The 64,778-nt window shown below is 40.5% G+C and overlaps 2 protein-coding genes and 1 pseudogene across 2 annotated transcripts; 1 reads left to right on the plus strand and 2 right to left on the minus strand.

The window, feature by feature from the left end:
- The first annotated feature begins 13,778 nt into the window (after positions 1-13,778).
- Positions 13,779-23,205, plus strand: LOC139446101 (L-threonine ammonia-lyase-like). Its single transcript, XM_071227379.1, has 7 exons — positions 13,779-13,974; positions 15,473-15,654; positions 16,858-17,051; positions 18,158-18,288; positions 19,335-19,483; positions 21,868-21,957; positions 22,958-23,205. The coding sequence occupies exons 2-7, from the start codon at positions 15,474-15,476 to the stop codon at positions 23,203-23,205; spliced, it is 993 nt and encodes a 330-aa protein (XP_071083480.1). The 5' UTR covers positions 13,779-13,974; position 15,473.
- An 8,889-nt stretch (positions 23,206-32,094) lies between these two features.
- Positions 32,095-38,086, minus strand: LOC139445238 (gustatory receptor for sugar taste 64a-like). Its single transcript, XM_071226378.1, has 4 exons — positions 37,643-38,086; positions 36,829-36,897; positions 32,643-32,732; positions 32,095-32,238 (listed from the first exon to the last, which is right to left on the minus strand). The coding sequence occupies exons 1-4, from the start codon at positions 38,084-38,086 to the stop codon at positions 32,095-32,097; spliced, it is 747 nt and encodes a 248-aa protein (XP_071082479.1).
- A 6,609-nt stretch (positions 38,087-44,695) lies between these two features.
- Positions 44,696-60,565, minus strand: LOC139445473 (uncharacterized; annotated as a pseudogene).
- Between the last annotated feature and the right edge of the window lie 4,213 nt (positions 60,566-64,778).

The raw sequence follows: 64,778 nt of genomic DNA on the forward strand, positions 1-64,778 counted from the left end.
TTAAATTTATTTGACAGACTTATTGCTTGCAGATACAGTGTACGTTCAATAAGTTTGCTCATTATAGGTCTTGTATTGCACATGCTGTCGTTGACATCCAGTACTGTCGATTGATTTTGTCTGCAATAATACCATATCATTACATGTTGTAAACACATAGAAGGTCCTCCCCAACAGAACTGTCAAATCTTGTATGTTTATTATTGCCGTAGCACCACCACCTAAGTGGAATGCTCGATACAAGTAAAATAATTGCATGTGCTTCCCTGCACAACTGACAAATCTCATATATTTACGACTACATGATTAAACTGTTCCTTACTCGTGCAGTATGGTGCCTAACATTGTTCTACAGGCTGAAACAAATACTCAGATCAGACATTACATGCAATATAATTGCTGGTCAAGTGCAACTTGTGCATACATTCAGCAAATAAACATGTGTAAAATAGATGTGACAAATTCTATTATTATACCTTGAGTGTATTTATTGTTAAATTAGAAAATTACATGTCATCCATGTAACTAGAAAACCTATAGTCCACAACTACATCTTCCAATTAATTCTAAAGTAGTTTGAGTAATTTGCCTATATAAATGACATTGAAGAATGCTTGATTCTGATTGGTTAAAAAGAGGGTCCTTTTCGCAAACGGAAACTCCTTTTAAATATAGTAAACCTTTTCATACAAAAAACTTGCGCATGATTATACTCGTTTAGCATTTTTAAAACTATTTCTACAACCTGTCACCTCTACAATGGAAACGGCATATTCGATTTCCAAGAAATCACTTCTCTCACTGATTTACAAGAAATGACTGGGTGAGTTCAAGCAGTGCACAACAGGTTGCGATGAAAGTAAAACATCTATCTTTGGACTAAGTTTGGAGGGTTATTTGTCAACTTCTTTTTGAAAAAAATATGTGTTTTGAACACTTATTTAGAACTACTCAAGACTATGGGTATTTTTATGTTAAACCTTAGTAATATTGTTACATATTTGTAACTACCTGTGACCTCTTTTTGGAATGTTCTAAGATTTCAGACCTTGTGTTGTTATGCATTGCAAGAGAGCACCGTTTTCAATGTGTTAGAACGTGTCATGGTAGAATGGAGATATATCTACTGTGTTTTGAAAATTGATGTAGTCCCACTGTAGAGTAGATACCTCTTATTTATTCATTAAAGTGCCCGGTACCAAATTAAAATAAGAGCTATTTACTCTACGGTATGTTTATCTCCTAAATATACCATAATAATTCCTCGCTGCTTTTCTTTGATGGAATCTCTCAGACGATGAAGCAAATCAGCAGGCATCGGTAATCCTCTTTTGACTTTCTAAGTAATCAACAAGGATCACACCCTTTGCATCCCAGAGTATAGTAGCCATAATTTTCTTTGCTGATTTTGAAGACTTGGATTTCTTGGGTGCGGGAGAAGTGGAAGATAGCTGCCCAACATTGAACAGTGAAATTGTTGGGGAAATTGTCCTCATACACTTGTGATCACTGGATTGTCTTGTCCAGACTTGATTATTTACAAACCACCGTCATATAACTGGAATATTGCTGTCTCTGACGTTAAACAATAAACAAACGAACAAACAAACATGCGGTCATGAACTACTTGGGTAGTACTTTTCTCAAAAGTCAAAAACTTTATGACTGCTCGGTACTTGTTCCTTTCCATTTCTGTGTCGATTTGAACCCCTATCACGTTCAACTGGCTGTCACTAATATACAAACGGCCTCAACAGACCAAATACACTTGCAATGAACTACTCAGGCCATGTACTACATTGACTAGTTCACTTTGTTATGTCCCATAGTTGAAAATTAGTCAGGCTTAGAACGTTTGGACCAACCCTCGTATAAAAGCAAGAAATGTTTGGTCAAGTAATAACATCATGTATTAAAACAACAAATCCTACTATCTGACATAACTCAGCTCGCCTCAATCAAAGAGGTAATCTCAGAGAGCATTGAAAGGAGGAAAGTGGAAATGAATTAATAAGTTTCATTAGTTTCACTAGTTAACGTTACTGTCACTTTTGGCACTCATGAAGAGCAACCTCCACATGGTGAGTGCTGGGTAATGCTAATCGCTCTTCCCTTGTGTGCACCCGGGGTAGAATGTGTCCTCAGCAACCAATTGCTGGTCGTATGAGGCGACCAAATTGGCCAGCCCGTTTGCGTCCCTTTGTCAGCGAAGGACGATAGTCTGGTGATTGAGGGCACTGGATCCAGGAGTACTGTTCCTTTGATCAATACACCACTTCGACCCTGACTTCACCTGGACGGGTGGTAGGATGGGCCTGGTCTTATCAATCGGCTGGTCATGTCGAGCCCTGTGCATTATTTGTATTTGCACAAAATTTGAATTCGAATTTCCTTTATACTTTAGGTAATGACCACTTGTTTATGTAATAAAACTTGATTTTTTGTTTCACAAATCATTCAAATGCCTCGTATGCCAAGAAGGTGGTGTCTCATGGGCCAATCTGGTAGGTTAATATATTTTACTTAATTCGTCTGCTTGAGTATAGTATCCTTGGTGCTGCCAGTTGGAGATCCACTGGCTTATAGCATTGTCTCTGTGATGCTCCATGGTGGGTGGGGAGCTGGGATGGGGAACCATATACAAACTAAAAATGTCACAACCAAAAAAACCCCAAACGTTCTTTTGAAGATTCCTCGGATGAAGAGACTACCTTCCTGAAGTGTTCTTCTGGTAGTTGGTCTAGATTTTGAGTGGTTTCCGCCACTGATGGTACACCTTTAAAATGGAATCTTTTTGCGATTTTCTAAGGCACTTTATTGTATTGCTGGAGATGTCCAGGATGTCAAAAAAATTCGATCGGGATTGCAGAATGTAAGACTGCAAAACAATCAACCACCTTACTGGCTGCCAAACAATTAGTTTCCACTCCAGCTTTGATTTATCCGCACAAAACTCTAAATTCCACCAAGGGTTTTATCAGAGATACGTCAGAAAGTGAAATAACTGATGAACTTAAAGATCAGGGAGTTACACACGTCAAATGCTTCATGTACAAGCGAGATATTAAAACCTTCAACTCAAATACTTACCTGATGACATTTTCCAAGCCAACACGTCCAAAAAATATTAAAGCAGGATATTTTAACATCTAAGTGGATCAATACATTCCAAATCCTGTTCGGTGTTACAAATGCCAGCAGTTCAGGCATGGTGCTCAATCCTGCAAGATATGTCATCAGTGTCATGAAGATGACCACAATATGGAAACTAGATTTACGAAAAAAACTAATTGTGCAAACTGCTCTGGTGACCATGTGGCAGCCTCAAAGTCCTGCCTTAAATTTAAAATTCAACTTCAAATTGTAAAGCTGAAACATGACAAAACATTACCTTTCCAGAAGCTAAGCGTTTGGTCATGGCTTCTGTCTCTCCCACCACAGCTGTGACTTACTCAGCAGCTGTGACACGCACAACTTCTAAATCAGTCATGTCTGTTGAATGCCAGACTGATATTACTTGGGCACTCCTGAAGAGCAACCTCAATGTGGTGAGTGTTGGGTAAAGCTAAAAGCTGTTCCCCAGTGTGGAACCGGGGCAGAATGTGTCCAATGCACCCAATTGCTGGTCGTAAAATGCGACCGAATTGGGCAACCTGTTTGTCGTGGGTTGCGCCCCTGTGTCGGTGGAGGACTGGATTCTGGTGGTTGAGGGCTCTGGAGCCAGGAACAGTGTTCCTTTGCCCAACACACCACTTCGACCCTTACTTTACCGAAAGGGGTGGTAGAATTGGCCTGTTTCTATCAATCGGCTGGTCACGCCATGCCCTGTGCATGGAATACTTGAATGAAATAATTTCGAAATATATCAAACTATACTGAACCAAATTAAAAACTTCACAATCCTAAAATTTTAATATTTTGACCAGTTATCATTGTGGGCCCTTTTGTGTATTTAAAAAGTAATGGCCACGTTTCTGAGCAGGTGAATCGATCAAAATCATGTGCACAGCACTATAGTGGCAAAAGTGTTTTTTCACGTGCAACTGGTCACGTGGTCATAATACCGCACGTGTTTTCAGCCATACGTGTTAGCAGTCAATAACAAAAAAAGAAAAACACAAGAAAACAAAAGTCTTTACGGCCATTTGTTATGCCACGCCTTTCAAATGTGCAACGTGAACGTGCCATCGGCATGTTGCAGACGGGAACGTCCGTAGCTGAAGTTGCAAGGACGATGGGTTGTAGTCGACGGACAGTTTATGATTTACAGACGCGTCTACAGCAAACGGGTACCACTGCTGATCGCCCTCGGCCAGGTCGACCACGTCGACCACGTCGACCACGTGTGACGTCCCATGCAGGGGATCGTCAGATTACCTTACTTCACCTCCGTAACCGAGTTTTGACAGCTACATCAACCAGAAATGAACTGTTGAGGCGTAGACTGAGTGTGCAAACTGTTCGAAACCGTCTGAGGACAGCTCACCTTCAAGCACGACGGCCATACTGCTGGCCGTATTTGACTCAATTACACAGACGTCAACGTCAATTGTGGGCACAGCGACACTTACGGTAGAGGAATTGGAATCAAGTCGTCTTCAGTGATGAATCCCGATTTAATCTTCGATTTGCTGATGGTAGGGCGAGGGTGTGGAGGCGCCGTCATGAACGTTACGCCCAGTGTTGTGTACAGGAAGTTGACAGATTTCGAGGCGGAAGTGTCATGGTGTGGGGTGCTTTCTGTGGCAATGCACGTTCCAGGCTTCTTGTCATCCGTGACAACCTCAACGTTGCTGCTTACCGCGACCAGGTACTGGCACCAGAACTTCTGCCTTTTATGGCAGCACATGGACCCGGTTTGATCTTCCAACACGACAATGCCAGACCCCACACAGCAATTTTGACAAGGAATTTCCTTCAGAATCCCATCAATCCCATCGAACACGTCTGGGATGCTCTTGGCAGAAGTGTGCGCACTCTCCAGAACCAACCATAGAATTTGCAAGATCTTGGCACCATTTTGCAGGAACAATGGCGTAGTCTTCCCAATCATGTGTTCACAAGCATCAGAAGGTCCATGCGGAGGCGTTGTGTGGCAGTTGTCAACGTACATGTTGGCCATACACGCTACTGAACTTGTGTGCCATCAGATTCTCGTGCTTGGGACTGATTTAAACTGTTGATGTTATTACCGAATACCGTAGGTGCTTGGAACAAATTATGGTTACCACCGTTAATTAATATCCTTCTTTGGACATTAATGATTAAAAATTACCTTCTCTGATACATTTGTCCGTTGTATATCATATTTGGGATTACTTTTAAAAATGTGAAGTCTTTAATTTGACTCAGTATATTTAATTAAATGAATGCAAAACAAACTCAACGGTTAAAAGGTTTCATTGAATTTTTTTTAGACTTTGTACTGTGTATGAATATTTTTTTTGACGAGTATTATGCATTTTCTGTCAACAAATATATCAATCGTAGAGTTCGGGTTACTTTAATTTGTATTGCAACAAGACTTGGGACTAAGCCTGCACACCTTGTCCTCAAGTAGCAATGCGTCTAACATCTATACACTAGGTGTTAATCGTTTGTGACGTCATGAAATTAGGGGGCACGGGTGGCCCAGTTGTCTAAGGCGCCGCGATTCGCTGTGCAGAGTTGCGTCCCTTGGGCACGCCAGAAACCTATGACTGTTGGTTCGAATCCCGGTTCGCCCCGATTATGTTTCTATTTTTGTCAGCACCATATCCGTGCTCGTGGGTTTCACCGAAGTGGTAAACGTCTGAGACCTGCATCACTTCGGGCTTTCCTCCCACATTAAGCTGACAAGCGGCGATATAACTGGAATACTGTTAAAAGCGGCGTTAAACCCAACACACTCACTCACTCAGTAATTAGTAGGTAAGACCAGGCAGGTAAAGCGGGATATCTGCGAAACCAGTTGCTCCTTTTATGTGACCGATTACTTTTAGGACCACGGGCCTCGGCACAAGTTATACATGTACATCCCATATGCTGACTGTTTTTCACTATTTGTATTCTAAATTCATTCATAATACCACAACATTTTAGTACTCCTTGAAACTTTACAATGACTTCAAAATGTACAATAGACTGAACGAGAACAAATGATATATTGCAGATTATTCAATCATTGTCTCTATTATCAGCCGCTACGTTTGCATTGTACAAAGAAATATTTTGTCTGTCCTATTGCAGATTTAGCCTCAGAATGTGCTCATTCGAATTAGGAACGAAAATAATTGCTTATCATGAATATATATACAGTTAAAAGTTACTTGTACACTGTAGATGTATTCACTTTAGAGTCGTATACGACTTCGCGAGCGAGTTGAATGATCCAGGTTAATTGGAACGAAGTCTAGAACGGGTTATAAAGTTTTGTATTTGGTAATGTGTAGGTTTGTTAAATATGATTTTTTAAAATTCCTTTTATTCAAAATGTAAACACATTAATTATGCGCTGAAAAATAGAGCTGACTTGATGCGTTGGCCACCTGAGATTGTCTGGTGGACACGGTTTAACCTTACTGTGCCCTCACCCTGGTTGTTGTTGTTGTTGTTGTTGTAAGGGATTAAAAGCTACAGCTCATTGCATGTTTTGGTTACAGTCTGTCTGACTAAAGTGGACATGTGCAGGTGAACTCTGTTCAATTAGTGTCTGAAATGCCCAAAAATGTGAACTCCAAACAATAATAACCTAAAAGTAAATCCACGTGCGTCTGCCTTTCCCCTCGTTCACCTTCGAAATCCTTGCTCATGCCAGAGTTCTGAAATTCAGTGACAATGCTGCTGAACAGTAGAATCATATGGACGTATTCGACACTATGGGTTCCAGGACCACTAACACTGGGAAGAGTGGCACTCTAAGCTGAAAAGGTTTGGTCCTAACCGCCCCAACATCTCCAAGTTTGTAGACATCATTAAGAAGAAATTAACAGTCACATGTTGAGACCTTTCTCAACAAGCAGATACATTAGCGACAGTGACTAGATAACAGGTACCTAATCCGTATCAATCAAAGGTGTAAAAAAACTGAAAATCATATCTGTCGGAGACCTACCAAATTACCAAGTTTTATTATTACTATATTTATTACAATGTAAATAATTTAGTGATACATTTTTCAGAGGAGAGGGCACACACACAAGTATATTGCTTCCGTGTGTGAATGCAGGTTTTACTTGGCATCTCAGTTCTCAGTTTCATACCGGTTGTATATCTGAATTTGCATATGGTACCATGCGTACAGCATGACAATTACTTGTTAGTCGTCAGTCTACAACACATATAACACGGTGAAACAATTTTAGGCACCGCTTTTGCAAGTTGTTTAGTACAATAATGATTTTATTAAAATCTCTTTCAATTTGCTTTCAGCATTTTCCCTTTTCCGTTCCATGCATGTTTATGCTGCTACATCTTATTGCTCATGTTCCCAATTATTATAAAACACTTTAATGTTTCTCCTTCCTAATCTAACGTTGTATCATTTCAGGTCATTACCATCATCTAATACACAAAAGATGATACCAAGACATATTTTATTCGGTTTTATGGTCTATGCGGTCTTACAATTGATTTTATTAGTCTTTAAATCGCATGTCTAGTGCATATTTTCACAAACAGGGCCGTTAGCTGATATAAGAAATGTAATATCCAGTTGAATTCCCAGTTGACGTTCTTACTTTTTTTTTTATCAAATAAGAGGACTGAATACGACATTCGTTAGTCTGTTAACGAACTTTCTACAATTAATATTTTGAATAAGCTGTTAATACGCCAGTTGTGACAGGGATGATGGTATGGTAGCTGTAGCAGACAGATTGACAGTAGTTGATACGTGCGTCACAAGGTTATTAGTACGGCATTCACCTAGTTGATTGTTACTATACTTTGAGGATTTCTGTGGCCAGTGGCGGACGTAATTCAAACTCCTTCAACACTGACACTGCATCAAATATATTTGTGTACCGATTACATAACTCTTACTGACAGGGTGGGGTGGTAGTTCACCGGACGACACTGTGTATATTGGGCGGCTCCTTTGATATCGCCTCCAAACATACTTTCGTTGAATTAAGTTAAAATGAGTTAAATCTTGCGTCATGATACTTGAAAGAAATACATTTATGTATTTGCGAAACAAAAACATGAGTTTGGAGCAAAGGAAAATAGTCTCGCCCATGGGCGACATAGTGTAAATATTGAGTTTTTGAACAATTTTATTTTCATTTTTTCTTCCTTGGTATGTTCCCATGAAACAGCATGTTTAATTTTGTAAATACCTTTGACCGAGACTAGGTAAAGACCGTAGAGTTTCTGGACTATTGGGTTTCCAGAATTAAAATGGGACGTGTTATACCGTATTCGACGTAATACGCGCCCCACTATAATAAGCGCCCACGGCGATATTTACTAATATATTGGGTAGTGAATTAGCACCCCTTCCGATTGATCAATGTACACAAGACTTATTTATTCGTGTATAATACATGTCTTATATGCATCTTATTATGGGAAATTAAATTCTGGAAAAATATATCTGTCGTTTATAAACATTTCAGGCTGTCAGCATAAACCACGAAATTTACGATCTTTCAACTCTGTTGTTTTTCACCAAAATAATATTCTAATAAGAGACCCCTATTTATAATTTTGAGAGCGCTCTGGGCGCTTATTATGTCGAATACGGTAATTTTGTTTTTGGCATTGAATGATACAAAGGGGTTTGGACTCATGGTAGCCGACACTAAACACAACAAATGCTCCATCTTTTCAGTGGAGATGAGGGGTCGAAGTTATCCATCCTTTCCAGGTATTGTCCATTGTATTTCTTTGATGGACAAAACAAAGAGATTTGATTAAAGATTTTCAAACTATGTCTTATGTTTATACCACCATTTCTAAACTAGCGGGCAATAGAAACGCCACGAAATAAATAATGGTCGTCAGTTTTCAACAAATTTGCCAAACAGCACGAAAACAGTTGGGAAAACATAGCTGAAATGCATATTAGCTATTCCTTGTGAACATGTACACGTGTTTCACGTGATTTGCGAGAAAAGTGAATTTAATCACTAAGAAATGCAAAATGCGCACAAAGTTACACGTGTGAAATTCTGGTATAAAACATGACCTGGATTGTACTCTCTCATCACATGAAACCGTTTACAACAACGAACATGCCTCGACCAACCGCAGAGCGGAGGGAGAGCGCCATCGGTATGTTCCAAATGGGAGCGACGCAGGAGCACGTTGCCAGGATTATGATCTGCTTCAAGTGCACCATCGCAAGACGTGTCACACGTCACAAGCAATCTGGCAGAACTGCAGACAGGCCGATGAGTGGAAGACCCAAGGTCACGACCCGACAAAAAGACGGGTATCTACGGGTGCTTCACCTAATGTCCCGATTCCTAACTGTGACGTCATCATCCGCAAACAGCCTTGGACATCCAGTCAGCAGAAGGACCGTTGCTAGACGACTCCTCATGTATGGTGCCTATCGACCTTTCAAGGGCATGACGTTAACATTTTTACACCGACGTCGCAGACTGAGATGGGCCAGGACTGTACAGCATTGGCAGCAGAGCAATTGGCGAAGAGTGCTCTTCAGCGACGAGAGTAGGTGCCAGCTCTTCAAGTCTAATGGCCGTGTTCGAATCCACCGACGACGTGGTGAACGGACGGCACGTTGATGCGTCCAAGAAGTGGAACCTTATGGAGGTGGTAGTGTCATGGCCTGCGGTGGCATCTGCGGGGACCAGAAGGAAGACTGGTCATCATCGACGGAAATCGCTCTGCACGTCGTTACATTGATGATGTTTTGCGGCCTGTGTACTGCCTTTCCTGCAACGACACCCACGGACGCTGTTTCAGCAGGTCAACGCGACCCCTCACACCTCTCGAGTCACTAGCAACTTTCTGAACGCCAACAACATGACCGTATTACAGTATAACAGTGGCCAGCCAGATCACCGGACCTGTCGCACCTCTGTGTCCAACTTGGACGCAGGATTCGGAAACGTCAACAGCCGCCATCGACGAGGGATGCCTTGGCAATTGCCCTGCAGGACGAAAGGCGTATGATCCCAAATCAGGATGTCAGGAGACTCGTTGACTCAGTTCGACGTCGTGTTAGGGCCTCCATCGTTGCTGGATGGGGGTCACATCCCATACTGAGCCATGTGTGTAACACGGAACTTTAAAAGAGATCGACGTGGATTCTGCGGGTGTGATCGAATACTGGACAGTGCACCCAGCATGATAAACGTAAATGTGTTTTGATCTTTTCATTACAAATACCGCTTTTGAATAAAAAAAATTCTATAATAAAACTGTTCCTACTTTGCGTTTGTTGTATTTTAGACCAGAAAAGTATTTGGAGGCATTTCTTTTGCCCGTTAGTTAAGGTTGTTTTGCACGTCATAGATTATCATGATAATGTCACACATCAGCTCCGTGATACAGTATGTATGATATTTCAGCGCAGGCTGTGTCCCATCCCATCACCTGCGGGACTCGCGCCACCACGCAGTGGCAGTCCTGCTGAGAAGGTACCACGAGTTACTTCCCTTTTCATTCGCTGTCGCTTGAGTCGATATTGTCGTGTGGTGCGTTGGTTTCCTATTTCATTAATCTTGTGTATATGGTATCAAGTATGGTTGACTCTCTGACACATTCATAAAACACATTCCACCATGAATACTCGATAGGAACAGAGTTTTAAATAATATGAGCTTGCAGAGACAGATATCAAGGATTATAATAGGCCATTTGTGTTGCGTATTTTTCCACACCACACAGGGGCATGCTCAAAGCGCTGTTGTTACCCCGGTAACTGGATCAGCTTCTTGTCATTTTCAGCTCCCTGGGGAGTATACAGCCCAAGCTGTCTGGTAGGCGGTTAAAGGTTAATAGCCACATTGCCATCTCTTCCTACCGGGTACCCATCCACTGTTTGGTTAACAGAAGCACATTTCGAACAAAGTCAGTTTCCCAAGGAGACACCACATGTGTTACATGTGCTTCAGTGTGGGGCAGGACCGAAGCCCTAGAAGCTCTCAGGAGCCAAGGACTCTCCGCCACCGTCATTGCATAATTTCACCTAATTGTGACCTGTACCCTGGACATAGGACCACGTGCCACCACGTTTGTGTAAATTGTGTTGGGTTGGGTGTGAAATGTTACATTCTTAACTCCACTGTGGGGAGGTCGGGTAGCCCAGTGGTTAAAGCGACAGAACCAACGTAACAAATAAAATTAAGTTATCGTTACCTTTCTAGGAGAGTTTTTAGAACGAGTGTTACTTGAGGAAGATGCTGAGACAGACAGTTTTTTTCAGTAATTTCAGTAATTTCAGGCCCATAGTACAATGCAGATTGGATATTAACATTTGTCTCGTGATTTACATGATTAGATTTTAAATCAAGTTACACATTCCTCATTATAAAGACATGTTTTAAGAATACAGAAACAGCATGGATCCTACCAGGATTTTCAGAGTTTAACAGATTTATCATTAACTGACGGTCTTTAAAAATACCTTGCAACATGGGGAGAAATTTATACCTAAAATGGGAATACGTTTCACATATAAGTAAGACATGGTATTCATCTTCTACTCCTCCGGATGAACAGTTTGTACAAATAGAGCTCACAGTATCACCGTCTTTGGACTTATTTACACATATATTTACACACATATTTACATTAAAACTGTGCAATTCTAAGTTTACAATAAGCTCTGATTAAACTTTTATCATTTATACGAGTTAAATATCTTTCAGTTTGTAACAATGATTTTACTTTGCTGTAATTGCTAAGATAAAGTGATTCAGATATACTTTGGTGCCACTGTTGACAAAATATATCCTTCAGTCTTTGCTTAAATGAATATAATATAACTGTGGATCTCCCACATCTGGAGAAATCCATACATTTGAAAAGCCACTAACAAATAATAGATTTCTCACATCTGAAACCCAATTATTTTTTCCATCATCAACAAGTACCTTTAACATTTTGTAACACTGATATGGGTATCTATCAGGCATCATTCCAAGTAATTTAATCCAGTACTTAATTACCCTTAATTGGCGAAATATGAAGTGGGAACATTTTCAATTTCAGCGTAATATTTAGCACCCCATATTTCAGAACCATACAAAAGTATAGGCATCATTTTGCCCTAAAAAAGTACATGCTGTGAAAAAAGACACACGACTATTTTTCCTGAATAAATTATAAAGAGGCATAATGGCTTTCGACGCCTGAACAGCGAATTGCTTACATGCCATAGACCATGGCAATCTAGAGGAGAACATAAGACCTAAATATTTATAGTAAGTGACTACACTCAAGGCAGACGTACCAAGAAACAAAATAATACTAAGAATAAACTGTCTGTCTCTCTGATGCTGAGATAATTCAGCGTATGGAGCTTCTGTACAGACGTGGGCTCGTGCCAGAACCGACTTCAGCAATGGCGGTGATCCTCAACGGCCACGTCCCTGACGCAGACGAAAAGAAAGTTGTCGCCGTCATCGTAACGCCCGAAGAACTCAACGCAATGATGACAAATCTTTCTGTAATAAAATACATCTTTATCGCTTCATGGCTGTTCTTCTATCAAAACCCCTCACACGTTCTAAGTCATGGTTTATAGCATGGGACTGAATGCTGTTTTACGCCGCTGTCAGAGATATTGCAGGGATATGAGGGGATTACATGTGTAGTCAATACATTGACATGACCGTAATCTCATCATCATGCGGGGCGGTCGGGTAGCCTAGTGGTTAAAGTGTTCGCTCGTCACACCAAAGACCCGGGTTCGGTTCCCGGCACGGGTACAATGCTTGGAGCCCATTTCTGTCCGTGATATTGCGGGAATATTGCTAAAAGCGGCGTAAAACAATACTCACTCACTTGGAAAAGAATAGATGGAAAATTACTGACAAGGGACACACTCTTCAATTTCGACACTTCTATATACCTCTCTTGCCAAAAAGTTCCTGACAAAACAGGTGTAGGGCCATACAAAACTGCTGAATACCGCTCAGGAGAGCGATTGAGTGAGTGAGGGAGGAATGCAGCGTGCCGACGTGGGACCGCGGGATCGGGCTTAAGACGTAGCACTCATTTGGGGAATCGAACGTGCCACCGCTGTAACCACTGGTCTGAAGCTACCCTAGTGACCGCCACCACGTGTACACACACACGTCGCTATATAAGTGCAATATTGCAATATTCTTGAAGCGACCTCAAACCCCATTTTGACCTCACCCCATTTCACGTCAACGCACATCATATGACCTAACTTAAATTAAACACTGTTGAACGTGTCATGCATTAACTAGTCTGGCCCAGTATCAATAAGTCCAACTTGATTTTGTAACCGTGACCACCCACTCTATTGCGTTCTCACTATGTTAGCTAATGGCTTGTCTGGCCAAGAATCGATACATTTAGTTAAGTTAGGGATATTATTTATATTATCGAAACAATGGACTTGAATTACAGCAAAATAAATACGACGAAAATTGACGTAGGCTGTAGAACAAGAAACGATGCATGCAGATACGGTTTACTGCGTTGACCGTCTTACGAATCCTATTTCGTTTCTTCCCGATATTTCTTTTAGATAACACAACGTAGGATTGAGCTCGCATGCTGTCGAGTTGATAGCCTGTATTGATTTACTTTCACAGATACAATGGTAATGTAGACTATGTTCCGTGATAGTATCTAACGTGTAGTAAGTCAAAAGGTATTGACAAGAAAAGCTATTCAAAATTGTGAAAATTGTTAGCTTGTTAACAATTCACCGTTCACGTCAACTGGTATTTATAGTTGGGGTGCATGTAAAATAAGAACGAACCACCTACTGCGGACTGCGTGGATCGAGAGAAGTGTTGTAAAATCTGATCTTGCGACGTTGAGGTACGTGCATTTGAAGCATTAAGTTTTTGTAAATTATGATTTATTACACAATCAATTTTTTGCAGTGATAAATGTGACCACATTGGACCGAAACACAGTACAAAATTTATTTTCAAGACATGCAATGAACAGTTATTTTCTAAAGGACTAGGAGGTGGGTAATTGTTGGTAACTACCACAGTTCGCCATAATTCAGGTATGTGGAGAAGGCACAAGCTAACCTGTGACAGAAAATACGGGACCGACCCACGCCATGCGGATACGAAGACACGGGATTATTCAAGTCGATCAGCCCGACCACCTGATCAATTTTAGTTCATACTGGGGACTTATTCGTCCGAGGAATTATGTAACTGGGTGCAAACAGACAAGGTCTACTGACCATTTGTTCAATTGCTTTATGGCCAATTTGAACAGCATTTCAGATATTTTACGACGTGTCAAATAGCGTGTCATAGCGTCTCATGTCATGGACATTTACCACTTTAGTCAATTACGTCAAGCAACCCACGCTTGCCGTAAAAGGCGACTATGCTTGTGAAAAGCGACTAACGGGATCGGGTGGTCAGGCTGGCTGACTTGGTTGATGCATGTCATCGGTCCAAATTGCGTGGATCGATGGTCATGATGTCGATCACTGGATTGTCTGATCCAGGCTCGATTATTTACAGACCGCCGTCGTATAGCTGGAATATTGCTGAGTGCGGCGTTAAATTAAACAACAAACAAACTAGTCAATTATGGGATATCGTGACAAATCGTGATCATATTGTCTATATGTAGGTCTTCCATGAAATAGTCGATCAACCCAATACGTCTTTGATTAACCCAATGAGTGAGTGAGTTGACGCCGCTTTTAGTAGTATTCCACCAATATCCCGGCAGCTCCACTATATGATATAGCGACTACGTACATGACATTTGAGCCGTGAGCCAGACCCCTTCCTCATCAAATGTATGTATCCCTGCAACAGATATCCTGTTGGCAGGTACACCGAATCTGTGTCTCTGAAATATGTGTGCCGAAGCAGATTGTGTGCCGACTGGGGAACATTAATGAGGCGAGACGCGTCATCACCTAGACTTACGCTTCGTCTCTGAATAATTTTAATGGAAATAAACAACTATATTTTATCTGAACATGAGCCCCAGTGTGATGAGAGGTTCAGTTGAACCAGTGGACAAATCTAGACTTGCTTCATTTAGGATTACATCATTACAGTTAGGTTTGGGCGGAACAGGAGCCCCAGTGTGATGGGAGATTCAGTTGAACCAGGGGACAAATCTAGACTTGCTTCATTTAGGATTATAGCATTACAGTTAGGGCTGGGCGGAAGGGAAAATACTATGGTTTAGGGACTGTGACACAGGCTAGTCATCACCTATAGCTGCAGCCACAGTTACCAATGACTTGGCGAGATAACCAAACACGTTTGTCCTACATTCCTTTATGTGGTACTGTACCGTCGTCACTGGTTCTCTGACCGCATCTCCACAGTATGGCTGACGCCGGGGGGGATCTCGTGACGGTGGGGGACATGCAAGAGGCGAGGAGCGTTATCACCAGGCACCCACTGTGTGTCCGGACCCCGCTCCTGAAACTCGTCCAAGACATGTTCCCGCAGCTGGCCGGACACAAGCTGCAGCTGTACCTCAAGCTGGAGAACATGCAGACCACAGGTAAGGGAAGGGATCTACCAACATTATTCCATGTTTAGGAGCTCATTTATAATTTTCATACAATACGAGGCTTATGTAAAAATAAATTAGCAAACCGGCAGATTTTTATTAACATTCTTTTCCAGAGAAAATCCACCCCATCCTGAAAATCATGTAGTTGGTCTCCTTACTCTGGCTCGCGGAGATCGACAACAGATTCAAATCCACATATTTTTTTATATACAGTGTCAATCCGTTAGCGCGGATCTCGTTAACCCGACAGTCCCGCTTTTTGCATGAATGCAGCTGTTGCGTTGATTTATAATTCAATTTGGGTATTACTACACAGATATGATTCGTTAATCCAGACTCTGTTAATCAGGACGATTCCTCATGGAACCGTACCGTCTGGATTAACAGGGTTTCACTGTATTACATTAGCGGTGCACTTTTACGGACATTGCGTTAAAATGGGTGCAGACATCCTTATACACATGCATCCTGAACGACGCACGTTTGTTGTATTTACCTGCATTTATAAACTAAAATTGTTGAAGATGTGGTCGATAAGCAGTCTAGTCCGGATGGGACTTAGTCGGGTGTTACGAACAGTTAAACATGACGAATTCCAATTCGATATATAGTATACGTAACGCACTGGTCAGAAATCGGGTGACCTTTAGCAACGCCGGTGGCAGGTTGTAGATGGATGGGTGTCCGCGTTCGACAGCTTGATTCCTGAGAGTTTCTAGGGCTTCGGTCCTGCGATACAAAGAAGCACATGTGATGTCTCCTCGGGCAAGTGGCTTTGTTCGATATATGCTTCTGTTCACCCAGCACTAAAAATGGGAACCCGGTAGGATGAGAGGTTAATGTTCTGATAACCTTATGTGTTTGAAAAGTATACTCCTCAGGCAGCTGAGAATGAAAATTGCGTGCCCACTGATCCATTGACAGGGGTAATAATGTTAGCATGTGCGTGGGCATGGAGGCTAGTGCAATGCTAGTACAGACATTATTTAGTATTATTATTCGTGGTTTTGGCTTTGTGAATGTCGTATGTAAAGAACATGATTTGAGCGTCCTTTGGATTTCGCCATGGCCATCGTAGAATCTATTCATTGGTTATGTGTTGAATAAACTAAATGTCATACTGTTTGATTATTTTGAATTTTCACACGATCAAATACCAGCCATTTACAAACATCAGCCATGCCCACCTAGGTTCGTTCAAGATCCGTGGTGTGGTCAACCAGATGCGACATCTTGAAGCACAGCTGGCCTCCGACAAGATCCCCATCACTATGTCAGCTGGTAACTATGGGAAGGCGTTTGCGACATATTTACACCAGAGAGGCATTCCTGGGAAATGCATGATTCCCGATACGGCACCACAGAGCAGAGTTCATCTTATACAGGTAATTTATATAAGCTCTGTTGTGATGAACCTGATGCAGTTAACATAAAACAGGAATGTCCCTGTGAAGATCCGGTCTGCAGCAACCTATGCTTGTCATTGGGGCGACTAACGGGATCAGGTGGTCAGGCGCGCTGACTTGGTTGATGCATGTTATCGTATATCCATTTGCATAGATCAATGGTCATGGTGTCAATCATTGATCTATCATGACTTTATTTCTGGAGTTTCGAACAAACGCTCGAAACTTGATGACGTAAATTCAACGACGTTAGTTTTGAGAGGGGAGTGTCTAGTAAGTTGTTCCCCGTTGATGTAGCTGGGCTACGTAGTGGCTTAACGTTGGCATCCAAAAGTGGGTGGGATGTGTCAGTCGGTATTTGGAGAAAAGGTACAGATAATCGGGGTGAGGATTGTGAGAATATGCAGGAAATACCAAACCTACTTCCCTGTTCGTAAAATGGACATGTCCGACATTTCCGAGGTTGGATTCTATTCAGGGAGTCATTATAATTAAAATTTTGTTAAATATTTTTAAAGCTTGTACTTTTAATCAACATCATTAAAGAGGCTATATATAATGTTGACATCTCGTATTAGAAATAGTGAGTGAGTGAGTTAGCGAGTGAGTTTGGTTTTACGCCGCTGTTAGCATTATTCCAGCTATATCACGGCGGGGGACACCAGAAATTGGCTTAACACATTGTACCCATGTCGGGAAACAAACCCGGGTCTTCGGCGTGACGAGCGAACGCTTTAACCACGAGGCTACCCGACGGCCCTCGTAAAAAAAATAAACGACTTGTACAATAAAACACTGCAGCGAGAATAAACCATGAGGGGTGTTTATTGTACCGTAAACGCCTCCCACCCGCCCTTTTTAAATATAATTATACACTGTTTGTTTAATATGATCCAAACCGAGAGGGAAGCTTCTGAGACCGACCCTACCAATAGTATGTCTGAGGTTTGCAAATTCATGTATGCTGACACCTGTTTCGTTATAGCAGTATGACACACACGTAGTCGATGTCTCTGTATTCAGTAGACAATAGGCACACACAAACCACCCAACTGACTCTATGTAACCCGAGATCTTCTGCTCAGAGTATGGGGGTGTCGGTGGAGCAGATGCCGACAGCGGAACTGCAGGCCGCCGTGGACAATTACACCAGTGATGGCAGCCATGTTTTCTGTCACCCGTTTGACGACATCCACCTCATCGCTGGATACGCCAGGTAGGCGAGGACGATAAATCTATATTCCCTTGCACACGGCCCCACTCAACCGAAGTGGACCTAGCACTGGACCTAGCTGGAACCCATTGTGTTACGAGTTTTTTGCACGTGACAGTCACATGACTGAACACCACCTGGCGATGGTTCTCAACCTAGAATGACTATTCAAACTGTTTCCTTTTATTTTGGTCTTGAAATCAAAGTGACTACCTGATATTCAGCACACATATAGCTATGTGCTGTTCAGCACATGAAAAACCTGTGTTTTAAATGGGCGTTATGTTATGCGAACTAACTGCGGAGGAATGTGGCGTTACACGGTTTACAGCGAATTCGTGCAATATCGCAACGCAACTGCTCGAGGTAATGCCGAGAAGACCCGAGTACTTCCTGGGATAGCAGGAAAGAGCTCTTATTGGCACGTGCAATAATCCTAACCCCTTCTATCACTGTAACATTTTGTGTCTGAATAGCACGTGCTGCATGCATGCGCATTTGGGGAGGTAACCGCATTAACTTTTTCATGCTAAGGCCAAGTGATCGCATGGCCGCTAAAGAGCCAGTTTAGAATAGGTCTTCAGCAACCCATGCTTGTCGTAAGAGGCGACAAACGGGATCAGGTGGTCAGGCTCAGTGACTTGGTTGATGCACGTCATCGTATCCCAGTTGCGTTGATCGATGCTCATGATGTCAATCACTGGGTTGTCTGGTCCAGACTCGATTATTTAACGACCGCCGTCTTATGGTTGGAATATTGCTAAGTGCGGCGTTAAGCAACAAACAAACAAACAAGGCATAGCAATGTTCCATTGGACAAGAGCCTTCAGCTGTGCTCACAACTAACTGTAACAAAAATGTACCGCTACAGAGAAGCCCCCGGAACTTCTAGAAGGTAGAGAGGATAAAATATTTTGCTCATGATTACATTTTTAATAATTCATTATGAACGATAAATTAATGTCATTATATTATGTTGAAATAAACACAACTTGGGATATTGCAACGAATACAAGAGTGTTTGTTATTATAAAAAAAAATCATTACAGTGTTGCTATGGAGATACTGGATGAGGTGTCTGACCCTGACATTGTCCTGGTGTGCTGCGGGGGTGGAGGGCTGGTGTCGGGAGTGTCTGCAGCCATCAAGACACCCGGGCCGTCAGCCTGCAGAGTGTATGCCGTAGAGCCGGAAGGAGGTCAGAGTTTGAAATATTACATATTGTTGCCAATGCTTGTGAGTGAGTGAGTGAGTGAGTAGTTTTACCACGCTTCTAGCAATATTCCCGCAATATTAAGGGCAAATATTTGTAGTGTGGTATAGCTGTGTAATTTTACAGTCGGCCAGGGAAATAACAAACTACGAACACCTCACAGAAACACTAACAATCTAGGGGATTAGATCTGGTTGCATTATAAAGCACACCTACCTGCAGGGCAAAAGAAAGTATACCCCATGTTTGGTGGTGGCTTAAAACAAACCAAACAATGTAGGGTTATTCGATGGTGAAGAACTTTGATCATTAAGTTTGTAGTGTTTCGGCAGCTGTTTTTAGCCTAGTGACGTTTTGATAACGTTCATAATTTTGGGTCAGTCCCAGGTTTCAAGTGAACACTGTCTTTTGACAGGCAATTTATTCTCTAAATTCTCTAATATTTCTATCCAGAGTTGAGTATTTCTGCTGCATCAGATGACGTCACGTTTCACCGCACTAACCGAGTTGAAATAGAGCCACAGCACCAACGTTGTAAAAATGTGTTCAGATGCGATACACAAACCTTCACATGTTCCTTGTCATAGGACTTTGACTCGTTTGGGGTTGTGTTTAACGGCTAAAAGTGTTGAAGGTCTAAATGTGGGAAGGGCCATTATGTATTTTTAGTGTTTAATGCGAATACATTTTTATGTTAATATTATACCCAGTTCGTTGTACGTATTGGTGGTGAATACGTTGTGCTAGTGCCTGTGAATCTGATTGGAACATCTCATTTCTATATATTTTATACATCTTATCTATATTTTACTAAATGTCCAATATAGCGGTACCCCGCTAGGGATCCAATCGCACGTGCAACTCGCAGTAAGCAGAAAATTCAAAGTTCGAGGATTTATTCAGATGCATGTCAAATACGGGAACCATCACACGTCACACAACAAATATAGTTACTCAAGTACACATCGTAGACTCCGTGAACACCAAGGTTCCGCTTCGAAATCTCGAAGCCTGCCAATTCTCCACCGCGTACTTTCATCACAACAAATCGTTTTTTCTTACTTAGGGAGATAATTCTATAAACACATCTTATGTGCATACCGCTAGGAATATCTCGTTACATCGCTTTCTCCTACATCCAATGACATGCATTTTACTAAACATGTTTTTGACTTGTAGGATAATAAACAATATGCATTTTGTCGTAAATATGTTTAAATATAGGGATGTATGTTGTGTTATTGTGGTGTTTAGGCTGTGTAACTAAAGCTTATTTCATGTCTTTCGACCCTAAACTTTTGTAGACATTAAACACCAAATGTGTATTCCGTTTAGGATCTAAACGCACTCCTAAGCATACATTGTTTACGGTGAAGAGCTTGTTGTAAGAGGCGAAATTTGATCAGGCTCTGACGTCAGGTGTGATGTTATTATCGCGCGAAGACATACAAGTCAATTCTTTGGAATTATGAGCAAAACACTTAGTTTACATTTAACTATTCTTCGAGGTAAAACCGATTTATTTTTTCTCAACAATTAATATCACCAAAGAAGTCCCAGTCCACCAACAAATCAAATCGCTCGATCCCTATGTGATTACAATAAATAGTGACAAAACACATTTCCATATTCACAAGAAATCTCGACTTAAAGCGAGAGTCCATTGTACAATTCGGGGGCATGGGTGGTTCAGTCGTCTAAGGCGCCGCGATTCACTGTGCAGAGTTGCATCCCTTGGGCACACCAGAACTCTATGATTGTGGGTTCGAATCCCGGTTCGCCCCGATTATGTTTCTGGGTTTGTCAGCACCATATCCGTGCTCTTGGGTTTCATCGAATTGGTAAACGTCTGAGACCAACATTAAGCTGACACTCCGTGATATAACTGGAATACTGTTAAAAGCAGCATTAAGCCCAATTCACTCACTCACTCACGCATTGTACAATTCCGACTAAATTATCCGGAGCATGTGTTTGGTGACAGTGAATAGTGATAATACCGGGTTACATGAAAAGGTGAGCGTATCCGGGCCTGCATGTGGCACCTGTAACAAACACATGCAAAGGCAACTCAATTGTTCCCATGAACAAACACAGTATCACATTGTACAAGTGAAAATAGGTAATTGCGTCAGACATAATTTTTGACACTGGCGCGTCAAATTTGGAAATGTTCTTCACATTTATTCCAATAATACTTTTGAAAGCTTTACTGAGGCCTTGAATGCTGTCTCCTTGATCAGATGACCTTTGAACAAGAGTTGTACAACGCTAAAATCAATTTCAGTTTACTTTGCTTGGATCATATCTCAACTCTATTTTGCTCACGTAGCAACTAGTGTGTAATAATGTTTTATTTCATATTGCAGCTCCGAGTATGTTTGAAAGTTTCAAGGTAGGCAAAGCTGTGAGCCGTTCTGTGAATACAGTAGCCGCGGGCCTCGCGCCACCGTATGCAGGTAGGTGTTCTTGATTTATTTAATTGGGTTTTCGAGTTACTTTTTTGCTTCCATGTTTCGTTTTAGTATTTTGGGTAGTTGCTATTCGCTGGAATTCGATTCGAACTTTAACCTCCTCCGAATACCGAAACGTCAATGCAGTGTGACATTAGTCCAGTGATCCCGATTACCTGCGTATTTGCATAAAATAGGCCAAATAAATCGGCATAAAAAAGGTTGAAATACGCAATAGTATACCATATAATTTTAAAAACAGAGATTAATCAGTATCGATTATCTACGAAAGAAATTGGGCGTTAACGGCAAAACAGAGGTGAAAATATGAAGGGATCACTGAAAAGGAGTGATAACAACAGGTGTTCGCGAAAAGGGTAAGCTTGTCCGTCTCATGCCCTCCCAGTAGCACCCGCCACACACACAATGTGCATAAAAAGTAAGTCTTTGCTGTTGCCTGACAGCACTGCAGGAGGATGGTGTCATACGACGGTGGCCTGTAAACAACCGAGGCTTGAATAGGCGGCCTATTCACGAAACTGTCTTAGCTAAGACAAATCCTATCGACTTACGATAAAAATAACGACTGTCATCGGAGCTATTCTTGAAACTGTCTGTAACCTTTCGCAACGTTATCTTACTTACGACATAAATCGGCTCGTCACGCCGAAGACCCGGGTTCGATTCCCGACATGGGTACAATGTGTGAAGCCCATTTCTGGTGTCCCCCGCCGTGATATTGCTGGAATATTGCTAAAAGCGGCGTAAATCCATACTCACTCACTCACTACGACACAAATCTTAGCTAAGACAGGGAGCGGAAGTAAATTAAGCTGGGTGTTTCCCAATGACGCCAGATTATTCAGGGAATTCCTAAGATTGACTTTTTATTATTATTTCATTATTTACAGACCGCCGTCATATAGCTTGAATATTTCCGTGTGCGGTGTGAAACAAACAAACAAACAAACAACAATCTAACAACTTTTTACGATTACCTTTTCAGGTAAGTTGACGTATCGGCACTGCGCAGAGTTTGTAGAGCGTGTGTTACTTGTGTCAGATGCTGAGATAGTTCAGTGTATGGAGCTTCTGTACAGCCGTGGACTCGTGGTAGAACCGTCGGGTGCTGCAGCAATGGCGGCACTCCTCAACGGCCACGTCCCTGACGTTGACGGGAAGAAAGTCGTCGTCGTAATCACAGGCGGGAATGTTACACCGGGAGAAGCTAACTCCCTGATAAATAAATCATGATTTCATAACTATTGTTGCGTTTTGTGGTTACACACTCGGTGCCTAATGGGGTGGGGACGCAATTTTCTTTTATTACACTGCGTGTCATGTTGGTCTCCACTGATACTTGCATAGCGCACTGAACAAGGACATGTCTTGTTGAAAGTCGGTTACTTCACATGTTTGTTTGTTTATCGCCGTACTCAGCAATATTCTGGCTGTATGACGGCGGTCTGTACATAATGAAGTCTGGACAAGACAATCCAGTAATGAAAATCATGAGCATTGACCTGCGCAATTGGGATACGTTGACAGGCATCAGCCTGACCACCTGACCCCGTTAGTCGTCTCTTGCAACAAGGATAGTCGCCTTTTAGGCAAACATGGGTTGCTGAAGACCTATTCTAATACCATAGTTAACATCTGTACTATTGCTGACAGAAAGGCGAGATGACATCGCTGAATTATAGCGGACTACAGCTCGCCTTGGTATTGCTATGCTATTGCTGTCTACAGACCCCTATGATATTGCTGTCTACTGACTGCTATGATATTGCAGTCTACAGACCCCTATGATATTGCTGTCTACAGACAGATATGATGTTCCTGTCTACAGTCCAATGTGATGTTACTGAAGCGAGGCTGACTACAACTCGCCTTGATATATATATGATATTCCTGTCAACAGACCGCTGTGATGTGACTGACCTATGGTTTATACCGAGTTTCAGTCACCACATTTAAGGCCTTTAAAGCCGTTTCATGGCTCTTTGACAAAGACTTAAGGTCCTAATAATAATAATTTTAACAGGTTTGATGACGTAAAACGGAATAGAGCTGGTACCAATGAGTCAACAAACAAACACACATGTAACAGTTTATTAATCCTCATTAGTGTTTCTGGAGTCACATGAACTGGTTAAGAAACAGATTAACACTGACTGTACTGCACTGCATGGCCCTAATTAACATATTCAAAACATCTTCAAACTGTCAAGATTTGCATCAAGCGCATGTTCTGCCTTTTCCTTTGGTAACAAATGTTAATTTTCATGATGTTTCTGTCTTTCCAGCTGATTTTGTTGAACTTGCAATTTCACAGTTCATTCTTTCCTTGTCTTTCGTTCTTCCGGTTCCTCAAGGACACGTTTTTTTTGGTGTGTTCCTGCTCAGGTTTTATTTCATGTCTCTCCTTTTCATGATACTGGTCATACTTGTGTCCGCCATAGCCGCTGTCACCAGCAATGGCTTGGTGACTGGTGTATCCATGGCTCTTCCTGACGCCTGGACTGCGTGACATATCAGTCTCTGTGATCTCAGTAACTTTTCTCTTAAAGGGGAAGTGTACACGCAAAAATCACTTTCTTTCTTTTTCTAAACAAAACGCAATTTAGAATTAGTTAGTATTTGTGTTTGAAAATATACACTCACTTTTTCCACAGTGAAAGTAGGAAGCTCACAATACTGTGAAAATGATATGCCGTTATGAGGCCTTCGTTTTTCGAGCTAAACAGGCCTGAGTTATCCCCCTTAGATTTTGACGTAATTGGTGCCAATTCAACTGGGTCCCTGTCTATTCTCAGCGCTAAAGATATCAAGTACCAGTTTGCGGTAAAACAACATGACCTACGACACACTCCGGCGCAGTGGTGACTCAGCATAACACTATGCTGGCTGGCATCTGAGACGCTAGAATCACACATCTATACCTACACCACGTGAAGCGGCTCTAACAAAGCACGATGACGTCATAATGTTTATCAATTGGCACCAATGACGTCATATTGCAAGGGGCATAAGCCATGGTGTTTTTGTTATGGAAATAGAACACTTGGTAAATGTGAAATATAAATCGTTTTGATGCAAAAAATATATTAATTAATTGTGATATTTTTATATTTTTGTCTATAACACTACTAGGTTAACACTTTTAATGTGGAACAAGTACAAGAAAAATAGGTTCATTTTCGTGTGAACTTGCCCTTTAAGTTCTCCACTTCTACTTCTTTATTAACTGAGAACCCTCTTTCAACCTGGACCTGTCCATGTGTCAACACCAACAGCAAATCGAATACATTCTTCAAAATGGGCATGCTTATATCATCTGGACATGATAAGATCATCCACTCTTTCACTTTCTGCCCTCTGATTGAAACTTGCAAATGTTTCGGATCCACAGGAATGAGTTAAACTTTAACGTCGCATCGGCATTATTTCACAGCCACATAGCGACGAGCCACGTACAGGAACAGGATCATACTGCTGAAGAACAAAATCACATATATCTTCCTTTTACCATACCACGGCTGGCAATAAGAGACACAAATCTTCTGTATCTTCCGTGAATTTTCTTCTGCATAAATCCACATTTGAGACATCTTCTCATAGACTCAAACATGACGGATTTCTCACTGAGGTGAGATTAGGTGAGGCGAGGTGAAATGGGCTTTAACGTCGCGTCCAAGATTTTGCACTTACATAGCGCGCGTGCGTGCGTGCGTGCGTGTGTGTGTGTGTGTGTGTGTGAGAGAGAGAGAGAGAGAGAGAGTGTGAACGACATAATTACCGACTTTCATATCAGTTTCGGATTTTAACAGAAACAAAATATAGTACATTGGTGTTCCAGCATCGGCTGTAGAAATTTCACCCCCTCGGCTTGAGATAACCTGGGATTTATGATTTCAGTGCCGACTGCCTCATTTTCCCGAGAAATAGCTTTTTCCCACACAGAATGCAGTGAGCCACAAATTAAATATGTCACCCTTCACCCCCTTTACCCGTACTTCTTCTCCTACTGTGGATTATACACAGTTTTGTCCATCATCGGACACCAGAACACCACAAAATATTCTATACCAATCCACTGAATGTCGGAAGTTTACACACCACACCATGGCCAGTATCTAAATAAAATAACTTCCTGGCAACTTCTTAGATTAAATAATACCACATTCCTGACGACTTATCACTGCCCCAAAACAATGCAAAGAGCGTCTACCGAATGTCAACTGAAACATTGTAACACAGTCACAATCATTAAACAATAAAATACACTGTCATATAATGTAAACACTCGCATTCTTTGCACTCAAGCCAGTAACGATGTTGTCCCTCAGAACAATGAGCACAACAATTATGTTAAATGGCAAAAAAATATAATAAACTTGGCTTTGATTCTTCATTACTAATCTTTTATGAGGTTTTCCGGGAGGACGTATTTCATGGAAGATTTATAAACAGAGTTCTATTCTGGTAGCTGTGGGGCGTGAAGTCTCTGCAATGTGTTTGTCTTCACAGTTGCATGCTATTTCATACACACGTCCACTGGGTTTTGGGGTGGATTGGGTGGGACCTTTACCGTTGGCTTGTACGATCTTTTTGTGTCCTGTCTGAGGTGAAAGTCACGTCTGTGTTGGCTGTTTTGGTGAGATGTCCGCTGATCTGATCTGACTGGTGGAGCCTTGGTATAGAATGTGTAAGTACATGTAGATGGGTGATGGGTCTGGTTTGTTTAGGCCATCTATGATAGGGGAAATGTAATTGTGAAGCCTCGGTCGCAAGTGTTGATGTATTTATATTCTAGGTGGGATCTTTTGAGACAAAGAACAAATTTGTTAATAGAACAAGTTCCATTGAGTGGTGTAGTTTGATTGTAGCAGAGGCTAGAAGTCAGAGCTCCAGATAAGCTGCGTATCTGCGTGAAATACGCATAAGAAATGCAGAAATACACAGTAAAATATAATCCAAGCGTATCAAATACGCATTGTAACATAAATGTAGGTATGTTCCCTGATCTGATTGGTTAAAAAGTGTTGTCGAATGAGCATAACATAGCTGAATTTTTGGGGTCTCATCACCGTGTATGTATACATTAATTAATGGAACTATTTTTGAAATCATCAACATGGAGGAACAGATGGAAATTTACCCTGACTTCCACATCGGAGATTTCGATAAAATATTGAGTGAATGGGGCGACGAGACATTTTCTGAGATAATACAAGAATTTGAAGGTAAATGAAATTTACGTTTTTCCATTAATTACAAAATCATAATCATAAATAATGTAATTTTCTTGGGCTTGGCCAAAGGAAAAAACAAAACAAAATCAATTTTTAACAGAGTAAAAAACATTTATTGCAACTCTATAATGACTTTCATACACCCACCTAATTTTGTTCTTATTATAACCCACAAAAAGCTGTTGAAGCTGAAAACCGTTCTGAGATGGCCCCCGAACTAGGAAATACAGCCAGCGTTTCCGTAGAGCCCAAAGTTCAAGCGTCCAGTCACCGCTTCGCGTCCCTTGATACAAAAGCAGTACAGGACATCGTGGATAGGAACCTCTCCAAATCTACTGGGAGTTAAAATATTTCGACGTAAGCCATTGAAACATAAAAGAATACATAAACACATAAAAAAAATTTCCTACGCAGATTCGATCAACATCAGCGAGAGTTACCTCCCTTACACCATTGCCATAATAGCAATGTAAAGCGTGACCAATGTGTCATCGCAAAAATTGGCAATAATATAACGAGATTGACCAAAATCTTAACATAAATTACATATTTCGTTTTGTAAGATTTGAGATATGTTATACTAAATGGATATACGGAAATTTCATTTAAACACGACACCGTAATAATAACGAAATACTCCCACTTACCGTCACATTTGTACCCTGAACAAGGCAATCTTTTCACTTCCAGAATGGCTTGGTTTCCGAGGTTTTGAACCCACGTTCGAAGAGCTTCCTGCTTTTCAACTGAATGAGAGACTGAGGTTCTTTTATGCCGAAGCCAGAAATGCTGAGGGAGAACTTTACTCAAAACCGAGTTTTGTTGGGTTGCGTGCTGCCATACACAGGCACATCAGGGGGCCGCCATTTGAGCGCAGCATAAACATTATCCAAGACCGGGAATTTCACACTGCAAACTGCCGTCACTTTGCTGTCAAACGCAGGTATTGAAAATCGCGAGATTTGCAGAATTACCGGCCACAAATCCGATGAATCGTTGAAGTCGTATTCCATTGACTCGAGCTCGTCTCAAAAACGACATTAGTCGAACATTTTTCAGAGACAGCAGCAGCTCGCTAACGAACGTAATTTGGTACCTGTCATAGATACAAATATCCTGCCACTGTCCACTGCTCCCGTGAGTAATTTCCAGGTTAATTCTTCTGCTAATTTCCACGGCCTCTCTCACATATGTTATTCCACTGTAACAGTAAACAACTTTTTCAATCCCAGCTAAGCTGCATGTCTGAAATTTCGCACATGTTTGACGTCTCTTGTCACCACCTCAGTTTCAGGCGAGTTGACACTATCTTGTACAGGGGCCAAACAGTATGTACGTCTTTTCTAATTTTGATTATTTGTATTTCATAGATACGCATAACTACAAATTACAAGTAAGATGAGGAACTGTGATAAAGAATTGAATTTGTGATATTTCCTGTTGTTTGTTTATTTTCTGAGAAATGAGCTTGAACATGTGACCACCCCTTTCGTAATATGGACCCTCATTATTGGAGTACCTCGAAACCATTGATCGGTTTCGCGGCACCCCATATCATGCATCTTTTCGAAGGTGAGCACGAGGAGACGTATTACTAACGACAGTTTTGTTGTGTCATGCGCTCAGTAAATTAGTTCCTCCTAAATATCGATTTAATTAACGTTCATGTTACAATGTCGATAAATATTTCGTTTTGTAAGATTTGCGTGATGTTATGCTGAATGGATGTACGGAAATTTTTCATTTGAACACTCCGCCTTACGGCGTCGTGTTCAAATGAAATTTCCGTACATCCATTCAGCATAACATCACGCAAATCTTACAAAACGAAATATTTATCTCCTAAACGAACATTACAGATACGCTACAAAAATAAAACTTGTGCGTATCGTCAAAATATTGTGAAGTAACCCTGCGTATTCGATTAGCAAATCAGCAAGTTATTTTGAAATTATAAAGGGGCATTCCGTCAACCTTGCCAAACTCCACGATGACAGTTACATCATGATCATTTGCCATCACACTTTCTTGTGGAAGTATCGTGGTATTTTTGAGTCCTATAAAGCTCTCGAACCCACACAACACCAGTTTGCAGGGACTAGATGAATAGTGTTTTTAAATATTTAACTAAATACCCACATGTGTAAAAACTAGTGGGTAACAGAAATTTGAATACGCAGGTAGAATTACTGATACCCAATGATTTTAATATGCATGGGTAAAATACCCACAACACTAAAAGCTTATCTGGAGCTCTGTAGAAGGATTATATCTTTTCAGGCAGTTTGAGGTGGTATGTCTTAGGAGCATGCTTTTTGGTGATTTGTTGGAGTTCTGTTGACGAAATGTGTGATCTTTTATTACTTTTAGTAGTTTTTGGCCGGTAAGGTGTTGTAGGTGGTGGTGTAGTGTGGCTGCGAATGGGTTGGGACGGTGTTAAAATGTCCAGGTCGAATCCGAAATCTATGGAAATGAGGTTTGTGTGGAGGGGAGACCTGGTAAATTTATTTGTTTGGTGTAGAAAATAAAGATGTGAACAGGAAAGGGGGACATAATTACCTGAGTTGAAACGAAAACAGAAAATAACTAAGCTTGATGTGGAAAAAGTAGGAGAAAGCCGAGGTGACTTGGGGGCGTGGCTGTGATCTTCCATAATGGGGGCTGGGAAGGTGGGAGTGAGTTTATGATGAAGGCGGTCGGCTTACCGATGAGCAGTAGGTTGGTGTCGGGCTGTGTGGCTGTAGAGTGGACTTTAGTCGATGGTTATATTGCCGAAGTTGTTGATGATGATGGTGAGATGGAGGAGGCGATCCCAGAGGAGGAGATAAAGTTGTGTCCGAAGACAATATGTGATAAACAATGAATGAATGACGAATAAATGACTGTGACGTAAGACAGCACAGTACAGGCTTATGCACATCTAAATAGGATTAACAACACAGGATATACATGAAAGAAATTAACAAACAATAGCCAAGGATAATTGTACATTGATATAGCAACAACAGAAAGAAGAAATCTTGACATGACAAATGAAAGTGGTTGATTCAAAACATACAAAAGCCAATTGTGCATCACGGAGTAGATATATACAGTGCCGATGTATTAATTAGAGCTTCACCCCTAAACTCAAAATACCCAAAATAGACACAACACTAGCTAGCCAAATAAATAAACAAACCGACCCAAACATAGCTAAAACCACCACACTAGCATACATACACCAAAATTGGCCAAATTGGTGTCACATTTACACGGACGGATCCTCAGATCCGACCTCCAAACACACAGGTTTCGGAGTCCATACCACACAACCAACTAAAACCACACAATCCTTCCGACTCCCAAACAACCAATCAATATTCACGGCAGAACTAATGGGCATGTCCTCAGTCCTCCATAATCAAGAATCCAAAAAACACAAAAAAATCCTAATACTTAACGACTCCCTAAGTGGACTGCAAGCCCTCCAAAACAAAAATACCAAAAACCGACCTAAATTAATAAATCAAATACTTAAAAGCTCCAACGACCTAACTAAGGCAGGCAAACAAATAACCTTCTTGTGGATACCCGCCCACGTAGGAATATACGGTAATGAAAACGCCGATTAGGCAGCCAAACTATCCCTCAAAATCCCAGAAATAAGCTTAAACTTACCCATCTCAAAAGCAGAAATTAAAAGCGTAATCAAGCAAAAAATCACCAAAAAATGGCATAACCTATATCTAAACTCAAATAGCCAAATCAAAAAAGTACTCAGCAAACCACTAACCAAACCAAACATTCTCCATCCATCAAAAAATATCGACAGAGTAATCACTAAACTCCAAACAGGACACACCAACCTAAATAACCACCTAAAAAAAATAAAAAAAACACACTACAGGTAACTGCCCACACTGCAAACAATTAGAAACCCCAGAACACGCACTCATCCACTGCACACATTACCTAACAAATCGAACCACATTACAAACCACCCTCAACGTAAAACAAGGCTCTCACTCTAGAAGCAATACTAAACCCACAAAATAAACTAGAAAACTTCAAGGCCTTAGGCGTATTCTTAATCAAAACGGAACTAATAAAACGCATCTAAAAACACTATAATCTACCAAATCAAAATCACATAAACAAACAAACATCCACCATACCCAGCTCCCTTAGTTCTACTCCCCAACCCCATCGGCATCTATTCCAAATCTCAAAATTCCCAAATTCTATATAAGCAACCCCTAAAGCCCCCTCTTGGGTTGCACACACCACTTTCGCCCCTTTCGGAAACACATTAAATGGCCTGTCCGGGCCCGTGTGCGAAATACGCATCAGTCGGAAAGCGCACGTTAAATCTCCAAAGTAAGTAAGTAAGTTAATTAGAGATGATAGCTGGAGCGGACTATTGTTTTATCAATTCATTGTAACATTTTCATAACCTACAAATTTACTAGGGTCGAATTCAATTATTTGATTTACAGGAGGAAAAAAAACAATGTTAAAAGTAAGAACGTTAAGTGGCATTTATAATTAGAAGTTGGTATTTTAAAGTACCCACATATGTATGTTATTTAAGATATACTTCAAGGTGTGGCTTTACGTCGTTTGTCTCAAACTACGGCCAGTTCTTGGTGTTCTCCATAACTCCTCCACATACAATCAGTGTATTGACTATAAAGAGATCACCGAGAATGAATTTCGCTGAAATAGTATATATATCACTATTGTGTGAATATTGCCGATGTGACGTAAAGCATTAACTCACTCACTCACACTATTGTGCCTTTTAAGCCATATGGAATCTGTTTTGTCAGATAATGGAGTATTTTCTGGCGTTGACATTACACATTTCCAAAGTGACGACGTCAAAACACGCCAAAGTAAACAGCCATTAGTTCGAAAACGTTAAGTTCAAGTCAAATATAAGCTGATGCAATAATATTGCCGTTGTGTTTGCATCCTGTCGACATCCATCAGTTGAATCGGGTTTAAACTGGATCACGATGAAAACGTAGGTGAGGAGGGTACCGATAATCTGTGTAAACAAAGAGGCAAAATTTGTTTATGTATTGTTTGTTTGTTTAATTCCGCACTCACCACAAATTCCATCTATTTGACGATTTGAAATTATTGTAAATAATTTAGTTTGGAAAAGACAATCCACTGATTGACATCATGAGCATCGATTTATACAACAGGCTACGATGACATGCATCAACCAAGTCGGGGAGCCTGACCACCCGATCGCGTTAGTTGCCTCTTACGACAAGCAAGGTTTTGTGAAGACCAATTTTAACCCGGATTTTCATGTAATGGTATGTCAATTACTCATTGGCTGTTATGTATGTTCTCTAAGGTCTCAGTGGAGAATAGAATTATTTCTTATCTTACGATTTCGTTGTGGACAAATATCTTTTCACCAATACTTATTCAACGTACCGCCAGAACAGTGTCCTTCGTGATGGTCATTAGGCCTAAAACACTGATTCCAATTTGACGTTGAGACAACTTGTTGGCGAACAGTGTGACCTGGGTGTAAAGTTCATAGGAAAAATATGATATTGACAACACACAACATATACATGTTATGACAATATATAGTGTTTAAAAACAACATCAAACATGTATTTTGAGTAACGTGAAGTCAAATCTGATAACACTACTGTTCACGAGACCCACAATCAATACAGGACGCTTTTCTCTATTGTTCCACGAGGTTAATTCATTCCTATAACCCGCCGTCATATAGCTGGAATATTGCTGAGTGCGGCGTTTAAAAACAAACCAACCAACCAACCAACATTCCTATAACCATTCCACGCGTGACTGCGGAAAATTAATATTAAGCATCTGGGAATGTTTCAGGGATAGATTTACCGTCTGCGCTAACAACCGCTAATAGTATTGATGAATGATTTTTATACTATAGTTTCAGTGATACCTAGAAAATACAAAATAATACAACATATTCACATTGCCTCCTTTAACCTCTTTCCGAGATCATATGTTGAGATCACTCTTTTTAAATATATAACTGTGTTTCTGAAGAATGAATTCAGTTGTTTATATTTAACACAAAGCCAATAAATTACATGCATGTACATACCTTAAGCTGATGATTTTGCGTCATGCAGTCTCTACCAAACAAAAATAGACCAGTCCCAAAAGGGATTCATGTAATTAATATACAATCTTCGCGTCCAATGGACTGATGCATGACTATCTTATGCATATGTGTTCCAACCATATTTTGTAAGAACATTGCAATTGGCTTAAATATGTACAGTGTAAATACGAGAATAAATCATTTACAAAGATTATTAAAAAGTATCCTGATGAACTCTTTTAAAACTCAATGTTAGTTGTAAAAGAAAGTTTAAAACCTACACGTATACCCAAATTACCAAGAGTTAATTAGCAGAGTTGTTATCACGTGATCTGACGTCATGGTGAAGAGTTTACTCGAAGACGATCACTGTTTCTGTGTAGTATTCGGTAGATTACTAGCATTCGTCATGGCATCACAGGACAATGGAAACAGTCTATGTTCTTTCAATGACCTTAACAATATTCGCCCATATCAATATGAGCCCGTGGTCAGTCAGCCAGACCGCCTCGGTGGTCTTGTGGATAGGGCGTATCCCAGTAGAGTGAAAGTTCGTGGGCTCGATCCCCGGCTCCATCATACCAAAATACGTTAAAAGATTATACTTGTTGTTACCCTGCCCATCGTTCCGAGGCAGGGAGTTAACTCACTATAAAAGTCCACTTTCCATATAGGGTTATATATTGGCTTGACTAACGAGTCTATGCATAGTCCAATTAAAATCGCGAAACCAAATCGATATCCGGTTCGTAAACTCTCGTGAAGATTTCGGTCGATTGCAGAATTTGCAACGCATGTGTACCGTCAACTCGATGTCAACATATATTTTCCATATAGATTTTTTTCATGTTTTAAATCAAGATGCTCACGTGATTTGATGCACTTCGCGAAGAAAGACCCGTTTTATAACATTCAACATAGATTTTGATTACTACATGTACGTGCATGCACGTCGGTGTATAAATGCTATACTATTGGGCGCGACGTGTTACTGAGCAAAAATGATTCACAGAAGCATTTCTATAACAACAATATTTAATATATATCCCATTTGGTTGATGAGGGTTTTAAAAAAATGAATTAAAATATTTGAATTGAAAGAAATCACAAATACCTAAGAAGCGTGATTCAAAGTAGCAAGTGACAACTTTGTTCTCATGCCAAAACCGTACATGAAGATCCATCTGTTTCTTTTGGCTTTTGGGGTTGAGTGATTAATCAAATAAAATCACAAATGCATCATGGATATTCGACATCATTGATTCTTAAAGTAAGGAGAAATATGAAAAGTACATACAGTAAACTACGGTTATAACGAACTCAAAGGGACCACTAATTTTAGTTCGTTATAACCGTAGTTTGTCATAAACGTATATACAGCTAATGGACGGGACCCCCAAAATGTTATTTTTATCCGTCGATCGTTATAAGCGTGTTCGTTATAAACGTTGTTTACTGTAGATAGGCAGTTTTTTCTTTCTCCGCATGCAAATGTCTTTGCTATCACACTGTCTGGAAACATAATCTGAAACACTTTGTTTGAGTGTTCATTTGATCTGTTAGAACAGTGATCAGTAACAGTATTTAACGTCCAAATTACTTCAGCCCTCAATTCCGAATTCCCGGCTTTGCAGTCTGTAATTTCAGAAGGCTTTTTAGTGTCTGATGCATTAGTTTCCGCTCCAGTACTCAGGGGGTGGAACGACATAATTACAGTCTTTCATATCAGTTTCGGGTTTTAACAGAAACAAAATATAGCACATTGGTGTTCCAGCATCGGCTGTTGAAATTTCAACCCCTCGGAATGACCTAACCTGGGATTTATGACGATCTCATCGCACGTGGGATTTAAGTGCTGACTGCCTCATTTTCCCGAGAAATAGCTTTTTCCCACACAGAATGCAGTGAGCCACAAATTAAATATGTCATCCTTCACCCCCTTTACCCGTTCATACTTCTTCTCCTACTGTGGATTATACACAGTTTTGTCCATTATCGGACGTCGACAACTGCCATCATTTAATCGTTGCGGTGTGCAACATTCGCCATGTTCGTATCATTCCGGCAAAGCGTAAAATAGCCAGGAAATACGGTGGTCACGACTTTTGATGAGATGTTCCGAAAGGACGGATTTCTTGGAAGATTTGATACTACATGTACGTGCATGCACGTCGGTGTATAAATGCTATACTATTGGGCGCGACGTTAAACCGCATTTCACATCAACTCAATGTGGTCACATGAATGCATTTAGACATATAAGACATTAGACATACATTAAGCATGAATTTATTACCAGTTTTCATGAACGTCACACTGACCTAAAAATGAATGTGATTCCTTTCTACTCCACTTGTAAGCAAGGGAATCGCCTAAGTAGTATGTACCAGCATCAGTGATCGAGTTAAGATTTTACACTTCGGCCTTATCATTACCTACTATTTACGGTCCAAATAAAATATCGATATCAGTATTTGTCGATCGTCGACGTTTGGGTTTGTTGGTACCTGATCCATAGGATGCAGATCACAGACTGTGAAACATTGAACGTATTGGCCACTGCACACTGGCTTCTGTCAGTTTCCAGCATGCCAATAGCCAGTAGACGCTTCGCGCGCTGCAGGAGCCGCATCGCTAGTCCACACATAGACAATGAATGGAATCAAGTTAATCACAACTGTATGATGAGCGGGATCAATAGTTTTGTTCGTTTATTTGTTGCGTAACGCCGCACTCAACAATATTCCATCTATATGACGACGGTCTGTAAATAATCGAGTCTGGACCAGACAATAGAGTGATTGTCATTAGGATACGATGACATGCATCAACCAAGTCAGTGAGTCTGACCACCCGATCCCGTAGGTCGCCTCTTACGAGGATCAATAGTTTTAACAGAAATACTGGTCCAAATAGAATAATCGAACATCTTTGAAAGTATCAGAATCAAGAATGACACCCTGCTTGAGACACGTGCAAACTATAGGATGTATTTTGGTGTAACGTTTTACAAACATGAACGTTCATGCATAGGATGTTTGTCGTCAAAACCTATCTTTTTCTAAAGCTTGGTATTGATATTTATAGTGTTGGAAAAGTAGATTATAAAATACAACAGATCATATTTCAAGCTTCATTACATACCAAATGAACGCGCATAGATCACATAGTTTTTAATAAATGCAGTTACCATTATTCTTATCATATTAGTGTTAAAGATGAAGTGTTGTATCTAAATGTATTGTTTGAGTGGTTGTTTTGTTGGTTTGTTGTTCAACGCCGCACTCGGCAATATTCCAGCTATATGACGGCGGTCTGTAAATAATCGAGTCTGGACCAGACAATCCAGTGATTGATATCATGAGCATAGATCCACGCAATTGGAATCGATGACATGCATCAATCAAGTCAGCGAGCCTGACTACCCGATCCCGTCGGTCGCCTTTTACAGCACGCAGGGGTTGCTGAAGACCTATTCTACCCCTGATCTCCACGGGTCTTATTTGAGTGGTTTCTTACCAGTCCAACTACTTTTTCTGGCATATTTCTTCCATCCAAGTCATGCAGAATATTCAGAGGTCGGTGTGCCTAAAGATAACATTCTAGTTATTTCCTTTAAAATTAATAACAGACACCAGTTCATATTAGCACATTAAAACTGACACAAAATAGGATTACGTAATATGTTTAGTGAGTGAGTGAGTGAGTGAGTTGGGTTTAACGCCGCTTTTAACAGTATTCCAGTTATATCGCGGCGTGTCAGCTTAATGTGAAAGGAAAGCCCGAAGTGATGCAGGTCCCAGACGTTTACCACTTCGGTGAAACCCGCGAGCACGGGTATGGTGCTGACAAACCTAGAAACATAATCGGGGCGAACCGGGATTCGAACCCACAATCATAGGTTTCTGGCGTGCCACCCCGTGCCCCCGTAATATGTTTAGTCCTCTGGTAGTCACATTGTAGCATAATAGTTAAATCTTTTACTCATCACGTCTAAATAATCTGCAGTGATACATCACTGGACCATTGCTACAAGACCGAACATTACCCAAAGTTATAATCCCACAGAAGTAAGTATTATCAAATACACTTGCATTGAAACATTGTGGAATCATGATAAAAACGTAATAGGGATCGTCTAGATATTAGGGAAAGGCATAGATAACACAACTATTGAAACCCTGCTGATACGCAATATTCTGACAAACGAATCATTCAACCTCTATGTAATCATACATTGCATACATATATTTATCAGAATGTATGGTTTTCTGTCAAACGGGGTTTCTCTGTACATCATCATCATCAGCAGCAGCAACATGTTAACACTTACCGCTTCGTGCAGTCTGATACCAGTACAGGTGAGAGCGATGAGATGCAAAATGGAAATGTACACAGAAAATGCGGCGACAGCCATATTGATATAGGACTTGTCGTCGTTGATAACGCTGTACAGGCAGAAACACATGGTCAGGAAGGAGCTGACGTAGCCAGCAGCCACGTGTCTGGTCATCAGAGAAGACACGTGTTCCACAATGTCTGTTAACGATGCATGATAGCCTCGAATGTCCTCAATATCCTCTTCTTTGACGCGCTCTTCAGATGCCCTTGAGAGTCTCAACGTGCAACCATCATACTCGTAAGTAAGAAGAAGGGAGATGGTCAAGAACAGAAGCAATAACGCATGGTTTAGCAAAGTCATAGAAGCACCAACTATCACAGTCAAGACAATTGTAGGCCAATAGAAATCATTGCATGTATCATTTAGAATGCCCATATTTATTCCACTGGTCACAGATATCACAGCTGAGAGGATCACAATACATACACATGCTCTCGTCACCCTCTGCTTCAGTGTAATGTTTGAAACACAGCTGTTAAACTTCAACCGTGCTTCCTGGAGACGTTCGCAGAATATGCGTACCTTGCTGTGGATGTTGGTACTGAGACCCACAAGGGTTAGAGATAACAGAGTTACAATTTGACTTGCTATGGTAGGACTTGCGTCCATGAGAGATTCAGCTTCCGAAAAGTATCGTATGGTCAGGATAAAATATAGAATGTAAAATATGCAAACCAAACTTGAATATATCCGTGAAGCTGCCAACGAGGCGGAACACCTGTTTACAGACTTCGGCTGCTGATAGTCCCATGATGACCCGGACAATGATATCAGTTTCTGGATAATTGTGAATGTGTCCTGTACATCATCTGTATCACTGAATGTAACAACGGTATTTGAGGAAACCTTTAACATCTTCAACAGATTGGATAATGAATATAGGTTGTATTCTCTTTGCGGGCTGGACTTTCATATAATGGTTCTGTTCTCAACTCAGTGTCACCAGTATCTAAAGTAATAGATTGTTTGACGATGCATCAGCTATCATGGAACTCTGCACGTAAATTTAATACAATAAGAGATCCAAAATGGAATTGAAGAGGCAAGCCAATATGTCATACAGTGTTAATAAATATCACAACATTTAATTGCATGTGTGTCATTGAATGTACGTTACTTGGTTAGCTTGTAATAAGCCTCGAATGGAGAGTCAACACATGAGATGTTTTGAATCAATTGATCAATCAAGCGATGGCACATAACTATTTGCAGTCCAATATATCTTCCGTTGTACTAATGGATTCTTAATGGAAGCTGAAATGTGGCTAGTAATTTCTGGCAATAATTGTCCACATTTGAAAACTACAGAGTGTCATCCCCAGTGAAAATGTTCCGTGAGTATGCTAACAAAGCCAAAGTGTAAGTGTTTGAAAGGTATTTGCGAGTCATGAGCACAATGACTGTGCCAGGTACTCATTCTCCCCACCAAACTTTGATTTTAATGTTATGTACACAGTTCTCAGTAATGAGGTTCTTTCATATCTGTTCCCGGTGTATCATGAATCTATTGAATTACAGGGTCTTGAATGCCATTACGATACATGATAGGGTGAATTAGTGAGTGGGTGAGTGGCGAATATTGTTCTACATTTTTCCTTCTGACATGAAATCACAACGGTCAACGTTGGCTGCATCAGTGAAAGACAGCACATAACACAAACGTTGTCTCTGATACAGTGAGTGAGTGAGTGAGTGAGTTGGGTTTAACACCGCTTTTAACAGTATTCCAGCTATATCACGGCGTGTCAGCTTAATGTGGGAGGAAAGCTCTCCGACGTTTACCACTTCGATGAAACCCACGAGTTCGGGTATGGTGCTGACAAACCTAGAAACACAATCATTGGTTTCTTGCATGCCCAAAGGAATCGCGGCGCCTTAGACGAATGGGCCAGCCGTGCCCCCTCTCCGATACAGACCCTTGAGGGACACCTGACGTGAGACTTTCACTGTTGGACATAGCTTTGTTTATCTGAACTGACGGTGTCCTGTCGGCCAGTTACGATGAACACCACGCCAGGACATTGTTGCGTAAATCATAGGCATTTTCCGAGTCCCATAACAACCTTGCATGAGCTATGGTCGACTGACGTCTTTATGTTATTCAGAACACAGTTCAGAGCCGTCTCAGTACTGTGTGTTACTCTATATGCTGACTGATACTTGTTCATCAAATAGGATTTGTAGATATTCAAATAGTTATGCCTTGATGCCATTTCCAGAATATTTGACATGAAGGACAAACTGTAGTTGCTCATGAAAAATATTTGATCATCAAGAAAAGACTTTTTTTTCTGTGGCTTGACTACTGCCTTTTTTAAAACAAGCCTGTACTGTTCTTGTTGGCAATCTTAAGTTGACAATTGTCGTGATCACAGGAAGAACCTCATCCAATTTTCCATAGAGGAATTGTAAAGGTTTCATATCTAAAAAGCACGACGTTGGCTTTGATGCTGTGATGAGTTTCTTTAGACCACGTTCTGTGAACGAATCAAATTTGGTTCCTGTGAATTGTGTTCATGGAACTAATTTGGGACTACAATGGCTATAAAGTGTCCACAATATTACAAAACATCTTAGAATTACTATAAATAAGATCGACAAATCCGGTCCATTGCCACAATAACTGTACGATTCCGACTATATCGTAATCATCTGTTTATGAATCAGTAGCAAATACTGATACCAGGCTTTCGCGAAAATGTGAGCGTGTCCTGCCTCAACGGTGGCATCCATCACCAACACATGCAAAGGCAAGGCAATTGGTTACCTCAAAAACGCGGAAACATATTGTACGTATGTGTGTGCATGATGCCTCAAATCTTGAAATGTCGTCAACATGTCTTCCACAAGGCATTTTCAAAGCTTTGCGATTACTAGCCTTACGCTTATTAAGTGTTTTCATTGCAGTATTTGGTTTGACGCCCCCAGCACCAGCAGGCCAAACATGCTTTGATGCTTTACCGGCATTACTTAAATCTGAAACTTGGCTTCCCCGACACCCTACCAGAAGTAGCTACACATAATTTCAGAAATGTTTAAAAGTAATACTTTATTTCATAATAGAAACCTATCATAATTGAGATTTTGCACAAGCCATAAAAATTCATTTTGCAACAATGACTTACACGACATAGTCGATAAACTTTTCCATTCCAGTGAAGCAAGCATCCCCAGATGGACATTGACAGCATTTAATTGATACTTTTGCTTTAACATCTCTTATTTAATTTCATGACTTGACAACGCACCATTTCGAAGTTCTAGCTTTAACTAATACATGTACACACACACTTTCAAAAAATACAACATACATAATTCTATACAAATTAACATTACAAAACAATTTTGTGAATTATCAAAATATGTCATATCTTGCCTCATATAACACTGTTGAGTGTTTGAACTATACTTTTGACCTTTATCACCATACTGAAATATGTTGATGTATGTTATTACATATTTACACAGCACGAAACAAAGACCCTTCCGGCATGCTATATACCTGCCATGCTAACAGAGACTCTTCCTGTATGCTATATACCTGCCATGCCAATACAGACTCTTCTAGTATGTTATATACCTGCCATGCCAACACACATGACGTTCATGGACTTATCGATCCCAATCATGGGTCGTTGGTAGTGGATTCTGGTTATAGTACACCATCTATACTACCTACATTATCATATTGAGTCTCATTGTCCTTACACTGATTGTCATGAGACAGGTATTCAAGACAATATGTCAAGAGTTTTGTGAATGTTGTTTCTGGTTAAAAGAATTATCTATTGATCCAGGCTCTTTTTAATTCTTAGTTAGCATAGTACCAATGTTGACTAAATGTAGTTGGTTGGTTGGTTGGTTTTTTGTTTAACGCCGCACTCAGCAATATTCCAGCTATATGACGGCGGTCTGTAAATAATCGAGTCTGGACCAAACAATTCGGTTATTGATATCATGAGCATCGATCCACGCAATTGGGATACGATGATATACATCAACTAAGTCAGCGAGCCTGACCACCCGATCCCGTTAGTCGCCTTTTACGACAAGCATAGTCACCTTTTACGGCAAGCATGGGTTGCTGAAGACCTATTCTGCCCCTGAATCTTCACGGGTCGACAAAATGTAGTACTTAAATGAAAGCAATACAATAGTTTAGTTTCAAGATATGTTTGTTTGTTTCATTGTTGTTCTACACCACACTACAGAAATATGCCAGACGTATGACGGCGGTCTGTAGATAATCGAGTCGCTATCTGACAATCAAGTGACTTTCATCTTGAACATCGATCTACACAATTGAGATACCCTGGCAAGCTTCAACTGAATCAGCGAGCCTGGCCACCCGATCCTGTTGGTTGCCTCTTACAAGCATGGGTTTCTGAATACCAATTCTAACCCAGATCGTCAGAGGGGACAAACAGCGGTTGCGGAAGATGAATTCTGACCCAGATCTTCACAGGGTTTCGATACATAATAGTGATATCTGAATGGTTGGATCGTGTCGCTTCATGAAGTATCAATACTTTGATACTCAATGAAAGCCACGGAAACTAAGAAACAGTTACATATTTGGACATTTTCGTATATTTAAAACAACATTTGATGACATATATTAAATCATTATCTGCAAAACATTGTTATTTTGTACATGGATGGTTGTTAAAATATATCAGAAAAACCAGGAATGACAAAAGTTCTTTTGCGAAAACTTTAAAATAAGACACAAAACATACATGAATAACCGCATGTCGATCAAGCAAAACACAGTAACTGTACATAGCTAAGAAACATGAACAAACAAGATTATAAAATGTGACCCACCAGGAGATATGGGACCTTATGGGTGCTAGGATACAATTGTGCTATGATGTCATGAGACGTTTGACGTCAACTTACTTCAGTGAAGATCGCCATGTGTGATGTCATGTATCTCTGTAATATATATTAATTGAAGCTTGTGAATTGTACATTTGTCTTCAGAAAATGCTGTAGTTTTAAAATATAATGAAAAGTCAAAATGATTTTTTTCACCCATAAGGTCCCTTATCTCATGGATGGTCACAAATGAAATTGACAGACACGTAGCATATCACGACAGTATTTATGAAACGATATATTTCAAGATCATTCTTACACAATAACCAATAACAGGATAGCAGGAGGCTTGCAAACTGAGTAGCGGCCACTTGCAACATGGGCACCATCATCTACATCACACACCTGCTTGTTTGTTTTTTATAAAGCTTGTACGATATTGCCATGGAAACTGAATTCGTGGAATTTGTTAAACTTGAACTTGACCTTCGTCCTGTCAACAAGTACATGTAGACGTTCTGAATCTGCAAACAATTAAAGTTTATCTTACTGATTATATTGTTGTGTTTGCTGTTCATACATCTCCCTTGTTTATTGAACTGTTTCATGAGTCATTATAATCATAGTAATAACTGGTATGATAAAAGCTAATTGAACGATTGTATTGTAGAGAAGATTTCCAGTAAAACATAATGTCTGATGCAATTCCCTATTTTTACTTGTACTTGTTGCTATGTTAATTCAGGTTAACAATTAACTTGCCTTTGCATGTGTTTGTGACATGCCATTGGTGGGGTAAGAGGTGTGCACCGTTTCGCAAACACCTGGTATCATAACTATTTGACAGTGGTTCGTCCATAAACACATGCTACGAGTGATAAAGTAGGAATCGTTAAATGAGCGCTGCATTCTGATTTTCCGGAATCCCCACAGGGAAACAAATCTGGAGCACTGGTGTCCGTTACTGTCCAGGCATTCCCAGAAGGAAACCAGTCTGGAGCACTGGTGCCCGTTACTGTCCAGGCATTCCCACAGAGGCACAAGGCTGGAGTACTGGTGACCGTGACTGTCTAGGCATTTCGACAGAGACACAAGGCTAGAGTACTGGTGACCGTGACTGTCTAGGCATTTCGACAGAGACACAAGGCTAGAGTACTGGTGACCGTGACTGTCTTGGCATTCCCACAGAGACACAAGGCTGGAGTACTGGTGACCGTGACTGTCCAGGCATCCCCACAGAGACACAAGGCTGGAGTACTGGTGACCGTGACTGTCTAGGCATTTCCACAGAGACACAAGGCTAGAGTACTGGTGACCGTGACTGTCCAGGCATTCCCACAGGGAAACAAGTCTGGAGCACTGGTGACCGTGACTGTCAAGGCATTTCCACAGCGACACAAGGCTAGAGCACTGGTGACCGTATATGTTGCTCTTAATTGTAATAATTATAAAGAAGTTGTTCATCCATACATTATTATCCTTGCTAAGTCTGGAGTAGTATTTACCGTTACTGTCCCGGAGTCCCCACGGGGAGAATGACAATATGACTGTGCAAATGCAGTGCGTATACATTTGTTTGTTAAATGTTAGGGTTTGGAAGCGTATGTATAGCTGTGCACAGGCTGCAGGTACTGCACAGACCGGGGATGACTTGGGGTGTGTTTGGATTTGTTGGAGGGGTAGAGGGCAAAGGAACATTTCATACTGCTTACCATCATTTTTTTTATATCTGGAAAAAAGTTGAGCATGTCCCTTATCTTGGATTGGCGATTGATTCCCTATGTTTACTATTGGCACCAAGCCATGTGCACCCTTCATGGTGAAAATTTTGGTGGAAATGTGTGAAATGCTAAAAGACAAAATGGATACCGTCAACTCACAAACCGAGTGACTGACCAGCAACAGGGCCCACGTGAACAAAGCGATCTTGGCGCTAAGATGATAGTAACTCCCATACTTTATCATAGGCTTACAATAGTCGTAGCGCTGAAATCGCTTTGTGCAAGTGGGCCCAGATCGTGCAGACCTGAATTTGTTACCTTCAATGAGTTTGGAGCCACACACTTTTTGTAAACCAACTATAAAGTGAAAAAAATCTCTTCCTATAAGCTTACATGGTTCATATGGGTGAATTACAACAGACAAATTACAACCTGTTTATGATCATGAAAGAGAAGACTCAATATTTGCCTTTTCTTTGAGTCCTTTTCCAAAGTTTTGTTGTACAATGTCGAGATAAGCTATCAGGATGAACCAGGAAATCAGGGCAATAGCTCCTGAAACAAGAAACAGACAGTGAGAGATCGTCGTCTTCGTCATCATCATCATCATCATCGTCGTCGTCGTCGTCGTCGTCATCATCATCATCATCGTCGTCGTCGTCTTCGTCATCGTCATCATCATCAGTAATCATCTATCAATTCCTTATTACTGTAGACAGTGGCTGACTGACACTCGTTCAATTACATAAACCCAAATTTGTAATGAATGAGGTAAACTATTATTATTAACACATTATCATATCTTCTTAATTCAGTTGCTACTTTTACTAATATACATATTTATAATTAATGTAAAGCTTAGCACTATGTTATATTCCCGGAAATATGTTTCTCAACAGTTTGACGAGTCACCATAAGAGGTCTTCCCAGTCTTTCACCAAACAATAACGTACAATATTAATGCTGCTTCCGAGACCACTGCCAACTACGGTGAGAGTGCGAGTTACCTGCAGCAAGGCGGGTCCCCACGATGGTGATGCTGTAAGAATCAGGGTCATCCGTCAAGTGTGCGTACATCTGAGGGGAAATTGATAAGAACTACAATCAGCAGTAGCAGCAGTAACTATCTTCAACATACCACCATCACCACCATCATCATCGTTAATAACTGCTAATCACATCACCATTTATCACTGCATCGTTATCGTATTATGTGGCTCATTAACACTAATCCTATTGTTTCAACCAAAATTTGCAGTGGTTCAGATAAAATTATTCAAATGACAAAGGCTTTCCCAAGCATATCTTCATAAGGATTTTTGACAATAAATATATCACAAGAACAAATAATCACTGATTACTTCATTCATATGGCATATATACTGGTTCTTATGTATCACCAGTCTCATATTACAATATACTATCTATACATCACTAAGCAATATACCAGTCTACCTTTACAACGACACATATCAGTAATGTCAACACCACAAACATTGCCTTCATAATTTATACAGGGCGGCGGTGAGGCAACAACAACGAAGTAACCTGAAATATTTAATGTAGTAATTTTATATATTCATTACTCACTATAATAAGTTTATACACGTAGTAAGCAGGCTTGGCAACACCGGCCCAAGCAAACACCCAGCTGCACCTCTTCAGTTCTCTGCGAAGCTAGGATGGAGAAGAAACACAACTTCCTTACAGTGTAACTCACATAACAACTGTAAAGTCGATTTACCTTCACCTAAGATTCATGTAAATAACACACAGTGTTGTGTTGTATATCTACAGTGATAAAGAAACTGCGTCAAATAACATGTTTATCTCATTGAACTGTTCCTCGTCTGCTTCAAATATTTAGTGACATCTGTAAGTTCATAATCTCTCTCTTTAGCTGATCTGATTTATTCTAACTCGAATGCTACGAGGACATATGTCATTTGTTGTAGGGAATGTATTCGTCGGCGACATTGTGTCTTACTTTGTAAATTTCTTGCGGTAATTTTGACAAGGTACCTGCTACATTTTGTGAACCGGGTCTGTAAACAACGCCGTAAAGATGTAGTGTCAAAACCCATCGCTCAGTACTTGCTGGTGGTTTATGAGGAATGAAAATAATGACCTCCAATGGCTTGTGGTCAGTTTCAAGCTCGACCATTATTGTACATTTGAACTCACATCCCCAAACTACTGCTCATGCTTCTCACTCGGTTTGAGAATATATTTTATCCACATCTATGAGTTTTCTCTACTCGCATATGCTACTTGGTAAAGCTTCCAGCCTCTACCTGTTTCTGAATTAGGATGGCTTCAAACTGGACTCGCAATATACAATATTCTTGTCACAGCGTCGTTTTTGTAGTACACCATAACTAGTCATTTACCTGAATCGAGTTTTGCTGTTGCTTTCCCCAGTGCTATTCTCTATTTGAACGAGTAAGTCGTCTCATCGGTTCTGTCTTCTCATCGGTTCTGATATAGTTGCCAGATCAGGAATGAACCTAACAAACGTGTACAAGACCTAAGAAACTTCTAACTTTAGGTGGTGTTGTAAGTTCTTTGACATTTACCATGACGTGAATATTGCTTTCTTCTGCTGTAATGCCATGTTTTGGAAGACGTGTGCCCCGTTAAGACTAGCTTGTCCATGCCAAACTTTTATTTTGACTTGTCTTGTGTCCACTCTGCTTTCTGGATCATGTTCAATACAACTAATTTCTGGAGCAGAGGAAATCCCGAACATAAGACTTTTGTTATGGGATAGTCCTTTGTGAGCTGAGAAGGTAATGATAACATGTGACTCAGGATCAAGGTTGATTTGGTGAATCTTGTAGCACCATTCATGTCATGAGTAATATCTTCAACTGTTGGTATGGGTTGGCTTTTACGAATACCCGCTCTGTTAACCCTTTTCATGCCCATGCATATCCTTATATCATTCCCTAGTTTGGGAGTGAAAGTCATGGAGTAGGTCCTATGACAGTTTCAATTACATCAACTTGTTCAAGTTCTTTACGTTTCTCGTCAACTTTTTTCTGACACTTAATGGTAATTGTCTCAATGATTGAGATTGATGACGGTTCTGCAGTTGTGCTTCAGCACATGAAGTTCCTTTAATCTGCAACGGATCTTTTGACCCATAAGAAAATACGTTTCTATCAGTAGGATGCAATTCTACTCCCTCCGCTTTCAGTATTTCCCATACGTCAGTGTTTTCTCGAATCTACGGTAAGTTCAGCCTAATTATTTCTCATATCCACTGTTATTGCAAGTCCTTGTTGTCATCTGATACTGTGAGAGTGCAATCCCTGTCATTATCAGAAAATAATACCCGAATCCAAGTATTCATTCGTGCTATGTTTTCTAGCTAATCCAACAAAATTCAGTCCAGATTTCCTCTTGTCTCTGGATGTAAACAAGTGAGAATTACTACCCTTTCCGGTGCCATGATACTTCCATTTCTGTAACTTTCTCATGAAATTCCCTCGCCAGTGCTTCAGTTGATGCGAAATTGTTTGGTTTGAACGGTAAGCTCGAGTGAGATACCCCACCTTTCCAACATCTCAGACATGATTTGTCTTTGGTGACTTAACAGTTATTTCACAATTGTCCACAGAATCCACATCTAAAGCAATTTAAGTTATTACTTCTGTTCATCCTCCCGTCATTCTATGATTTATTTGACATAGGAAAGACCTGATTGACAGATAGTAAGGGACTGCATTCCATCTCGGTAGCAGGAAACTTCCATTCTCATAATTCTAGCAATCTCTACGACTTTGTTAAACGTTAAAATGTCTTCACGTAAAATTCATCTCCTCATCCAGGTAGGTTTACATTTATCTTCTATTTGATCCCAACATTTTCATCTTAGTCATTGATGTACTCATATGTTATCCCAAGTTGTCCTAAACGAGAAGCATAGTAATTTTCCTCGTTTTGGGGCATTTGAAATCTGTGTCTTTCAAAAGCATCGTTTTTTTAGGTTGGACATGAGAATCCAACCTTTCCAAAGAAGTTTTGAAATCTCTGCACTTATTATCCAATTTATTGAAAAGCTTCTGCAGTCCCAGGCCAACTAAGTGTAAAAGCACAGCACATAAATATTTGTCGTTCTCAACACCAAGTGCATCCACAGAGATTTCATACTCCTAATTCCATACAGTCCAGTTCTTGGACAGTCCCCTGGCGTCTTTACCCACGTCAAACTGTGGTACCAGAGGCAAACCCAAGAGTTCAGTACTGGTTACTAAGCACAATGTTAACCACACGACTGGTAACCATAGTAACCATGCCTACCATGTTTTCAGTGTGGGTTTTGAAATCATGATACCTGCTGGCATAAAACAAGAGAGTATTTCAAGAGTGGCAAGGTTTGCCGTCTCAGGGACGTGGTGGCCAAGCATCATGACAGAATGGGCCGCAATTCCAGTCAACCCAACATAAAACGGGAAGTAGTAAGTGTTTCTTCAAGAAGTCATCAAATATGAAGTAACATTTTGATCAACGACCTGCACAAGGAGGACACGTTGTGGAGAGGAAATGTAGCAGAGCCCACAGCTCCCAAGTCCTATGTAGTTGTGCTGGAAGATGGTAAGGTTTGTGAGAGATCATTTGCGTTTCCAAGCTGAGACGTCACAGGAGTCTTTGTGATTTGAACATGGCACCACACGTTCTCAGTTCAGGTTCCTGAAATACCGTGTTAACAAGCAGCTCTGATACCAGAATTGTTAGAAGCAAAGACAGCTTCTCCAATGTCACAACCACTCTAGGTAACACTCCATTGAGACGATCAACAAGAGATAGTCGACCACATGAAAGACTGATTGATAGCCTGTGACTTGTGAATCATTGGAGAAGTTTCAGCTAAATTATTTTATTATACTACTAGTATAATGATGGAACATACAAATGAAGGAAGGATGAGTGTGATGTATTTGCTATGCAGATGTCTAGGGGAGGTAACTCTGTTTGCTTCACGTGCAATGCACGAAGTATTGCATGAGCCTGTTGGCGATCAGCCATATTGAACGTCGTTCAAGATTGTAACCATTCTTGAATAATTATATGAACCTAACAAAGACTTTTTCATACGACAAATGCATCTGCAGTGCTTCTATGATAGTGTGACATGTGTTATAAATTATTCATCTTGTTGGTACTGTGGTCACCCTTGCCAAGCTATGACCTCAGAAATTGGTACTGAAAGTCCCAATGACTTACAAAAAGATAGGCCCAGGTAAACCCATTCTTTTACCTTCAAGTGGAACCATTGCAATAAAACTCAAGCTTAAATTATATGAAGCAAGACAAAACGTGAGACAGGCTTACTGATACCCCGACTTCGATTCAAACATGTTTCTTTGTTCAAAACATAAAAAAAGTTTTTTTCCCACAGGAAACCTGCTTATCAAAATCAAACTTTGCACTGCTCCTCTCCTACTGGTATAAAAACTGTACCCCTAATTGGAAAAGAAACAATGAAAAAGTTTTCCAGTTAGAGGTCGGACAAATATTTCAGTAATAAAATCTAAATTAAGAAATGACAAAAAGCTGTATGTATTCAGAAAATCCAAATATTAAAATCCATCTTCGCACTATATCTCTCCTAGAGGTGTTCACCAATTTTGAAAAGAAACTATGTTGTAGTTTTCAAGTCATAGATACCACAAACAAGTGTCCTCGGAAGCAGGAACGGGAGGACTTCCTTGGTATAACCATATACCCTGCCCTTTTAGGTCGGGGGAATATTAAACTATGGACTGATGAGAATCTCACACACAATGTTGTCCAAACCAGACTGGTCCCTGTCTCAGGAGAGATGTAGTTTTGTACTGGTATTGATCCAATAACTCATGATACATGGACATTCAGTACTAGTGTAACCTCCACTGATCTGAACAACATTTTAGTTATATCACGCTCTCAGTAAAATGTAGCCCAAGCTCATATAGGTCTTAAGACCTTTACCATTCTGGTCAAATGCAAAATAAATGTCTTCTCACATTGTACTTGGCTAGGATTTAAAAAAAATGTCCTCAGCTTGAACCCCACAAATACATTGTTCACTGGACATATCCTGGATGGTTTGAATAATAATGTGCTGGGGGAATACAGTACTTTTCGCTTTGCATATATATTGGCATATTGGACTGATGGCACAAGGTTCTTAAAGCATATTGTTCTTATCACATACAGTTCTACCCCTTCCCCATCGCCCCCTCCTGGCTGCACTGACAACTCATTACACGTGTTTGTAGATCAACACTCACCACACACCATCCCAGTACTGACCACATCAGTGAGTATGCTATCCCCAGGCCCAGATTGACCCCTTCCAGCATCGTGATGTCGGTACCCTCCTTCAATACTAGGATCATAAAGGATATCTAGAAATATAAACAAAAACATACATTCAATTTAATATTGAATAATTATCCTGTCTCACAGATTGCATTTTGTCTCTTCTTTCTAACAAAAAGTGTAAACTTTGCCCGCAAACGCGACTGTTCGCAACAAGAAAAAACCCAGTCCAAAATGGTGAAGACCAGTAACGTCTGCTATAGCAGACGTTAAAAGGCCGTGTGCACAGGCGAGGAACGGGTGAAGATGAGGTGCGTGATTAGGTAGGGGGAAGTGGCGGTTTGACTGCTTAACAGCTGGAGGAAATGCTAGAGTGGTCGTGGGTGGAGACGACCATACATCATGAGTGCCTGTGCCAAGGTGAGAAGACCGATAAGTTCCTGCCGCTGGTGCAGACTTTACACGACTAGTGTTTGGCACCAGTTTGGCACTGGTGGGAAAAGAATGTGGTTGTTGGCTGTAAGGAAGACCCGATGAAAATCAGACACTGAGATGGATCAAGTCAGACCTTGCCTTGTTGACTAGCTAACCCAGGCAGAGGAGACGGCATCAGGTGAAGAACAGCTGATGTAGAAGTACATCCCGCTTGGCATGGTTCTGCATTCAGTCTACCAGGTGGAGATAGGAGACGACAGGATTCATGATTTTGGTAAAAAGTACTTGGACCATCAGGGTCAGGGGAATGGTGGATGACAAGTGGCGATGACGCCAGTGGCAGTGGTTCTGTTATGAGCAGCCGATACCCCTCTTCTGGGTCAGTTGTGGCATACGGGTCGCTCAGTATGGTCCAGTGGGGCAAAGTCTTCTGTAATCTTCTGGTGGTGGTCACACGAAAGACAATACTTGGGGGGGGGCTGGAAACCTGGGAATGCTGTCCATGGTTTCAGGCTCTCGTACAGGTTGGTCTAAACGGGATCTGTAATCAGTCCTAGTGGAGGCACGGAATGAGCTCTAGGAAGTGGGGATGACCTCAGCCTGAGGCATGATAGGAACAATTGTTTGGTAGTTAACTGTAACAATTGTTTTAACGACTTCGTTCTGCACATCATTGAAGAGTATGGGAGCAGATCACAGCTGCTTCAAAATTTGAAGAGTGCACTCTGAATCCATTGCCGACTGAGTGATGTATCCCCGACGTCAAAGTTATTCCTGCCGCTGGTGCAGACTGCACGTACATGTAGCACTCGCCATGAAAGGCACGAGCAAGTCGGGACTGACGAAATGTCGTGGGGTGTTCAAGAGCTGTAATCACACCAGAACCTAAATAATTAGCCTTTAACGTCTTTAAGTATGAAGCGGAGGCTTTACCACGAAACAACACAGGCGGTCTCATCAACTCATGGAGCCACAGTGATCGGACAGGGAAAGTATGACCAAGGAAGGTGGGCGCATTAAAGGACTCATTCTGGAAGTTGAGATGTGAAAGATTGAAAGGAGCTTACCAGAGGCGTCTTGTGGAGGAGCACGGCGCAAGGGATGATGGCGGACGCTCACTGCAGATCCGTGAAGAATGTGTCTGGCAACCATTCTCGTCGGGAATGGAAACAGCCTCTGGATAGAGTAGCTGATAGAACCTTTGACGGTTATAAGTACCAAAAGAGGGAGAAGCCGATGATGTAATGTCCTTTGTGACAGAAAGTGATGTACGAGGTAGGACTATCTTTTCTACTGATATGTCAAAGGCGGCGATGGGTGAAACGTCAGACTGACATTGTCGAATGGTAGGTGGTATAAACAACCACTTCGGGCATGGTAGATTATAGACCCACTGCAAAATTGATGAACTGAATCATTGCGTAACTACCGTGTGTGTCTATGATACAACAACCACGAAGATCTAGCTGCAAAGAAACGTTGACAAACAGCATGGTAATCCAAGTTTAACCAGGAGCAAAACCACAAGTCTTGAAAACTCAGCGACTGAAGGTTGTGCCTTACGGGTGGACTGTGTTCGGGTGAGGTGTTTCAACGTGCAAACGGTTGCATTTGCGAGCACGTTTTCCGCCTTCTGTTCGTAGAAAAAAGACTAATTGCATTTTGTGAGATAGGATAAGTAAAGATCATGTAAGTATGTGCACCAAAAGTTAAAATACAATGCATCATCTAATTGTTGAACATTGTTGAAATGAACATTGAATCATGGTGTTTCAGATTTTGTCTAATCAAATTATGCCAATAGGGAGGGTCCTGAAAGGTATATGATATAGCTAAAACAACCACAAGAACCTTTATAATATGCTTTTACTGTTTCATAATCGTTCTAATATCTCGTAGACATCATATGTAACCGCATCTAACGACACAACAATGTCAGTCAGATTTTTGAATTTGCAAAACAGAAATTGCAAAAATAAAACAGAACCAGCTGTCCTCATGTTTAATTAAACAGACTGATGATCAACATTTCCACAGAGATGCTTTCGCATTTTACAATCCGGTGTGCGACAATTTTACTGACTATCGAATACGGAGACCTTTCACAACATCATACTGACTAAACCGAAAATATATTCACCACTGACTTTGACTAAGGCACCAAATTTTACTGACTACTGACCAACGACCACTCCCTATCAAGACCCTCATTTACGAGAAGATTATACAGTGTTACCTAAAGATTTAATCTTGGTCAAATCAGTGCAAGGTACATGTTAGTTAAAGCTCAGTCAAACATGAGATCGTATGAGAATGCCAACCCCACCCTCTCCTGAATCCTGAATACCATGTAATGTTTCTCTCATTGCTTAACCCTGACTTCTGAATATTATTTAAAACTAAAACACTTGCGATTTGAAGTTACGTTACTGAAAATATAAATTAAAATGTATAAAGGATTATTTTTGCGAACACCATTACTTTTTTTCAAATGTTAAATCTGTCTATCAAATACGATTTTACTTGCGTCCCGAATACCCTCTAAATAGATCCCCGAAACCAGGGTACTAAAAGGGGGTTGGCAGCCCCCCATATGTGTTCGTCAACAATAAACGCATTCTAATACTTGATGAAAAAACATTTTACCGACGCCTGACAGTCAAACTTTAAAAGACAGGAAAATGTGCCTGCCTGTTTGTAGAGCTCTGAAAAACAAACAGCAAGTGTAGTCAAAATTAACACCAGAAATTACATAAGTCATGCAAGTCACCACCAGTGATCGAATTAAAGAGGCAATGGGTTCATTTAGGTTTGCTCTTGTAGTATTTAAATCTTGAGACCCTCTCAACCTTGAACATTCAACATTAGGATAATGACAAAGACCCTTGCCATTGATGTGTAACTATCATGTCTGATTCAAATATTCCAAATACAAATTTACAGATTATTATTTTCGTTTATGGCTACGATCTGAAACCGAAGGCTGATACTTACGATGTAGGTGTGTGGAAGCTTCTACTGTGTTAAACCTCACAAAACCAAAAGCCTTTGCAACAAATTAGCCCAGTGCAATGTTTAGCGGGGTTAAGACGATTGCTATGATCATACGGGCCTGAAAATAAAACACAATTTTACTATAAAATTTACCAAAGGATGATGATCTAAACCAGTGATGATGTTCTAAACCAGCTATTTTGTCCTGAACTTACACTACACTTGGATAGGGTACAGTGGTTTCCACTGATGCTTCTGAACATGTTGTGTGATACCATTTGGGATGTTCTGCGGAAATGCGTCTGAGAAATGTCAGGTTCATGTTAATCATATAATGTTCAGAAGTGAAGTCAGGCTTTCTTGAGCCCATGAAACAATCTGTGTGTTATATATTTATAATTTAAGATACACGTTGAGCAAAATGAAAACCCATTAAAACTACACGACTGCATTTCAGAACTATATTGCTTGTACAAAGCACAAGTGATTACTGCATATTCGATAAATGTCATGGGGAAACTTCACAGTCATTGTGGGGGGCACGGGTAGCCCCGTCGTCTAAAGCGCCGCGATTCGCAGTGTAGAGTCACGTCCCTTGGGCACGCCAGAAACCTATGATTGTGGGTTCGATTCCCGGTTTGCCACAATTATGTTTCTAGGTTTGTCAGCACCATACCCGTGGGTTTCACCGAAATGGTAAACGTCTGAGACCTGCATCACTTCGCGCTTTCCTCCCACATTAAGCTGACACGCCGTGATATAACTGGAATACTGTTAAAAGCGGCGTTAAACCCAACTCACTCACTCACAGTCATCGTGATGACTAACACATGTTAAATCGGTTAAAAGCATTATTCTTAGTGTTTCTACAAAACAAACATGAAGTGAACCTTGCATGCTTTTGTTGCATTGTTGACAAAAAAAACAAAAAACATGGAGGTGGTCCAGGGGACCCCCCATAATTAATTTTAAGGACCCTTGCAGGTAATTTAAGGGTCTTATAAAGTAATGAAATGGTTCAGTGTACTGTACGTTTACATAATTACTTCAGAGTCTGGACAGAATTAATGATCATGTGTACATGGGTCGTGATGGGCGGATGAAATGCACGTAACAGACACAGTAACTGCTCTTGATGCACTGAAGGTACAGTGAATATTATTGGGCGTCCCGCGGGACACAGTGTCTCTTTTTTTCTGCGTACATTCTCTACATTTGCGCGGACTGGACAGAAAACACCACTATCATGATGCCACAATGTGATAATAAAGTTAGAGTTATTGAAGTGACAAATCGCAAACTCTGTGTTGCCTCTCAAATTTGCAATACACTCTCTTACATGATTTCTACCATGTAATTTGCCCAATTGTTTAGTCATACATACTTTGAATGTTGTTTGAACTGCAAAGATGCATTATATAACTTCAAATTCTTGATATGACTATTTGAAAGTGCCTACCAAACACGAGTGTGAATGAGGAACGTTCTATAAATATCAATCAACTGTTTCATCGACTGATTGACTAGAATTGAGTATGTACCAAAGTCAAGGAAGAGCTATTTCACAAGCACTGATTGTGACATCGTTCCTAGTTGGCATAATACCTTAAAAATGTAATACTTAAATGAAGCAAAACAAATAGTTCCAAGACATGTTTGTTTGTTGTTTAACACAACACTCAGAAGTATTCCAGATGTCACACTCCGGCGCAGTGGTGACTTAGCATAACACCACTGCCACAGGCTAATTTGCATATCACGTGACCGGACTTTTCTCTTGTTTGTAAACAAACGCGCTTTTTCAGAAATCAGTATAAATCGGACTAATGCAAGTTGTTGGGGGCGCTTTACATATTGTTTTGCATAATTATATAGATATATGCTACTGCAACTGCGACAGTGAGTTGCATGACAATATATATTTATACATCAAAGTGACCGTATCACTAGCTCTCCGTTGGGATTCGATGACAGCACGTGGAGCCGTACAACCAATTTAAACAAAGTATAAATACGCTAAAACAAGTAGATGTTCACGTTTTAGGATTCTTTCTTAATGAACCGTAACCATTCTTTGACATTTGTTTATGTGTAGACTTGTCAAACATGAAACGGATGAAAAGCATATGCAATATCTTGAATGGACTGTGAACGATGTGACGAATCGTCACATGGCGCTGGCCTGTGGCAGATGTACTATGCTGGCTGGCTGCCGGCCGCATGGAACTCTGGGTAGGAGAATGTTCCAGATGTATGACGGTAGTTCGTAAATAATCGCTTCTGGACAAAACAATTCACTCAGAAGACAGTATTGATCTTCGATGACATGCATCAACCAAGTCACTACGTCTGACCATGCGATCCCTTTAGTTTCCTGTCAAGTCAAGCATGGGTTGCTGAAGATCAATTCTATAACAAAGCCCTCTCAGATACAAAATACAGATGTTAGTGCTAAAATAAACATCCGGCACCTTACTCGGAAATGGCATTCACTTGTTCTTGTACCGGTAAATCAACCAACCTATGCAAATAAAATGTAAGATTATTCACCCACACAAATGCATTCTTATTTCGACCTTCCAAGCTAATGAGTAAAGCCCAAATATGTCAAAAATAAAACATAAAAGTGTAGATTTACCAGTTTGACGGTTGTTCTCCCTTCTTCATTAACACCATACTCTAACACACAGTACATGGTGACAACAAACATGACCGCCATCAGTGCGTATATCTCGTAGACCCGCTCACGAAACGAACCATGGAGAACGTAGATGATGCAGAAAGCTGAAAATGAAAACAAAATTTGGGGATTTTTGGTCATGACACAGAATTTTCATTTATGTTCTGGTTTTCGGATTTGCAGGTTAGTGGAAAAAATACATCTAAAAGACGTTTCAGATGATACTTGACTTTCCCAAAAGTTATCTGAATCTGTTGCTATTTGTGCCGTGGTATGTATAGCCTCACCTTTCTTTTTACTTTCTTTGCAACATATTTAAAGATTGTTACAGGAAAATGCATGCAGGGGAAAATTAGCACACAAATATGCAAATCCGACTTTTATCGGTACTTTTCTCAGTCTCTACAAGTAGGCTGGTATTAAAAGAGCATTTGCGAATTTCGACACTAAGAAAGCTTTGGTTACCACGGCTACAGGGAGAGAATATCTTTTTCAGAGAAGATTGTTTTCAGAAGTAGCATTCTCATTTCCGTTGTATATGATGCCTTAGCCAGTTCAAAAAAATGAATCCTTTGTCTATTAAAAACTGTAATTATTTTCTTCATTATTGTACCACCCCAACGGTAAATGCGTAACCATGATGATAATGATATAATAATTTGCACATTAATAATGCAACAAATCCACACCCTTAAGCATGATGAAAGCGCTACATTATTGTCCCCGGTCAGTAGATCACTGTGCATTCGACTTAATTCTCAGCTTCCTTGGGTTCATACAACTAGCTGCCTGTGGCGCTAGAAAGTCAACTGTCAAACTGCCATCTCAACCTACCAGTTACCCATTCACTGCTGGGTGAACAGAGGCACATTTGTAATGAAAATGCTTCCACTTTATCACTTCACGCACTACTTATAAAAACGGGGCGGTCGGGTAGCCTAGTGGTTAAAGCGTTCGCTCGTCACGCCGAAGACCCGGGTTCGATTCCGGACATGGGTACAATGTGTGAAGCCCATTTCTGGTGACCCCCGCCGTGATATTGCTGGACTATTGCTAAAAGCGGCGTAAAACCATACTCACTCACTCACTCACTTATAAAAACAAATATGAATTAAATAACTTATGGGTCAACAGCAAATACACAATGATTTTCAGGAAGCATATTTGAAAGTATTTTTTTCAGTCAGAGGTAATTATTGTGATTTGAAACCTCTGGTTTACAAAACAGAATTGAGGCTTTTTTTAATTCATGGAAGAATGTTTATTACCAGCATTGACAAGTAGAAGTATAGCGAAGGTGAAATCTGATGACCCCGGGTCAGTTTTGATGACCACTACCAGCCTGTAGATGGTCAGTCCAACCGCCACCAAGATGCTGATAGTCGACAGAAGCAGAAAGATCCATTCTTTTAGTTCCAGGCGTCCACGTGTCAGTATCTAATATCAGAAAAAAGGAAATACCGGTAATTCGGTAGTTCCTCTGTCGTTAAACACAAGCATAGATATATTGCCTCAATTGAAGTGTGAAGCTTTATAAGACACAGCCAGAAATACCGATTCTTTTTTATGCAAGACTGCAATTGTCTTAATCTAAAATCAGAAAAACACAGGCAGAGATACAGCGTTTAAGAAAAAGGTGTGTGTGTGTGTGTGTGTGTGTGTGTGTGTGTGTGTGTGTGTGTGTGTGTGTGTGCAGACCTTTCATAGAGCATGCCAGATGAAAACAAATCACAATTGTGTTTGGTTGACCTGTTTAAAAAGTTTGGAACAAGTCACTTGCTTGATAACGGCGCAGTACCTACACCGCAGTGTCTGCCAATAGAACTACGTAACATGTTTATCATGCCATCTTCTAAATGAAACATATAGAAGAAAAAATACTTTTTGCTGAAATTTTATCCCCAAATGGTCAAGTTACATATTCTCACATGTAATAAAAATATGCTTCAAGCAGGTGGGAATGGAACCCCTGAATCCCTCCTGGAACCATAAATGTGCATTTTGTACTACCCAGGAAACAACATACAAACTTAGCATTTTCGTAACTGGATATAATAGAAGTACAGATTTTCTTCATAGGAAAATGTGTTCCATGTGTTTAACATCTTTGTGTACTGTATGAGGCCCATTATACAGAAATAAACACTTCAGAATATTTTTTTTAAGGAGAAGACCTAAAAGCTACAAAAATTCTTTTGCAAAGCCTTTTTCGTGAGAAGAAACATACTTTTTGAATGGAAATATACAATTGTTGAAAGATTGAAACTGAATGTTAATTTAACTACAATAAATGATATTTCACAATTGTAGCTGTTCGTCATTTATTTGTTAAAAATCACAAGGATAATTACATTATTTTCAGTTCAAAAATATTTCACCTCCTGAGTCCAGGCTAAAAATGTTTAACTGAACCCTTCCTTGTTGTTGTTTAATGTCTCACTCGGCAATGTTTCAGCTAAAATGAGGCCGTCTATAAATAATCTTGCAACAAGCATAGTCGCCTTTTACGGCAACATGGATTCCTGAAGGCCTATTCTAATCCGGATCTTCACGGGTCGTGCAGTAGAGGAAATACGGTATGGGCTCCTGTTCTGATGTGTTATCGGAAGTATTTGCTGTGGATAGATATGTATGCTATCGATGTATTCCTAAGCACGATGTTTTGTGTGTGAAAAGCCTAATTTAAAAGAGATTTCAGTGGGAATAAAGGATGCCTCTTTTTAACCAATCAAAATCAAGCATTCTTCAATATCATTGAAGAATACACAACAAACGTATAATCAACAACCCTGACTACTACTACTACTACTACTACTACTACTACTATTACTACTACTACTACTACTACTACTACTACGTCAAGAACTACGCTGATTCAGGCACAGGTAGGCATAAAGCAACAATAACGGTAATAATGCGAACCGATGTATCACAGAAAGCAAACAATAGTCGAATTGTGTACTTAACATAAGATACGAGATAAAACTGAAGCATCGCACACTTGTACTTTGACTGACCCGTATTGTTTGCGAAAGTCTGTGTTGATGATCCGACATGCCCAGAGATAACTTTCACAGATATGTTTTGCTATCTGACACACTCCACAGTTTACCAACGAATTTGTGAGAGCCTACAAATTACTTTTACGCAATGTCAGTCACAACATGATAAATGACAGTATTTGTTATATCCAGATGGTGTCTGATCATATTCCAAAGGGGGCGGTCGGGTAGCCTAGTGGTTAAAGCGTTGGCTCATCACGCCGAAGACCCGGGTTCGATTCCCGACATGGGTACAATGTGTGAAGCCCATTTCTGGTGTCCCCCGCCGTGATATTGCTGGAATATTGCTAAAAGCGGCGTAAAACCATACTCACTCACTCACTCATATTCCAAAACTTGTTTATCTAAAAAAATATAATCATAGAAAAAGGTTCATTAAAGATTCAATGACAGACTTCTTGTCTTGGAACCAATTTCCAAACCATTGATGAAAGAGAGAAGGGATCACACCCATTTTGATCAGTTACTGATGATTATTTATGTTTGTGTGTTGTTTAACGCTGCACTTAGCAATATTCAAGCTATATGACGGCGGTTAATAAATAATCGAGTCGGAACCAGACAATCAAGGTGATTGACATCGTGAGCATCGATCCACGCAATTGGGAAACGATGACATGTATCAACCAAGTCAGTGAGCCTGACCACCCGATCCCGTTAGGCGCCTTTTACGACAAGCATAGTCACCTTTTACGGCAAGCATGGGTTGCTGAAGGCCTATTCTGATGATGCATACTCTCCTGTTTACCTTGCCAATTGGGGTAGATGCTGTGGTTTTCGGGTCCTTGATACGAAACTGAGTGTAAGGTGTCCCAAGCTGATCAGTCTCCATGTTGTCATGTGACTCTATTGAACGTGTCACGAGACATTAAATCTGTCATACACTCTCGTGTTTATCTGTCGATGCCCTGACCTTTACTCTCATATCAATCAGGAAGTTGGTATACAGATTTCACAATATATCTTTTGATTTCGCGATAGTTTTTTTCACAAACATCGAAAGTGCGTCATTCTCTCCTCTCGTCAACAAATGACCTTCAATGGACTTTTCGAAATGTATCACAAGGAAGACTTACCAAACAATACACGTATCTTGGACGATTTTTTTAAAATCCGACAATTCTTCTTAGAATTACATCTTTTGCCTATGAGTGAGTGAGTGAGTAAGTTGGGTTTCACACAAAGCACACAAAGCATACTTCTACATTCTTTTATATTTTAGAACATAATTTGATTTAAAAGTTTAAAACGTATAAAGATAATACGCACAAAAACAATTGCTGATGGGTCTTAGACATCTGGGGGCATTCCCTGTGCAGAATTTCGTCCATTGCCATTGGGCACGCCAGAAACCTATGATTGTGGGTTCGAATCCCGGTTCGCCCCAATTATGTTTCTAGGTTTGTCAGCACCATACCCGTGCTCGTGGGTTTCACCGAAGTGTTAAAAGTCTGAGACCTGCATCACTTCGGGCTTTCCTCCCACCTTAAGCTGACACGCCGCGATATGACTGGAATACTGTTAAAAGCGGCGTTAAACCCAACTCACTACTACTACCACATCACCTTTTTATAGCATTGTCGAGCATTGTCCTAACACAACAGCAAATTATTGAAATGCTGAGCTAGAAAGCATATCCATGTGGGTATATTAATGGAAAGTAACGTTTAATCCTGACAAAACAGAAACCATGATATTTTCAAGTAAAATTAACCTTAGCCAAAAACCTGTTGTAAAATGAAAGGGACGCAGATGACAGAGGTCTCGTCGCACAAGCACGTAGGTCCGATTTGTCAGCAAATCATATAGATAATATTGTACATAAAGTAAATCCCATGATTAATTGCTTCAGAACTTTGAAATACCGCCTGTTCAGAAAAAACGTTACATAATACTTGACTATTGTGACTAGGAATGGGATAATTGTTCCCAAGAACATGCATAGTTCAGAACTTTGAAATACCGCCTGTTCAGAAAAAACGTTACATAATACTTGACTATTGTGACTAGGATATCTGAGTGGGTGCTCCTTACTATTTAAAAATTGCTTCACAGCTACAAACTGTAATTGCTAGAACAGTTGCTACTACAAATCATTTTTACCTGATACAGTACCAACGTTGAATGAATTACCAGATGATATGCGGTCAAAACATACTGTACATGGTTTCACTAAAAGTATCGCCACAACTGAAAATCTTAAACCACTGTATTTGATTTAAATGAGCCTGTGGTATCCGTTTCTGTCACATTATCCACCTCGCCTCGGGTTAGGATACATTGATTCCAGATGTACTCATGTTTCCACGGCCTTGCACGAATTGCTAGCTTCCCAACTTCCATGGCAATTCAAAAATATCTGAGCAAGTTGCCAGTGCAACACCGTCGTCATGTTCACAATACTAATCAGCCATGAGCGTGTGGTCCTGTTGACCGCATGTCAAGTGCTACTGTGAAATAAATCAAACATTGTTGTGAACATTGACAGACCAAAGTCATCCCATGCATATTTGATTCAAATAGGATGAACACTCATACACCTTCTAAGGGTTTGATTTCTGAACCAGTTGATGATCACGGATGCCCATATTCCCTTCTACATATGCACAGGGTATTGAAAACGGGATTTACAGGATCATGATGACTCCTGAGATCAACTGATACCTTAGGAAGCTACCCTGTGCATGTTTCTGCATGTATGAGGAGGGTAACCCTGGACATTGTGGATCAACAAGAGGAAGTGCCCAAAGGAGTCTGGTGCTAGTAAAACGTCACAAACACAAAACGCTGACATGGTCACTGAAACTACGTGTCTCATGACATATTTGAAAAAAAATCAAATCAAAGGAGCTGCAAAACCTACAGTAAAGCGTTCTTTGTCACTTGTATGGCACCTGACGTGAAAGATAGTGTGAAAAAAGACTACTTCCAGAAACGTGGTGTGAGGTCTACCGTAGTTATAGGTTATTCAACAGTAAAAGGTACACTCTCTGTACGTGTGAATATAGAAGTCAAAGTTGGTTACAAGTTTATAGAAGATCAATATTTACGCTACTACTTTTCCTTCTTGCAGGTAATTACATATCGGCACTTTTCTATACATTCATGTCCAAGCCAACTTCATGGAGGTTATATCTAGTTTGGACCAGCTACTACCATTATATCTCGAACCGAGTGTATCGTAATAAGATTCAAAAGAATACACAGTCTATTGCTCTCATTTAATTTTATATGTATATTTTCAATTGAAAATATCTTAAGTTAGCGTGATATCTTAAAAATGAACTGTACATGTACTGGTGTTTGGTCAGCACACAAAGCATACTTCTACATTCTTTTATATTTTAGAATATAATTTAATTTAAGAGTTTAAAACGTAAAAAAATAATATGCACAAAAACAATTGCTGATGGGTCTTAGACATCTGGGGGCATTCACTGTGCAGAATTTCGTCCATTGCCATTGGGCACGCCAGAAACCTATGATTGTGGGTTCGATTCCCGATTCGCCCCGAATATGTTTCTAGGTTTGTCAGCACCATACCCGTGCTCGTGGGTTTCACCGAAGTGGTAAACGTCTGAGACCTGTATCACTTCGGGCTTTCCTCCCACATTAAGCTGACGCGCCGTGTTGTAACTGGAATACTGTTAAAGGCGGCGTTTGACCAAACTCACTCACTCACTATAATATCCCCTCCTCTACATCATCTCTACACAGACGCGTTAGGCGAAGGATGGGGCGCCCACATGGACGACATTACAGATCAGGGAAAATGGTCCATCCACGAAAAGGAGTTACACATCAACTGCCTAGAAATGAGAGTGATATATCTAGATCTAGAAGCATGGCTTGATCGTCCTCAGCACTCGTCAGTAAAGATCCCAAAAGACAACTCGATCGTGGTTGCTTAAATACAGCACCAGGCAGGCACGAAGTCTCAGCCTTTCTTGAAGGAGGCTACAGGTTTGTTTGCCTTGGTAGACTCAGTGAGTTACAGGATCGAAGCAAGACACATTCCGGGCAAGTTGGATATCCAAGCAGATGACCTATCCCGGAAGAGCAAGATAGTACCCACGGAATGGTCACTTCATTCATATTAGAGTGAATAACCTCGCTATGGAATACTCAAACCCAGATCTATTCGCTACCTGTCCCAACAACAAACTACCAGTCTGTAAACATCAGGGTTCCATATGCAATCAAACCTTGTTCAAAACTCATGGGACCCGTGAAGATTCGGGGTAGAATAGGTCTTATCAACCTATGCTTGCCGTAAAAGCGACTATGCTTGTCGTAAGAGGCGACTAACGGGATCGGGTGGTCAGGTTCACTGACTTAGTCGATGCTTGTCATCGTAACAACAAACAAACAAATGAACAACACAACTCATGGGGTGTAGAAAAGGTCTTCAGCAACCCATGCTTGATGTAATTGGCGATTAACGTGATCGGGTGGTCAGGTTAGCTTACTTGCTTGATGCATGTCATCGTATCCCAATTGTGTAGATTGATGTTCATGATCTCAATCAGTGGATTGTCTTGTCAAGACTCTATTTTTTACAGACCGCCGTGTGGTGTTAAACAACAAACAAGCACTTCTTTGAGTGGCATTTAGAAGTTGGTGTAAGGAAGTAAGACGAGTTCTATGGATGAGCAACTTCTTTATTACAATTAGTGCGACGTTTCGGTGTAGATCCTAACACCTATATCAAGCAAGTGATGGATAGTGCTAAACAACATAGGTATATATACTTATTAACATCAAAGTTTATACAGTAAATGATTGATGGACACAGAGAGCTGATTAAGATAATTGGAAGCCAGTAGATGACTAATGAACACAGAGTCAACAAGCAGACTGATGGCCCATGTGGGACTCGGGCATCAGCTAAATGTATATTTCTTGCTTTTAAAAGCATAATAACTTTCTCATTGGCACTGAAATTGTCTAATTCTGATATCATGTATTGTGTCTTTACTGAATTTAATCTCTCTCTCTCTCTGTGCAGTCGCCGATCTGAGCCATCCCAGTGTCCTTGGTTATGT

Source organism: Haliotis cracherodii, unplaced genomic scaffold, assembly GCF_022045235.1.
Source record: "Haliotis cracherodii isolate W230 unplaced genomic scaffold, xgHalCrac1.p SCAF_6, whole genome shotgun sequence".
NCBI lineage: Eukaryota > Metazoa > Mollusca > Gastropoda > Lepetellida > Haliotidae > Haliotis > Haliotis cracherodii.

Bases quoted from the DNA above. Each gene is read 5' to 3' on its own strand.
- LOC139446101 (XM_071227379.1), top strand. From the start codon at position 15,474: ATGGCTGACGCCGGGGGGGATCTCGTGACGGTGGGGGACATGCAAGAG. The intron at 17,052-18,157 runs GTAATTTATATA...TCTTCTGCTCAG, and splicing joins GCAGAGTTCATCTTATACAG to AGTATGGGGGTGTCGGTGGA. The intron at 21,958-22,957 runs GTAGGTGTTCTT...TTACCTTTTCAG, and splicing joins CCTCGCGCCACCGTATGCAG to GTAAGTTGACGTATCGGCAC.
- LOC139445238 (XM_071226378.1), bottom strand. From the start codon at position 38,086: ATGGGCATTCTAAATGATACATGCAATGATTTCTATTGGCCTACAATT. The intron at 36,898-37,642 runs GTAAGTGTTAAC...TGTTATCTTTAG, and splicing joins GTATCAGACTGCACGAAGCG to GCACACCGACCTCTGAATAT. The intron at 32,239-32,642 runs GTACGTTGAATA...TTGTTTACACAG, and splicing joins CGAAGGACACTGTTCTGGCG to ATTATCGGTACCCTCCTCAC.